Genomic DNA, 52,373 nt, shown 5'->3' on the forward strand with positions numbered 1-52,373 from the left:
TGGTGTTGCCACAAGGTCAGGTATATAGATCAATGAAAATTATTTGAGAGTCCATAAAAATTTTAAATTTATGGTCAGATGATTTTTGACAAAGGTATACATGCAGTCTTTTAACAAATGGTGCTGAGACAATTGAATATCCACATGCCAGAAAAGCATTATTACTTCACACAGTACACAAAAGTTAACTGAAAGTGGATTATAAATCCAAATGTAAGAGCCAGCCATTTAAAATTTCAATAAGAAATAGGGAAAAATATGCATTACCTTGTGTTGTAAAAAATGTTCTTAGAGACAACATCAAATGTATACTCCATAAAAGAAAACATTAAAATGGAATTTATAAAAATTGTCAAGTTTTGCACTTCAAAAGATACCATTGGCCGGGTGTGGTGGCTCACGCCTGTAATCCTAGCACTGTGGGAGGCTGAGGCAGGTGGATCGCTCGAGGTCAGGAGTTCGAGACCAGCCTGAGCAAGAGCGAGACCCCGTCTCTACTAAAAATAGAAACAAATTATCTGGCCAACTAAAAATATATATAGAAAACTATTAGCCGGGCATGGTGGCGCATGCCTGTAGTCCCAGCTACTTGGAAGGCTAAGGCAGTAGGAACGCTGAAGCCCAGGAGTCTGAGGTTGCTGTGAGCTAGGCTGATGCCACGGCACTCACTCTAGCCCGGGCAACACAGTGAGACTCTGTCTCAAAAAAAGATACCATTAAGACATTAAGAAAACTAAAACACAAGCCACACACTGGAAGATGAAATCACAAATAATATATCTGATGATAGACTTGAATCCAGAATATATAAATAACATGTAAAACCCAACAATAAGAATACAACTAAAAAATGTTCAAAAGAGTTGTATAGACATTTCACCAAAGAAGATATAAGAATGGCTAATGGGCCTATGAATGATGAGCACATTATGATAATACTCAACATTATTGACCTTTAGAAAAGTTCAGATTAAAGCCATAATGATAGACTATTACATACCCACTAAAATGACTGCAGTAACCCAGAAAATAGCAAGTGTTGATGAGAATGCAGAGAAACTGGAATCCCCACATGTTGTAGGTGGGAGTGTAAAAAGGTACAGCTACCTTGGAAATCAGTTTGGCAATTTCTTAAACTTACCTCACAACCTGGGAAGTCTACTTCTGGGAATCTATTTAAGAGAAATGAAAATATGTTCGTAGAAAGAAATGAACGTGAAAGTTTCTAGCAGTGTTGCTCATAATGGCTCAAACTGGAAGCAATCCAAATATCCATCAATTGGCAGATGATTAAGTAAATGTGGTATATACATACTATGGAATACTATTCAGTAATTAAAAGCACACTACTGATAAGTACTAAAATATGGATGAAACTTAAACATGCTGAGTGAAAGAAGCCAGACCAAAAAAGTCTGCATATAGTGTGATTCCATTTACATACAATGTCTAGAAAGGAGCTTTATAGAGACAAAGCAGGTCAGCATTTGTCTAGAGTTGGGGGTGGGAGAGGAGATTAACTGCAAATGATTGTGAAGGAACTTTTTGCAGGTGATGGAAACATTCTAAAACTGGATTGTGGTGATGTTTGTGTAAGTATAAATTTATCAAAACAATTTGAGATTATACTTCCAGTGGGCACATTTTATGGTATGCTAATCATACCTAAATTAAGCTGTAAATGTGAAAAGGAAGAAGAAAAAGTGACTAAGTGGTGTATCTTTTGGTAGACACTTACAAGCTTAATTACATAATAAGTTTCTGTTACTATAGTTAGGAGCTAAGAAGTAATGGCTTTTGGTTCAACTTCAAAAGAGTTTACTTTATTGTATGATTTCATGTTAAAAAATCAGCTTACCATGTAAACATAACATTAGAAACACTATTTTTGTTTGTTTAATAAGAGGGTAAAATTTCTCATGACTTAAATTTTATAAATTTCCTATATTGGATTTATAAGTAAATTACTACTGATCTCATAACTGCTTTAAACAAAAAATTATATGTATAAACTTATATTGAACTAAATGAAATGATAACAATGGATGCCATTTTAAAAGTTTTAATTTTACAATATTTTTACAAACTACAAATCATAGGGATTTAATGTATTAGCTATATTATAATTTTCCTATCCTTATATCTACCTTTAAGATCTTAGATAAATCATTCAGTTAATTAATAAGTTTTGAAAGCCTGGAAAGTTTTTTAGTAAAAAAACTGACACAAAACACTTATAAATAATGATACTACCCATTCTTGTTATTTTTGAATGGCAATAGATTAAGGACAAAACATATATCCTCCAGTTGTCCTCAGAGGATATATATATATACACACACACACGCAGAGCGTATATTTAAAATTATACAATAGAAATAAGTATGTATGTGTGTATATATGTATGTGAATATGTGTATATTCATCTATTTCAATTGTTAATATGTGTTGATAGAGAAAAAATGTAAAACAATTCTTGTTTTTTATTCTCTACTTCTTTATGTCTGGAAAAAGATAGTTATTTTGATTAAAGATGATATTTAATATAAATATTATATAATTGCATTTATAATATACAAATTATAATGTTTTATGATATATAACAATATATTTTATAATACATTTATATTTCATATAAAGACATTTGATTTAAATAATTATGTATGATAATTATAGAAATAAAAATATGTATACAAGAAATTAGATATGATTTCCTTCTTATTTAATAAACTAATAGTTTATCCATAGGATAAATTTAATGTGATATATATGTATTATTTAATATGCTCCTTAGTTAATTATTTGTAGGGAATTTTAATTATTACTGATTTTTATATTTATATATCTGTGTATGTCTAAAAATATAAGTTGTTTCCTCCAAATTATTATATAAATAGTTATAAAGCAGAGAGAAAATGAGTGATCTTTTTATTTAAATATGACTGGCTTATTTTATGCTTATGTGGAAGTTTCTTCTTGTAAGTCTGTTAAATTTTGGTTATTATGTTTTATACTCTTAAATCAGTTTTTTTAAAAAAGTCTTGTTTGCTTTTCATAATTTATTTTCAATTACCATTGTTATTTACAGTTTTTTTAAAATGTTGTCTAAAATTATGTCTGACATTAGTTATGATTTATACCATGTCTTCTGTAACTACTATTTTTTGTTTTACCCTTCCAAAATTCAGAACGGTAATTTTTCTCTACAAAATAAAGGAAAATAGGAATAATTAGGTTTGTTAAAACTCTTCAGGTTTTAAATAATTCAAAACTGTTATGACAGGCATTGTCCTTCAATCTTGGTATTTAAAAACAATACAAAACTAAGTTTTACTTCCCTCTGTGCAAAAAATAAAATGCTCCAAACCTGGGTCCCACCGAGGGCCTGGATGGAGCTGAGGCAGCTATCCACACGACCCCAGCAATAATGGGGCAAAATAAACGTTTGGCCCTCAGTGATGCTTCTGGAACATTTTGGCCAAAAATGGGGAATTCTGAACTAACATAAAATCTTAAGCCCCTCAGCTGACTAAATGTACCCTCTCTTCACCAAGTGGACCCCCCCAAAAGAACTTAAACCTGAGTTTCTGGCCATGAGAAGGGAGGTCAGACATGCTTTATCATGCCCCTCCCCCCTTTTGGAAATATTATTCTTTATATCAGTAAGATGCTAAATCATTAGCAGGAGTAAGGCTATACAAGACAAAGCTCAACCACACCTATAGGCCATCAATTTACTTAACAGATCAGTTGAGTTTCGGTAAATGTTGGGTGGCTTGTCTCTGATTAACAAATATCCTTATCTTAAGTTAAAACTCTCCATGTGTTTAGACAAAGCTTCATTTCTTTAACCAATACAAATCAAAGAATCTTTAAACCCGTCTATAACCTATAGCCCCCCTCCTTCCTGCTTTGAGATGTCCCGGCTTTTTAGGCCAAACCAATGTACACCCCCCCTACCATATACTGACTTAGGGTCTTACGTGTAATTCCTGTCTCCATGAAGGTATAAAAGCAAACTATAACACAGCTACCGTGGGCACATTTTCTCAGGACCTCTGGAGGCCGTGTGCTCTGGGCTGGCACACATTCAGCTCAGAATAAACCTTTTGAAATCATTTTACAGAGGTTGGGTCTTTTTCCGTTAACATCTGAATGCAGACAGAAATATGGACATTGTCTAAACCATATAACTGATGAAACACCTCTCTCTCCTAGATAATATGAACAACAATGGCTACTTTACCAATCACAGCTTTAACCTCACTTCCTCCCAAATTCTAGATAAGATATTTTAAGATACCCAATCATAGAGTTAACACCTCTTCCTGAAAGCATCAACTTCAGAACAAAGATTCAATTACTCAAAATTTCCCCTAAAGCACTATTAAAGACTGAATGTTTGTGTTCCCCCAAATTCAAATGTCAAATGCTAACTCCCAAGGTGATGGCATTAGGAGGTGGGGCCTTGGGAGTTGTTTAGGGCATGAGGGTGGAGCCCTCATGAGTAGGTTAGTGTTTTTATAAAACAGGCCCCAGAGAGCTCGCTTGCCCTCTGTCTACCACTTGAGGATACAACAAGAAATTGGCAGTATGGAACTTGGAAAAAAGATCCTCCCTGGAATCCAACCTTGCTGGCACATGACCTTGGACTTCCCAGCCTCCAGAACTGTGAGACATAAATTGCCACTAGTTATGAGTCCCCTAGTGTGTGGTACTTTGTTACAGCAGCCTGAACTGCTGAAGGCAAGAACCTAAGTCAAGCCTCAGATCATACACTGCTCTTTCTAACATGCTCTTACTGAGAGACCCCACAGTTCTCCATGGTGTTTGGCCTCATTTTAATGAGCAATAAACTCAACTTGTTCAGCCACATGTCTGTTTCTTGGGGTGTGTCCTTGAAGGGCTCTGATGACACAGAATAAAGAATCCTTCCAGTGTTACATCCCTGGATACCTAGTTAGACGTGCACTTCCAAGGACTATGGTTTAAACAAAAACTGAAACTACCATGTAAGAAAATGATCTCAAGTTGTGACCTCCCATGGATTAAACTCCTTATTTTAGTTTATGTCCTTTTCTTGTGTAAATAGTTAGCAGTAAATATTTAGACTATTATGTTGGTGTCATTTTTTTTAAAAAAAATTTATCAAGCCCTGAGGTGACTCTGATGCAGAGGCCAGGTTGGGACGCCCTTGTCTATGTCAATGAGATGGAGGTGACAAGAGTCTGACATTTACTGAGAGCCCAGTCTGTATCCTGCACTACTCTGCATGCTGAGGACAAAATAGTGGCTCACGCCTGTAATCCTAGCCCTCTGGGAGGCCGAGGCGGGTGGATCGCTCGAGGTTTGGAGTTCGAGACCAGCCTGAGCAAGACCTGTCTCTACTAAAAAAAAAAAAAAAATAGAAACAAATGATCTGGACAGCTAAAAATATATATAGCAAAAAATTAGTTGGGCAAGGTGGTGCATGTCTGTAGTCCCAGCTGCTGGGGAGGCTGAGGCAGGAGGATCACTTGAGCCCAGGAGTTTCAGGTTGCTGTGAGCTAGGCTGATGCCACGGCACTCACTCTAGCCTGAACAACAAAGTGAGACTCTGTCTCAAAAAAAAAAAAACCCTAAATCCATGGCCTCCCCGGGCATTTATCCTCGTGGGGGAGTTGGGCAATAAGCCGCACACAGTGTGTACATTTTGGGGGGGCTGCAAGAGGAATGCTTCAGAGGGCAAAATTTTAAATTAGGAGGCTTCTTTGAGAAGAGGACTTTTCATTAAAAGTCTGAGGGAGAAAGCGGTGAGAAGAGCTGTCGGAGGGATTCCAAGCAGAGGGAAGGTGGAGTCCAAGGAAATGGAGGAGGCAGAGGCGCTGGAGCAGTGTGAGGAGGGCGAGCCCTGGGAACAGGTGGGCAGATCCTAAGGGGCTGTGAGCAAAGCAAAGATGACACCTGCAGTGGGCAAGTATATACAAAAAAATACAATAAAAATACAGAAAATATGTGCATTTGTAAAATTGTTATCATCTTTTAAATTTTCTGTTCCTATTTCACAAGCTTCATTATTATTAATAGGAATCAACATCCAGATTATAATCATTTAGATACACCCACCACATCATGGAATAGATGCGATTTTCTCAAGCTCAGTGCTCTGGTGTGCACAATGTAACTTATTGTTTTATATAACTAAACTTAATTTCTAGTTAGACAGCCATGAATCCCTGTTAGTTCCGGGTAAATTTAATCATGCAGCTTTTTCTAAGGCAGTTCTGGGATTTCACATTCAATTTGGGATTTCCATGCTTCTTCTCAGTGTGGGTGTTTGTGCCACTTCTCCCTACCTCCCTACTGCCATTCACATGGGTGCACGTGGGTGTCATCACTGCCCCAGGCTAGGACCACTGAAATAGCTGAATTTCAAGCTGGTTCCCTGTATTCTGGGGTCCCCAGATCTAAGGGATCTCCCTTATGCCTCTTCCACCTGGGCCTTCCCCCTGGGTGAAGAGTAACCAACAGTCTAATTCTCTTGACTTTCCTGAATGATTGTATTTCCCATTGGCTGTGGAATTTTTGCCTAGGCAGGCTGGAGAAAGGAAGGAAGCTTTTGTCAAGTGTTTTCTAATGTTTTCTCCTATGTCAGTTGTTGAAATGGGGATCTTGGCTCCAGATTCTTCAAGCATTCAGTCTCAGGTTTCTCAGAGCCTTTTCTCTCAAAGTTGTTGTCTCTACCATGGGCTTTGAAGCTGTCTGGTGTGTGTGTGTGTGTGTGTGAATGTGACATACCTATAATGGAATGCTACAATGAAAAGGAATAAACATAAACTATGGGTCAATAAAATAACATAGAGGCTGGGCGAGGTGGCTCATGCCTGTAATCCTAGCACTCTGGGAGCCTGGGGCAGGTGGATCATTTTAGCTCAGTAGTTTGCGACCAGCCTGAGCAAGAGCAAGATCTGGTCTCTACTAAAAATAGAAAGAAACTCCCTGGACAACTAAAAACATACAGAAAAAATTAGCTGGGCATGGTGGCGCATGCCTGTAGTCCCAGCTACTCGGGAGGCTGAGGCAGGAGGACTGCTTCAGTCGAGGAATTTGAGGTTGCTGTGAGCTAGGCTGATGCCATGGCACTCTAGCCCTGGCAACAGAGTGAGACTCTGTCTCAAATAAATAAATAAAACAACATAGGTACATCTCAAATCTTATATGTGCTCACATACTATTTGACTGCATTTGCATAAAATTCTAGACAATACAAAAAAATTTATAGAACAGAAAGTAGATCAGTGTTTGTTTAGGAATGGGGCAAGAAGGAGAGATTTGAAAAGGTCAGGAGGAAGCTTTTGAGGGTGAAATATATGTTCACTGTTATGATTGCGCTGATAGTTTCACAGTGTCTTCATATGCTAAAACAGCGAATTGCATATTTGAAACATATTCAGTATACATTTGTCACTTATAACTCAATAAAGCTGTTAAAAATGGGATGCTTTAAGGACAGGCTCTTAGGGCAGCTGTGTTGTTTTAAGCAGTGACACGTGAGCAGGTGAAGCCATGTCACTTCATGTCTACCTCTTATAGCTCTAGTCTGCCTGTAATGCCCTCTAAAGGTGAAAAAGCTCTTTTTTTTTTTTTTTTCTACTCTCCATAGAACCTTGATATCTATAGTATGGGGACATAAAAGTATATGGTGGTCTGACACTTGCCAGTTGAGCGGCCTGGGGTGATCAGGAGGCTGTCTGAACTTGCTGCTGTCAGCTGCCACCCCAACGTGCATGGACTTTCTTTCTGCAGAGTCTTTCCTATGGGCTTAGACATAGTCTCCCCACAGCTGTCCTGCTTCTGGTTGATCACTGACTTATTTTTCTCCCCTCTGCCAGCTGTAGGGCCAGGTTCTGCAGGGTTGGGGCTCAGCAGGGTGGGCATTCTCTACATATTATCCCACCGCTGTAGTTTTTGTCTTTGAAGGTTGAGGACCAAACCCTAGATAAACCTTTGGTAAATTTATCAAGTCCCTGTCACTGTTGGAAACCTCCTGAACTATACCCTGGAGCACTGGTTTGACACTGCAGACACTTCTCCTGGGATGGAAACTCTCCTAAATATTGTCAGCAGGACAGTGTGTGTTTATAACATTGTCGGGAGGTGGCTAAGATGATAGAGCCCCAAAGCTGAAGTCAGTCTCCTTTCTCAATGACAGTTGGACATTCCCCTTTATAGAAGATGCAGACAACAAGGGTGATACATCTAATCCTTATTGCTCCATTTGTGCAAAATATCTGGTACAGAGTTTTGCTTGGGAACCTCAGGGAAAATCTGGGTTACAAGAGAGGAAGGAAGAAATGTTCTAAACATGATTGTCACCCTGATACTAATTCATCACGGCTTTGAGGCTTGTGTGACCTCAATGTAATTCCTTCCCTAAAATGTTCAATCAGGTATTTTATTAAAGTGAACTTTTAATCACCGGAGGACATTTTCCTGAACTATGGTCACGGCCAACAGAGACATTAGATCGTTTGAAATTGTTAAGTGGAAGGGACAGAAATGCATAGGGGTGAAGAGTAGGAAGCAGGGTAAAGTTCAAACTTTCCAAATCTACTAGGCAAGACAAACAACTAGTTTGGGGAGAACTGTAGCAATTTTACTCTCTTTTAGTAAAGTCTTCCATTAAAGTATAACAGACATAGATAAAAGTGCACTTATCACTGAGTGTAAAGCTGGGTATAGTTTCAGAAATAAAGTACACTCGTGTAATTCACACCTACTCAAGAAACAGAGCCTTTGCAGCTCCCTGGACACTCCCACCCCACCTGCCCATTTCTAGTCACTGCCTGCCCACCCTCTGTGAACCACAGCCTGACTTCTAACACTAGAGGTAACTTCTGCCTGTTTCATATAGGTAGATTATACAAATGTTTATTGTTTCTGGCTTCTCTTGCCCAATTCCCATTGCTTCTCATTTCCATTCTTTAAAGATACCATAATTATTTTTAATCCACTCAGTCATTAAAGGACATCTTGGTTATTTCCAGGTTTTAGCAATTATCCAGAAAGCTTCTATTAAAATTTGTATACATGAATTGTGGTGAACGCAGCCCACCAAATCGTTGACTGGTTATCTGTATTTCATGAAGTGTCTGTTCAAGTCTTTTGCCCATTTTCTTTTTTATTGCATTAGCTGTCTTTTTTTTCTTTCTTTAGCTTTTAATATAGACATCATTTCAGATTTACAGAAAAGTTGCAAGAAAACTACAACTTCATTATACTCTTCACCCAGACATCCCAATGGTATCACAGATGCTTCCTCCCTCTCTTTCTCTATTATTAATATATACTATATGCACACACACAAATATATGCACATATGTATTTCCCCCTCTCCCAAACCATTGAGAAGTTGCAAACATGGTTTGCCTTTACTCTATTGATTAATAGGAGTTGATATATTCAGGACAGGAGTCCCTTATGTGATATTAAGTATTGCAAATAACTTCTCCCATTTTCTATGTTGACAATTTTCTTTTGAAAATCAAGAGACTTCTAATCCTTCTCTCATGCTTACAGGCTATGTGATTTTGGGGTATTCAACTATTCTCTTTGAATCAAAGTCTTCTCATCAGTAAAATGAGACTTTGATATCTTCATTTTTAAAAAAATTTCTCTTGAGCTTGTCTTATATTACACATATCCTTCAGGTTGAGAGAGATTCTAAATCACAATTTTGGGGTGCTCAGGAATCCGAGGCTAAACATGATCTCACCATTTTGGGCTCCCATCCGCTGGCAAAAAGTGAAAAAGGAGGTGAACAAAGGAGCGTCTCTAAATGTATAAGGTGGGTGGGTGACATCGCAGGGAGATCTCCAGCCTTTTATCATTCCCCGCCCCCCCCAACAACATCTCTGGCCATTTAGGATGTAGGTTGAAAGTTCTACACCACCGAAAGATTCCTGCTAAAGAAAATCCACTTCCCATGAGAACTTTCAACAGAACTGCATTGCAACTGCATACTTCCTAAATCATAGGATGAATTGAAGAACATGGTAAATAATTACCCTATAATGGTGCAACTAATTCTGATGGGTTGTGTTAAGATATGCTGTAGCATTCTACCGTCAGCTTTGTTGGTTATCCTCTCAGGGTCATGATTTTCTCCACTGATTAATGATCCCTTCAATCAGCATGTTCACACAGATCTATGCCCACTTTTCTATTTAGTTCATACAAATAGCTAATAGTTAATAGAATTTGTGAGTGAATCTTTGAGATGTTGTATGCCTGGGACCAGGTGACATCTTCGGAGTCTTCCTAAGTGATGAGATGTTCCTGGAAAAGATTAGTACTTGAATCAATAAGGAAGTTTGCCCTCATCAAGGGAGATGAGTTTTGTCCAATCTACTGAGGGCCTGAATAAAACAAAAAGAGAAACAGTGAACTTACTGTTTGATTTGGGACATGCCTTTTCTCCTTCCCTCAAACACTGGTGCCTTTGGTTTTCAGGCCACCACATTGGGACCAGGACTTAGAGCAATGCCTCCTGATTCTCAGGCCTTAGGGTTTGGACCCCAGTCCTACAAATCAGCTTCCTTGAGCCTCCAGCATGCTGATGATAAATTGCGGGACTTCTCAGCTTCCGTACTTGCATGAGACAGCCCGTCCTAACAAATCTCTTTACACACACACCCCATCTCCATACTTACATCTGTATCTGTGGGTCCTACTGGTACTCTTTACGTGGAGAACACTAATAAACACAACACTGAAGTTTAAATTTCAGATAAAGCAATGACCTTTTAGTATAAGTATGTAATATCTGCATACTGGGTTTGCGGTACTTTCATGAATTCAGACATATTTGTAATAAAATTATTTATCAGAAATTCACATTTGACTGCATTTTGTATTTGACCTGGCAACTCCAGAAAGGAACACAGACATACAGACACCCTGGTTTTAGCCTAGTGAGACCCATGTTGCTCTACTCACCTCTGCAACTGTAAAAGAAGAAATTCTCACGTGTGAGTTTACAACAATTTGTGGTAATTTCTATCAACAGCAATAGGAAACTAATAAAATACTCTGGTGTGCATTTGCTCCCTGGCTTTCCGGCCCTTGGGCCTTCCTCTCCAACACTTGAGTTGTGCTTCCGGTGGGAAGATCGGGGCAAGATGGTGCCGCTGGTGTAGGTGTCTCTGCTCAGCAAGGTGAACCAGGCTTCAGGGCCGCTGCCCGGTACTGGACGCCCTCGCGTCCTGCCCCGCCTGGCCTGCGACGCCCGCCCCCTGCCCCTGTCCTCCTGCCCAGCGTCCCCCGCGCTGACTGCCCCTTCCCACTGCTCTCTCCTGCAGCTTAGCCGCTACTCCGCCCTGTTTCTCGGCGTGGCCTACGGAGCCACAAGCTACAGTGAGTGACGGTGGGGCCAGGGCCGGGGGCTGCTCGGTTTTCCTGTGGGACTCCCAGTGCCGTTTAGTGAATCTCAGGGCAGAAAGGGGACAGGGGCGGGTGCCAGGCTGCAGGACACATCCTCCGTCCTAGACCTGCAGAGGCGCTAGTGGACTTGGCCCCCGGGGCACAGTAGGGTTGACTTGAGATCAGCTTACCCACAGCGCAGGCTTCTGAGGCCCAGGTGGGGACTGGAAGGCGCCTGGTTCTTGATGCAAGCTGGCACTGCGCGGGTGTTGGAGCGCCGAGGTCTGACGGGAGGCTGGTGGACCTCCCAGGGCTGGCAGAGGACCTAGGGAGCAAGTGCGTGAGGGGTGGGCCGCAGGGACCCTGTAGCTTCTGGGTTGGGCTCTTTTTGGGATCAGGATCAGGCCTTGGGCTGCACTGAGGTAAAGGAGAGTAGACAGCAGGTGTATCTGGTTCACAGCATCCCTGAAGACACCTTGACCTGCGGACTCAGTTCCTTTTATGCGGCGTTTTCAGTGAATTGAACACCCCCCCCAACAGGTTACCTAAAACCCCGGGCTGAAGAGGAGAGGAGGATAGCAGCAGAGGAAAAACAGAAGCAGGATGAGCTGAATCGGATTGCCAGAGAACTGGCAGAAGGTACTTGTGTCACTGGCTCTTCATTGTCCCCTCCCAAGTTTTCAGGAAAAGTAGCTGGTCTCCAAGTGAGCCCCCTATTTGAGGGTGGGGCCGCCTCTCCTTTTGTCTAGCAGCGGCCCAGTGTGAAGAAGAGTGCTTGGGTTCTCCTTTGTGGAGGAGGCAGCGGAACGGGTCTTGGTGACAGTCAGTCTTTGTTGAGGCCCAGGCCACACGCTGCCCATGTGAAGCCACTTTACCCCCCCTTAGAGGCCGTGAGGTGAACACACTTTCCCGCTGACGCCCTCGGCAGAGGCAGGTCCGGGTGTGCAGGGTTAAGGAGACGAAGGAGGACAGTTTGATTAGGGCGCGGCTGAGTTCTGCTAGAGTTAGATGTTGGATCATTTAACGCCTGGAAATCTGAAGTCCTTTCCAGTTGCCTAAGACTGTAACAATGTGTGTACTTTCTCTCTAACTTTCAGCCCGAGAGGACAGCATATTAAGGTGAGCAGTCTGTGCCAGCCTGCTTTGCTCCAGAGCAGCAGAGGATGAATAAAGCTTCCTGTGTTGTGTGACTCTCTGGCTTCCTCTCATCTACTGGCGTCAGTTGTCTTGATTTACTGGACACAAGCTCGGCAGTTGTACCCTGTCTTCGAGGTTTGTTTGGGGTGGAGGATGGGGAGGGGGTTTCAAAAGAACTAATTGGCGTTACCAGTCACAGCCCCAAAATGTATCGCACAAACAGCGAGAAGTGCAGAAACCCGTTGTTTCTTCTGTCTGGGGCATCTAGCAGGCCAGACCCCCGGGTGGGCTTTGGCCCTCTGTCCCCTCCTCACAGATCCTCCCTTTGATCCCAGGAGGTGGCCAGGTCAGACTTAAGACTGAAATCCAGGGATGCGGCCTCCTGAGGACGAGGTCAAGTGCTGCCTGAGCTGTTCAGAGAGGCAGGGCCTGTGCTACCTGTCATCCCAGCACCTGCTGGCTGCGAGCCTGTCAGCCCCTTGCTCCGGTGGTTTGGGATGGAAAAGACGATGCTGCTGTGAATACTTCCCAGCTGTGTGCCTTGAGCAAATTTCTAGGCCTTGAGCCCCAGTTCCGTTTGTAAAATGAGTTCGTTTGCCTATGGGAAGAGAAAATGGGAAGCCCTACAAGTGTTTTAAAGCCTTGTGCTTGGTTAGGGTGAGATTTGAGTAAGGGAGGTGACATGAGCCTCCTGAGCTCGGTGGGTTGGTATCCAGAGGGACACAGTTCACAGAGCTTTTCAGAGATCTCCTGGTGGTAACTACTACACATCCAAAAAATGGATGAGTAATGTAGCCTACACTGTAAATTATTCACAGTTGGCTTTATAAAAACACAAACCTTAACAAACTCCCAAAATATCCAAAGTTATCTTCAGTCATTTTCTCGGGTTTCCTAACCTCTTGTACCTAACTGCCACAGGCAGGGACCAAGGCCTAGTGTATGAGTGGAGTGTGGGAGCCATCGGGTCCCCACGGGACTGGTGCTCACAGGATGCAGCAGGTTGAAGACTTGGCTGCTGGGCCACCATTGCAAATTTCTGTGCCCACTGCAAGAGAGGACAAGACCGAGAGTGAGAACCGTGCACTGGCTGCACCAACCCTGTGTCTTCCCCTCTACTCCCTGTGTCCTCTGCCAGCCCCTGTAGGAGAAAGGACAGAGCCCGGGTCTGTGACCAGAGCAAGCCGATTAGCCGGGGCTGAGCCTGCCTCAGTGCTTTAGCCCTGCTGACGCTGTGCCCGGGTTACTCAGTCCTGGCCTCCCACAGCCCTGGCCGCCTTGTTTACGGGGTCCTGTCGATAGTGTAGGATCGCAGGGAATAACAAGCAAAACCCCAGAGCTCGGTGGTGGAGCACAGGCCACACCACGGCCACGATGTCACTGGGGTTCTAATTTGGGGTACACTGACTTGTTACAACTGAGTCCCATTCCCATAATGTAGGGTGAGGAGGTAAGTGCTCTGGACACAGTATAGGACTTTTTAAAATCACAGCGTGCCTATTTTCTGGTTTTTGTTGTTGTTGTTGCTGATGTTTGGTTTTAGGTTTGCTGTTTCGTTTCTGAGGGTGGCGTGGGAGGAGGGGCGGCTTTCTGAGTTACTGGATGGTGGAAGGAGTGGGCTGCTAAGCGGCCAGTGGGCTTTCCTGTTGTCAAGGAAAGAACCCAGGTGCGTCCTTAGGAGAAACGGGAGTGCCCTGGCCAGGAGCGCGAGGACAGCCTTCACTCGGGGTCTGCTAACCCGGTGGAGGCGGCGTCCCCTCTCCGTGGGACGGGGCCTCCCCACCACGGCTCCTGCAGTGGGAACCCGAGTGGGCCGGCGACAGGGCTGTCTGAAGGAATCTGCTCTGTCCCGTGACTCTCTGCCTCGGCACCCGCTACCCGGGAGGTCCAGCGGTGCCGCCCCGCGGGCCCGGCCGGGAGCGCAGCCCCTTCTCCGTCGGCTGCTCCTCTCCTCCTCCTCCTCCTCCTCCTCCTCCTCCTCCCCCTCCAGGGCCTTCGCCTTGGCCTCGCACTCGTCGGCCGGCGCCTCCGCTCCCTCCTGCCGCTCTGCAGCCGTTCAGACACGGCGGGATCGCTCCGTGGAAACGGGCGAACTCCTGGAGGGAACGGAGAAGTCGCTTCCCCTGCCCCGCTCGCCCGTGGGGACCAGCAGGAGGGAGAGCCACTGAGATGGCAAAGCCCTGAAAAGGGGCAGGAGCTCAGGGTCTGTGTTCCCGACGTTAGAACGGGGAGCTTTGGGGCGCGGCCGCTCACGGTGCGGACAGTGTGGGCAGCGAGGACATCCGCGACCAGAGGAGAAAACGCCGCCTGCAGGGCCGGGGGGCAGGATGGAGGGAGGGTGGCGAACGCGGGCGGAAGCACACGGGAGCAGGGGCGGCCCTGCGGCCCCCTTCCGTCTCTCACACACAGGCACACGTCAACGAGACACGTCACCGATCACACGGGGACACGGCGCGGATGGAGTCGGGGACGGCAGTGGGGGCGGTGCCCTGTGTAGGGGCTGTGACTTGTGGCCACTTCTGGACCGAACGTTCCCCTGGTCCCACCCTCCTCCAGAGGGGCACAGCCCAGTCAGGGACAACTTCCCGGAGAACCAGCTTAACGTCCTCCTCACAGTGTGGGGCTGTCACCACAGAGCACACCCAGAGAGACGCAGCTCTTGTGGGGCCAGGGTGTCATGGGGCATCACACAGGGGGCTCTGCAGTTGGACCCCTGCCTCAGTGTGTGCCCCCAGCTCCTGCCCTGTGTCCTTGTGGGGCCAAACGGCAGATGAACATGGAACACCTCCGTGCCACACACTTGTACACGAATGTGCACACGAAGTCGATGGAGCCAACCTGCAGCTTGGGGAGCTCAGCTGCCTTGTTCCTGTCCATCACAGGCCGTAGGGGAGCAGAGGAGGGTCATAAGCCCCTCAGCCCCTGGGGACCTCGCCTAGCCCCCAACTCCACAGCTCTGAGCAGTTCGCTCCCAGAGACACAAAAGAGCAGAGCCCAAGGTTGGAGACGGAGCCCGGCCCAGGTGGCCAATCCTGCCTGACAGACGCTGGCCCTTGGAAGCAAAAAGCCACGATGACCCCACGGCCGGCTGTCGGTGGCGGCTCCTCTGCACATCCCTCGTGGGCTGCAGTCAGTCCAGCCTTGGGGCCCCGTCGGGCAGCAGCCCTCGCCCGCGGTGCTGGCGGTGTCCCCTGAGCTGCGATGCTGACGTGAAGACCCCGGCGTGGCCCAGCTCACCGTGGCGTGGGCCCTGCACGCCCTGCCAGGGGCCTCCCTGGAGCGGAGCTTGGTCCAGCTGGGCTTCCCGGCAGAGCCGCCTGGACCCACAGAGGGGCCCTGGCTCTTCCAGTTTCGACAACTCTCATCTCTGCTTGGGCGTCACCCCAGCCCTGCTTTTCCCATGTTTACCCAGGTCCTGAGCCCCCTAAACTCATGTCGCACGGCCTCACAAAGTGAGATTAAGACTCAGGACCCCAGAAGCCCCGGGGTCCTGGCTGCCACTGAGGCAGGCCGGAAGCTCCTGAGGACCATGATGTGGTCTCAACTCCCTGTTGGGGTGGGAGGTTCTGGAAGCAGCACTCACAATGGGCTGCTGATCCAAGACTGTCCTTTCCAAGTCACCTTGTTCCCAGAACTCAGCGGCCACCAGAAGAGCAACCTGGAGGGCACACAGAGGCAGTCATCAGTGGGCTCCATGCTGGTCAGAAGGCTCCGGGCCTCATCTTCTCTGCCCCAGACTCTGGGGTCCCACCGCTCAGGGCTTTGGGCTGCTCTTGAGCACGGGGGCCGGGGGCACTTCCCATGTTGCCTCCCCGGCCAGGCCTGGAGGCAGCCCTCAGCGTTACTTGTAAGCCCCCATCTGGGCTGCCCCAGATGCAGCCTCTCAAGGCTCTGAGGAAGCGTTAATTCCGGGTCAGTGTGGCCTGCTTGAGCACTAACCTTGATGGCAGACAGGTCACAGGCTGTCATCATCATGGCCCTGCAGACAGACAGACCCAGTCACCAGTATTAACTGGACACCTTCTGAGTGCAGGTAGTTTTTATATATTTTCTTATATGTAGGACAAGCCTGGGCAGACGTTAGCTCTGAATCAACATTTTTTTGGTGAAGTAGATGAAGAAATGGAACCTCAGGAAATAAAGTGAATGATTGCTGAAGGCCCCAGACCAAGAAGATGGCCTGTCTGCCCCCCGAAGTCCTGCACTTTCTCCCCTGAAAATGGGAAGTGAATAGGGTGGGGTGTTTGTTTCGAGGCATCAGGAGGCTACTGAGAGATGTGCTGCTCTAGTGCCAGAGATCTGGGAGCCGGGCTCTTCTAGCTTGTCTGGGGGAAGGGTCTCAGGATCAAACCGCTGACAGGCGGGTGCAGCTCGTGCTCTGCAAGGGCTGAGCCCTGCCACTCACATGACAATCCCCTTCTCCGTTGTCTCCAGGGACAGGTACTGCACCCAGCTCTTCTTGTCCTCATAGTTCTTGGACTCGTCCACGATCTTCTGGAACATCGTCCTCTTCCTGAACCCCAAGAACAAGGGAGGGCACAGATGGGAGCAAGTGGAGGGCACCCTCCCCACTCCCCTGCAGGAGAGGCTGGAGGCTGGAATCCAGGCCCCTCTGCACCAGGATTGGGCCCCTCCCCTGGCTGTGCTGCCTGAGCCTCAGGCCCAGACTCCCCCGCCTGCCCCTCGAGGCTCCCTGTCCTGGCCCCCACGCCCTCAGGAAGGGGGCCCACTTGAAATAGAGCGCCAGGTCTGTTGCGATGATGGTGATGTCCATGAGGTGGATCACATGCTCGTGCTGATGCCGGTTCAGGTTCTGGTAGGTGTTCAAGCTCTGAAGGAGGCCGCTTGGTCAGTCGCAGGGCTGTGCCCAGGGCCATCGGGGTCCCCCCAGTCATCTCAGGCCACCAGGACCCGGCCCCTCCCACTCCTGGGTGGCCTGTCTGTGCCTTTCAAGCCCGGGCCCTTGGGCCCTTGGCAGGTCGATCCTGTTCCTCTGCAGCCAGGATGGCCCTGCCAGCACCTCCCTCGGGGTGTCCACCCCTCTCCCGGCAGCTTCTACCTTGGGTCATCACTCTGGACCCAGGTGGCTGCACAGACCACAGCCCAGGGTGGGGAGGGAGGGGTGGCTGGTGTCCTGGTTCCTTGGAAACCACCCCGCTCCGCCACCCCTTGCTCAAAATCCGGCACCCCATTGAGGCCTCTGCCCCCCCCCCCAGGCAGTCCCGGACCCCTGTCTCCTCGGAGCCCACCCCTCCCCATGATGGGGATGTTTCCAAACTCGGCTCTAGCCCTGGGGCTCCTCACACAGCCCACTGGGGTTCTCCTGCTGCCAGAGCCGGGCCCAGCCCCTCCGGCTTCAGCCCCAGGTCCGAGCACCGGCTCCAAACACCGGCTCTTCAGGACACAGCCGCATGGTACCCAAGAGCAAGACGCAAACCTCCTCCGAGAGCAGGAACTTCCCAAACCCCAGGTGGTGGCGTTCCAAAATTAAAGAGCCACGGAGCTTGGCTAAGGGATTCTGGGACCTGTTACAGATTTCACTAAAAAACAAATGAATGGTTAGAAGAGCAGCTGAGAGGCAGTGGGGGTTAGGGGCCAATGCTGGGTGCTCCGCTGGGATGAGGGCACCCCTAGGTCCCCAGGGGCTGCAGCTCCTATAGCAGACCCCACTTTCTGCATCACCGCTACTGGGGTGCTCAGATTCATGCCAAGGGTGCGGAGGTGACCTATTGCTATCCCATGTGCTGCCTGCGTGCCCCAGCACGGAGCCTACTTCATCTGGTACAGGTTGTTGGTGCCGCGGTGGTTGATGTCATGGCACAGACCGGCTGTCACCATGGTGAAGGCCTCCACGTCCATGTAGTAGCCCTTCAGCTTGCCCGTCTGCAGAGACAGGACCTCCCCTGCCCATGTGCCCTGGCTCCAGTGGGGGACAGGGGTGGGGGTCGGGCTGCGGGGCCTGAGTCTTCTCCCCTCCCCCTGGGTGCCCTCGCCTGTGGCCAGACTGGCGTGTGCAGTCAGTGGGTGTTGGCCTCCTCCAATCCCTCTGCCCTTGAAGGGCCCGTCTCTCGCTCTTGCAGCACGTGGGGCACTACCTGTGGCACCCGGAGGGGCTGCACAACCCTGGTCATTCAGGAGGCCTGACAGGGAGACCCTTCTCAAGTCCCAGCCACGCACCATGAGCAACAGGAACATTGTTGGGCCACGTTGAAGCCATGGTGCCAGTTGTGGTAGGTGATCTCCAGAACCCTTTGCTGATGGAGAACAGGAACCGCACGAGGACCTGAGGGAGCCGAGAGGACACGTGGGCCCTGGTGCCAGGTGGAAGTCCCACAAAGCCTCATGTGCTGATGGCTCTGTGGTGGAAGCCCTGCTTTGAGTCCATCATCCCCATGCCCTGTCTCCTAGGCCCCCATGGCCTTCCCTGTCCCCTCGTTCACCGCTGGCCATTTTCAGCCTTCATGGTGGGGAGTGCCATGTCAGGCACCTGTGAGGTGGAGCTGGGCAGGGCAGAATCCCATCACCCACTCAGCAGTCCACCCACCAATCCATCCTTCCTTCCATCCATCATTCTATCCATCCACCCATCCACTCATTCACCAGTTCACCCTCTCACCCGTCCATCACCCATACATCCACATAACCATCCACTTACTCATCTACTCATCCGTTCATCCACCCATCCACTTTTCATTCCTTCCTTCCTTCCATGCACTCATTCATCCGTCTGTTCATCTAACCATGTGCTCCTCCATCTCATTGTTTATTTTAGGCATACTTGCTGCATGTATTTTACCTCTTCTATGATGAACATGTCTGCCCCCCAAACTTCATGTGGGACCTGGGGGACCCCAACACAACCTCCTCACCTCCTGCCTGGGGTTTCCAGAACCCCCTACCACATCCCCATCCCCACATCCTGGGGGATTTAGGACTCCGCCTATGTCCCTCTGTCACGTCACCCACCTCCTGGGGGATCTGGAACTTGCAGACCACGCCCAGCTCGTAGTACATCTGGATGCCACATTTGACCAACTCCAGTTCTGTGCACTCCAGGTCAGAGAAGTGGAACTCATAGATGTCAAACTTCCTGGGCCTCGGCAGCTCTTCCTTCTGTGGGAGAGACCTTGGGTTGAGGGAGGCAGGCCCATGGCAGCCCTCACTTGTTCTTCCACCTTTCTCCTCTCTGAAGCCCCTGTCCAGCTGCAGATGCCTGGGCATCTCTGCTGGCATCTGTCCTCCCAGTTGGTCCAGCCTGGAGCCCAGGACCCTCATATCCCTGCCAGTTCAGGCCATGCTCCCCTCTCCTCCCACCCTGTGGCCCAACAGTGAGGACTGTGCCCAGCTAGGCAGACAGAGTAACGGTGGGGAGACAAACAAGCAAACACAAAGGGATGTACCTACAAAGAGATGCAGACACATGTGGATACACAACCACACCTGTGAACACACAGACACACCCATGGATACACAGGCACATGTGTGCAGACTCACGTCACACAGACACATGCACACAGCCGTATAGTAATGCAGATGAGTGACTTTCAGAACCTGCCAAGCACATTTACACGCTCAAAGGCCTCCTATGGAGGACTGGCGGCCCCTGGGTGACTCTGGCTGCATCGTGCAGGCAGGCGCAGGGTGATGGAGACACCGTATCACTGCCGAGTTACCAAGTGATGGTCTCTGGGAGACACACAAGCACACGTCCACGGGCACCATGTGCACACACACGCGCACACACACACACACACACTGGGTGTTGTGGGCTCCTGGGCACGCCCGTAGCAGGGATGACACGCATGGACATGTAGTTCAAGCCCTGCCCACAGAAACGAAGCACAGGTGGTTCTGGGAAAGCACAGAAGCAACAGGTGGACACGGAGGTGCACACAGCAGTGCAGACGTCGAGTTACATCGTCAGCCGGACAAACACACTCAGACAGGCTGGGGGAGACTGAAAGCCAGGACGATGTAGACACACACGTGAGACACGTACACACATGTGAATGCACACGCAGACAGCAGCCAACACCACAGGATGACGCTGTGTGTGCCAAGCACCTCTGAGCTCAGAGAAAGGAGAACTGTCCCCTCCCACCTCAGGGGTGGCCAGTCTCCCTGCGAGGGGTGGGAGCGGGACCCTCACCAAGATCGACCCGAGCTCGTCCTCATCGCAGTCAGCAGGCTCCTTCCCCAGGCGCCCCCTGGTTGGCTAACAGAGAAGAAAGATGTGTCCTGAGGCAGCCACAGCGTCACCTCTGCCCTCGTGTGTGGGCCGGAGTGACATCTGCGTACTAACAGTCAGCTTTTCCCTTGCCAAGGCCCAGTGACCTCTGGTTCTAGAGACAATGGTAATGTGTGTGTGGCAGCTCACTTCCCTGTGTGTTCCTGTGTCCTGGGCCCTGTTCTAAGCCAACCACATGTATGACTGATGGAATCTCCCAGGACGGACCAGGAAGCTGAGGAGACTGGGGCATATGTAGTAGACTCGAACCCTCAGTGGGGCCCTGCCTGGCCCAGCTGAGCCCGGCCCGCATCAACTGAGACCAGCCGAGATTAGCCAAGACCAGCTGAGCCCAGCCAAGATCAGCCAGGATCACGTGGGTGCAGCAAAGACCACCTGAACCCAGCTGAGCTCAGTGATGCTCAGCCAAGACCCTCTGAGCCCCGCTGGCCTGCAGACCTATGAGCATGAAACATGTGCTTCTCGTTGTCACTGAGACTTCACGGTTGTTTATGCGGCAAAAACTAATTCAGTTCATCATTTCTGCACCAAAATATCTTCTTGCCCAAGTAAAATACAGTTTCTCTCAAGGAATGGACAGGTACCTGAAATTGGAACACTTCATCAGCGGAGGCATTCGTGTTGTTACGAATCTGAGAACGGATCAGAAACACGACTTCGCCTCAAGCAGCTGAAGGTATAATGTGATTCTATAACGGACTCTCCCTCCCAGTCTCACTGGCAAGGGGCGAACTTGGAAGCTGGCAAAGCACAGCAGCTGAGGGCTGGCTGCGGCACAGGGAGACAGGCAGGGAGGCACCAGGCCAGGGCAGGGCCGCGGCACAGACAGCACGGGACTCACAAAGCCACTTTCTGCCACGCAGGGCGGAAGGCCGCTGGCCAGGGCCCAGTGGGCGGCCGGTGGAGTGCTGCGGGGAGAGCAGAGGGTCAGAGGACCAGCGCCCAGGTTGTCAGACACACACATGCAGACCTGGCACAGTGTGGGAGCCCTGACGTTTGTTCCTTCCTCTGGGCTCCAGGTGGGAGCAGGAGTCGTGGAGGTGGCGAACACTTGAGCAGGGCCTGAGGCTTGGCGATGTCTGGGCTGCCTCAGCTCCCAGTGCTCTGCCGTGCCAGGGCCCTCACTCTGCAGGAGCCCTCACCCCCTCCTGGGGACCCCAAGGCTGCAGCTGCCTCCTGGGACTCACATAGTCACCTGTCCTGCAGTCCTGGCCCTGACTTGCATTCCAGCCTGGCACTGGGGTCCCAGTGCTGTCTGGGGCCTAGGGCCAGGGTCGTGACAGGCTTGTGGGGTCATGGCCCCACGGCCACACAGCGGCAGGGTTGGACGGGCTGACCACCTTGCCCAGTCTGTCTAGGCTGGAGTCCTGCCCTGACCTCGGGACTTGACACCCCTCCTCTCCCAGCCCCACAGGGGGTGCAATGCCAGGCCTCCCCGCTAGAGGCTCCACTTGTCTGGGTGGGGCGGGATGAGCCAAGGCAAGACCCTGAAGGTCTCCAAGTTCAGTTGCTGCTGATGGGGCCACTGGACAGTACACCTGGACCTTGGCCATCCACTCTGGAGGTCCCCAGTGCCTCAGCTCCCCCCTCCCTCCCCACTGTCTCCCAGACCAGCGAGTCAGCCTCCTCCTCCCTACCCTGCTCCAGGACACCCACAGCGCAGGGAGCAGCCCAGGCCTTCCGGGCACTGCTGACCCCACTGTGGTCCTGAAGCCACGCCTGGGGCTGAGGGTGTCCCTCCTGCGGGGACACCTATTGTGAAGCCTGGCACTTACGGAATGACTTTGGAGGATGTAGTCAATGACTTTGTAGAAGATGATTTCCTAGAAATACACACATTGGTTCTGGGGCTCCCAGCCATGCAAGAGACCCCAGGTTCCCTGCTCTCCACAAACACACAGTTACACATGACCACACACTCACATGTAATTACACACGTGCACAACAGATGTATCCACCATGCATGTTTTACAAGCACATACTCACACATACACCCACACACATGCACATTATGGGCACACATGCTGGTACCCATGGGGCATGCTTCGTGCACTCTGATTTGGATCCATCCCCCTCTGGGTCCCACATAACCCCACGCTCAAACTGGGCCCATACTCCTGCACACATGTGCACACATGCACACACGCCTGTTCACAAGTTCCCACGTGGAGAGATGTTATGATGATCGTGGATGGGGCACCAGGAGCCTGGGAAAGCAGAACATTTGCTGGCGACCTTGTTTGGGGGCCACCCTCTCCCACCCTGGAGCCGGAGCCAGGGAGTCACAGTGTGCAGCTGGCCCTAGCCGGCCACCAAGACTTACGTGGCCGTTGGCGTGCGTGGGCCTGAGTACAGCTGGGATGCTCCCATCAGCACAGGCCACACATCAAAGAATTCCTGGGCAGAGGAGAAGAGAGTGAGGTGGTCAGGGCAGGCGCCAAGCCTGGTGGGCGGGAGGGCCCCTGAAAGCCCGAGGCCTCACCTTCTCCTTGGTCATGTCCAGGAGGCACACCGAGTATCGGTCACAGTTCAGACAGGCCCGCACGGTGTAGAAGGCCTTGTGGAATTGCCTCTCGATGTCTGTCAGCTCCTCAAACACCTTGTTGGCTGACCACAGCAGCACCTGGAGGGGGTGGCACACCTGTGAGCCTGTGGCCACAGTTACATGCCCACACCTGCCTGACCACACCTGGGAGGGAGCGACAGACGCTGTGCCCCAGGGTTTCCTCTGAGCACATGACAACCTACTTCCTGACCCAGGGGACCTGGGCATGTGCGGGTCAGTGAGGCCTCCAGACTTTGGCTGCATCCCTGCCACTCACGGCCAGTGCTGGCCTCGTGCTCGGGTAGCTCGGGTAGCAATCAATTGCTTTGAACGCCAAGACCTGGCCAGAGATTCCTCTGACTGGCTATTGGGTGACAGCTTGTGACAAGCTGTGGCTTGTGGATATGAATTCATTGTTTTCCGGACTTCAGGCTCTCTGCGGCCTCAGCAAAGAGAGTCTGAGAGTGACGATTTGGTGGCATGCCCATGGGGTCCTGGACAGACCCTGACTGAACTCAAACATCCCTCCCCACGGGCCCCTGGTGGTGGGTCAGTGCTGCTGCCAGGCTCGGACTAGCCCCCTGGCCCACACCCCGAGCCCGGGCCACTTCTCTCTTTCCTCAGTCACCGCCCAAGACAGGCCCCACTGTTGCCAGGTGTCTCCTGCCTGCCTGGGGCCAGGCCCTCCTCTCACAGGCAGGGATGGCTCCTGGAGCCTCAACTTCCCCTAGACCTCCCTGCAGGAGGCAGCCCCCTCCCTGTGTGTGCCCTGCCTTCCCGCCGGTGCACACTGGCCCCACCCGAGCGTGATGACTTGGCCTCTGGCTCCCTCTCTCCACCCCCAGGAGACATCAGTGCCAAGATGAATCCCAACACGCCCAGACTCCCTGCATCTTCATCTTCACATCGGCAGACCCTGGCTGGGCATCTCCACCCTCGGACACTCGGTGCCTGCAATGCTGGGCTGCGGACTGCCAGGGCCCCCTGTGCCTCCAGCACTCAGCCCTGCCCCTCCCCCACTGGGCCTCCGTACAGCCCCACCCTTCACTGCCCGGCTAGCGTGCCCAGCCTCCAGAGTGACCCTCCACTGCCTTCCCTCCATCCTGCCCAGCATTCTGCCACCAGCAACCTCCAGAATGAAAGAAACACGAATTTCTACACCATCGACGGGCAACTGATAGAAAGATCCAAAAGCCACCTGACTCCAAATCCACGTGGAACACACCACGCCCACCATGCAGGTAGGAGGCAGCACAGAGGAGGTGCTGTGGCCACCTCTACTTTCCCGTGTGGTGCTCGTGCTTGGTGGGTGCACATGGCCAGTCTTTCCTGCTGCCCAAGGCCATGGGAATCTGTAGCTTTTTTTTTTGCAATGATTTTATTTTATTTTTATTTACTTTTAATTGATAAAAATTGTGTGTATTTATGGAGTACAGTGTGGTGTTTTGATCTGTGTATACAGTGTAGAAAGATTCAATAAAGCTAAATAACTTATCCATCACCTAACTGACCATTTTTTCATGGCAAGAATGTTGAAAATCTACTCTTTTAGCAATTTTGAAATATACAATACAATTATCCCCTGATGTCCTGGGGGATTGGCTCCAGGACCCTAGGGACACCAAAATTTGTGGATGCTCAAGTCCCTGATATAAAATGGTGTGTCTGCATATGACCTCCCACACACTTTATTATTATTTTTTATTTTTTGAGACAGAGTCTCACTTTGTTGCCCGGGCTAGAGTGCCGTGGCATCAGCCTAGCTCACAGCAACCTCAAACTCTTGGGCTCAAGCGATCCTCCTGCCTCAGCCTCCCGAGTAGCTGGGACTACAGGCATGCATCACCATGCCCAGTTAATTTTATATATATATATTTTTAGTTGTCCAACTAATTTCTTTTTATTTTTCAGTAGAGATGGGGTCTCACTCTTGCTCAGGCTGGTCTCGAACTCTGGAGCTCAAATGATCTTGGCCTCCCAGAGAGCTAGGATTACAGGTGTAAACCACCATGCTCGGCCCCTTCCACGCACTTTAAATCACTTCCAGAGTGCTTATACCTGGAAAGTATACGCTACATGAATAGTTGTTAAATATCTTGTAAAATTTGTATTTTTTTTTCTTTTTTTTAGACAGAGTCTCAGTCTATTGCTTGGGCTGGAGTGCAGTGGTGTCATCATAGCTCACTGCAGCCTCCATCTCCTGCCTCCGGTGACCCTCCTGTCTCAGTAGCTGGGACTACAGTCATGCGCCACCACACCCGGCTAATTTTTCTATTTTTTGTAGAGATGGGGGTCTCACCAGTCTTGCTCAGGCTGATCTCTAATTTGCATTTTTTAAATTATTGTATTGCTATTTTTGTATTTTTTTCCAAATATTTTCCACCTGTGGTTGGTTGAATCTCAGAAATGGAGCCCGTGGACGTACGGCCACTGCACGTCATGGACAGTGGCCACCACGCAGTGCGGCGATCACCAGGGGTGCCCTCCGGGTGGAGACCCTCCTGCTCCCCCAGCCTTGCTCACCGCCTGTCCACGCTCTTTCCGTGGGAGCAGCGCTCTCAGAGTCCGCCCTGAGCGAGGGTCTGCGGATCTGTCTCTCATCTCCCTGTGTGCAACGTCCTCCAGGCCCACCCACTCGGTCGCTTCCCCCTCGGCAGCTTCCTCACGTCCAGAGCGTGTCCAAGCTCTGTCCCCCCCCCCCCCACTTGGGACCAGCCCTTCGGAGTCCCAGCCCCTCCACCCCGTGTCTCCTCCTTCTCCCTGGAGCCCTCCCTGATCTCGCGCAGGAGCCGCAACCCTGCTGTGGCCCCTGACTCGGTCAGATGAGCCCCCGCAGGGTGAGGCGACAGCTGTCCCTGACGTCTCTGAGCACCTGACGTGGGCTCTGGTCCTGCCAGGGCTTTGTCTGCAGTGGAGCATCGTGGGGTGGACGCGCCTGCCTGCCTCAGGGAATGGCCGATGGACCTGTCCTCACCCACCTCGGGCGGCGCTCAGCGCCTTTCCGACCCTTCCCCACGCATGCGCAACCCCTGGCGCGCCCACACTGCTGCAGGACCTCAGGCTCCATGAGCTCGGGCAGGGCTCAGTTCCACCACTGCAGTTAGTGGGTCCTGACCAGGACTTAGAAAAACAACAGAACTGAATGGCCTACTCGCAGAGCCATGGTGCCTGCTGTCCTGTAACAGCCACATGCCAGGTTTGGACATGCGGAAACATCAGGCGCATTTTCACTGTGCCCCTGGTCCGCCATGGAGAGCCTGACCCCTCCCTCGCATCCCACGCACACACGGCACTCGCTCCTGGGGCCTCAGGGCCTTTGCACAGGCTGTTTGCTGCCTTCGGAGCCCCCATCCCAGGAGGCCCTCCCTGAACTCCCCCGACCCAGACTCCCTGCTGCCCCACGGGACCCCATTTGGTACCGACCTCCACGACACCATATCCTTAGTTTTGTTTTGTTCTCATATCCGATACCTAATTAATAGCTGTCACATAATGGGTATTAGAGAGTGTTTAATGAATAAATGAATGGAATATTAGATTTGATTTAAATCCTTTATATTTTCTTTACTTGTTTCCTTGACTTTTACTGTAGATTTTAATACTCTTATTAAAATCTGACTCAAAATCTTTTAGGAAAAAGATGAGGTATGATTGTTATTATACATACACACGTTACACAAATTCTGATTCTCAAGGAAGTTTCACATATGGAAGGATTGAAAATGAAGAAATGTTTCCAATAAAATGAAGCCAATTTTATAACCTGTCCATTATTGATAGGAATGACCAAGGGCTTTACCAAGGAGGAGAATTCAGTTCCTCTGGATCGGAGAAGTTGGTGCAGGTTTTTCTGCCAGACCCTGGTTTTACAGAGTGTGATTTTACCTACAAAACTGGCAAAGAAAACCGAGCTGAAAAACTGATAATTCCTCTAGGAGGCATCTGATAAAACCCCTGGGTATGGTATTTCCCAAAAGGTCTATTCACTAATACTAAATTATCAGGAAATAATATTCACAACATTTAATGTGATGCTAGAATGAGATACTACAGAAACAAAAGGAAACTCCCACCAAATAAATAAATAAAATCCACAAGGTAAAAGAGACACAATAAAAATACAAGTAAAAATACATATGAAGCAAAATGCTGTTTACTTCTGGACAAAAGATGAATGCCTGAGGAAAAACATCAGGAGCCCGAGCTCATTTTATTGGTGAAATAATAAAACTGGATGCAAAGGAGAGCTACAAAAAAGGGAGGGGAGAGTAGGGTAATTGTGAGATGGAGGGAACGTGGCTGATGGATACTCTACGGAGGAGGGTAATTATTATGACTAAGGTAGATTAGGAGGAAAATCAGTGCTAAGCCTGATGAAGGCACAGAACAGGAGGCATTAGAAAGAAATTTATTCATGTGATTAACACGGAAAGGTTAAGAGCTATGACAGAAAAAACATGTGGGTCATAAATATACTATTCATGAATGTCGTTTTTCTTTTTTCACCAAATGACTGAGAAATTTTAGCCTTTGTTGGATTTGACAAAATGACAAATTTCTTTTTAATTTTTAAGCAAATCACAAACAAAACTCAAGATAAATTTAAAGTCTCATTTTAGAAATGATTAGACTAATTTTCTACGCATTCAAACATGAAGAGGTATGTCATGCTCTATCCTTTCATTCAGACATTTCCAGCTTACATAAACATATTTTATTGTATAGCTAAGATTTAAAAACAAAAAAAAGCTAAATTGAAAATTCCTCAGGTAGAGTGATTACTTCTGTGTGTTTGCTTTTATATTTCCCATATATTCTGGACAGCTGTGAAAGTAGTGACCAGGTCATTCCCAAAACTCTTTTTAGCCACCCTTCCTGAACAGCTGGTGTGAGGAGGGGTGGTATGCACTAGAACTACTTTTATACAAAGCATAACCTCACCAGCAGAGGGCTGAGACACCAGTGAAGACAACACACGATTGTTGCCTAGTATTATTTTGCGTAGAAAATTTTAAAAATTTGATGAAACACCCTTTAGATCCTTACTAGTCTTACATGTTAGAAATGTATAACCTCAGGCCTGCCCTAAACCTACTGCATCAAAATCTTCATTTTAAAAGATCTCCAGGTGATTACTATGCACATTAAAATCTGAGAAGCACTGTTTTATCTCTTTGAATTCTCAATCATGACTTAGAAAAGTTTACAAAATAATTAATTTTAGCAGGGCAAGAAGGAGAAGAAAGTCTTCCTTAATCTCTGTTCAAAAGTACCTACTTCAGGTCCTGATCCCACCAAGGGTTACTCAGGCTACTCACTGAAAAAAAAGGGTTGATTTTTAAAGCATTTTTGTTGTTTACAAAATATTCATCTATCCTGTCTCCCCCACCTTGGATTACACATAGGTATTCACAGAAATTCTTTATGATGCTGTCAGAGAACAGTAAAAACATCCATTTGTTTAAACTGTCTTATATCAAGTTTTCACTTGATGTAGTTATGTTTTAGGAGACATGATTTGAGTTGCAGTATATCTGATTTTGTAAAACACGATTTTAATGAGGTTTTATACTTTGTGGAAAGTATAGAGAAAGACATATATAAACAAGGGGCAAGAAAGTGTGGTTATATAAGTTACTATAAATCTGAGTTGAATAAAAATAGAACTTAAAAAATACTGTGAGTCATACCAGCATCTTCAGACATGCAAATCAAAGAAAGTTCATGTATATTGAACAAATCATGGTTGGAATTAACTTGTTCATCTATTAGTGTTTATAAATCAGCCTTTCTGATTAACAAATAACAGAAATGGTTTTTTCTCTGATGTATTAAAATCTAACTACTTGGATTTTTTTCCAGGTGAAAAGTTAATGAATGATCTTATTTTATAGCATATTGTTATGAAAAACTACTAAATCTTCCTTAAAAGTGAGAGAGCTACAGTTAACCATTGAATGAAATAATTTATCCCATATTCTGGCTTTTTCAAAAGCAGGCAGTATTAGTATCTCTGTCATCATTTCTAATTATGACACTGTCAATCTAATTGATGATATACATAAAATACTAGAAAGAAATAATTCACTGCAAATAATTATGCAAAAGTCAGCAGCACTAAATATGTGAGTGTTAGAAAATTAGGAGTTTTGAATATAAATTAATTAGAAAGGTGAATGCAACCTAATAGATTGATTGCTAACCCATAGCATTGACTCACTGAGCATGTCCGTAGAATTGAAACGTAAAATGTTAGTTATTTCATGAGCAGATCTATGCTAACGTTTCTTTATAAATTTCGGTATGGGCCACATTTAAGAAGAAAGGCCTGTCATATTTCAGTAGTTAGGAAAATCTTTACCTCAAGAAAGGACTGCAAGTCTTAGAATCCCTGATTTCCACCACCTTAAGCTCTTTTCCTGAAAAATCTATGTTAATACCGTTTTACTCTGAGGTTCTCAGAGGTAAGTGATGATCTCAGTGAATACTTAAGAAGCCAGATAATTCTTTAGAGAATTACTTTGTCCTCCAGAGAATTCCCACAGTGTACACATATCATTTGGGTGTTCAATATACATTTGCTAAAAGTTACCATTATTGACTTGCTCTTTATAAGACTGAACATGACTAAATACAACTTAGAGTCTTAACAAGGACAACTCCATTTTCTTAGGCAGTTGAAATGTAATTGATTTTTTATGTTTTCCTTGAAAAGATACATTACTAAAAATATTCTTTGTATGTAAGGAATGTTAAATTGAAGATGTTATAATAGAAACACTCCCAGAAATTTATAAACAGGCACTTATACAGGGTTTTTATGCTATATTTGATTAAAGGTTAATTCATATTTATATTGAACCCTGAAAACGCAGTGATTAGACAAGTGATTGAAAAAAATGACAATTCAGATGCCTTAGAAATTTCCATACACGTAACATTTTTAAAGATTGTTATAAGATAAGGAAAATGAATTGGCTGTTCTAGTATGGCAGTTTAAAAGTCATCACAAGAGGATAAAGTTCAACATTTAAAAAATCACTGTCATTAAAGCAATGAGGTTGACAGAATAAACATAAGACGAGTAGAATACACTACAAAGATAAGGTACAGGGCCAATAGTATATGAGAATTTAATATATCCTAAAGGTGACTTTACTAAGTAATGGGAAAGAGACAGATTACCCAGTAAGTGATGCTGTCTATCTCTTTATATAAGGAAATGTACATTATAAAATATATTACTGGAATAGTAAAGATACAATGTATAAAATGAAATTAAGTACAATTATAATTAATTAAATATTAAGTCATTTAAAAAGTAAGCGTGAGGTGGGAACACTTTTCTAAGCCAGGTATGAAGCCCAAAGTCTTGGGCTTCAAAGCCCAAATTAGACTTTCTAAAATTTAAAACTAACTCCTGGTAAAAAATAAAACAAATAAAAAACAATTTTAAAGCAATTCACTGAGAGAAAATATTTACAATACATTAAAAAAAATCAGTTATTACCTCAAATATACAAAAAGCTCCTAGTCACAAAGAAGAAAAGAAAAACAGTGCAATAGAAGAAAAAATGAGTCATGGATAAGAATAGATAATTCACAGAGTAAGACATAGTAATAATCAGGAGACTTTTAAACAGTTGTTCACCTTTAATCTAATTAAAGAAGTGAAAATGGAAACATCATATAAATTTCATTTGAAATATTTTCTACTTATAAAGTTTCAAAAGTTGCACTGTTACTGAAAATTTAAATTGGAGCACCCACTTTGGAAGATACTTAGCAATATCTATTAATATTTTTTAAATGTGATGCTCAGTAAATACACTTTTAAGATCTAGCCTAAAAAACAGAAAGAGCAATACACAGGATGTGTGTACAAGGATATTCCATGCATTATAATTTACAATATGAAATGATTGAAAAAAACAGAAATATATAGTGATAGGAGAATAGTGAAGTAAATTGGGTACATTCATTCAATTAAAATATCATGCAATCATCATAGATAATGTACTGATTCATAAAGAAATTCATGATAGAATTGATAATTTAAAAAAAGGGGTTCATACATAAAAATGCTTTTTTCAAATGAATGAATATTTAACAGTTTAACTATTGTCTTATAGTGTCTTATATATGTCTTATATAAGACATATATAACTTGCCTTATATATGTGTGTGTATCTATATAAGTGTCAATATTCTGAAAACATTTATTATTTGATTCCTCTGAAAGAGGATTAGGAGAAAAGGATGGGAAGGAGGATTGACTTTATATTATCTTGAAGTAGTAAGATTTTGAGGAGATTTTCACTTTTTTTTACTAATTTTTACATTCTGGAGACAAATATATGAGTCTCTAGCAACATAAGTTCATTTTCTTTGGAAAAAATATCTTACATCAAATTTATGCCCTCTCAGTATGAACAAAACTATCTATTTTTCAAGAAAGTTTACTGATTTGGATTGAAAAGAAACATTAACTGCCAAGATTTTTGTAATTTTTGTTTTAATTCTAGAAAAAAACAGAAAAGCTGATAAGCTTCGTTAATTCTTTTTCTGCCAGCTTTTGGGAGCTAACCTCTTAGAAGTTCACGCCAGCATGTGCCACCTAGTGGCATATTAAGAACGATATTGCAGTAATTGAAAGACAAAAAACAAAGCATAAAAATCACTTTTCTTGAACTACTATAAAAATCATGAGACACTTATCCAATTTATCAGTAAGAATTTAAATCCTTATACCTCTAATAATAATAATAAATAAATAATATGACAAATAATAGCAATACTAAAAAGCTAACATAAACAGGATTATGATTTATATTTTCAATAATTAATTTATGTTTCTTTTGCCCTATTTGGGTCACCTGCATGTTATGGTATGAGTTGCTTGACATATTTCTCGACTACGGTTGAAGAGTAGTCGGCATCCTTTCCCAGCTGTTTCTAGTTTGCCTTATTAGCGTGGTTTCAAACCTCAGCACGCATCAGAATCACCTGGAGGTCTTGTTAAAACGCAGGCTGGTGGACCACATCCCCAGAGTTTTTGATTCAATAGGTGTGGGTTGGGCCAAAAATTTACATTTTTCACAGGTTCGGAGGGGATGCTGATACTACTGCACCGATGATCACACTTTGAGCATCACTGCTTTGTCATACTGCAGAGACTAGAAAGCAAAAACTACATTTTCCAGATTCCCTTGTAGCTAGGGATCTAGATGTGAGTTAGGTTTCATCAATTACATGTCCTCTCCTGTAATTTGGAGGATGAATGAAAGGCGAGAGCTAATTCCATGCTCCTTTTGGCTATTTTCCGTGGCAAACAAGGGCACAGAGAACAGAGGGTTTTCCACAGTAGCATTCCTGTGTCCAGCTTCCAGCAAAGGTGGTAGCTGGATTGGCATTGTCTTATCAAATGCAAGCTCCATAGAGACTGAGAGGCCTCTGTGGTGGCAGTGGCAGCAGCAGTAGCAGTAGAGGTGGCCTGACTTCAGCTTCCTGTTCCCTGGGGCACAGCTTCAGCCACAAGATTCTCACAGTGGCCTCCAGAGTCCTCTTCTGACTGTGGCAGGGGTGCTATCGTCTCTGGTTGGTCAGTTCTGTGGTGTTTGGGGAATCTTACTTGGAAGCCCAGCATAATCTCTGCTGCTTCCAGCCTTTCAGATAATCTCATAAGCACCTAATTATCCTGCATAAAACATCCAGCTTGGTTTCTGTTTCCTGTAATAAATCCTGACCCAACAGAACACACAAATATGTTAAGGCAATGTTCAAAGTCAGAAATTTCATCTGTGATTCATTCCTTTGTAACCATGAGCACATTGTGCACTTAGTTTCTGTAAATAGACGTGTCTTAGACTAAAAATAGTTTGCCATACTATCTAACAAAAATGTCAAGATATTTAAAATAATAAGGGAAATTTTCTTCAAATCTAACTGCACTCTACTTTGGAAGCTCACTACTTATTATGAAACATGTGCTTTTCCTCAAATGATAAAATCATGGGGCGAAAAGGAATCTCACAGGTTATCTGATCTAATTGCTCTTCCTGCACCCTTTGCCCTTGTATAACAGAAAAAGTAAGTGAAATTCAGAAAACTTAAATGACAGCCTACTCTCAAGTCCAGGTTTTCAAATAGAATTAATATCAGTTAGTTAAAGGATAAATTAGTTACCTGATTTACTGCCAGAAATAGTTTCTACCTTATATACCATCACATTTACATGCTCTCTTTATGTTAACATGTTTCCCATACCTTAGAGTATTCTGCTATGATAGTATAAGGCTGAGTGTGTTATATTAAGTGATAAGAATAGATTACAAGGATAATAGCAATTATATGCACTTTGTAGTTTATGTTATTTTTAAAAATCTTATAAACTCAAGTGATTTTTTTCCCCCAATCCTATGGACAGTAGGTACAGTTTAGGAGTAACAGAATGAAATTCAATTTACATACAGTGTCTATTCATGTAACTGAGGCCCTAGTGAATTTGACTGACACCAAAAAGTCTGTTGAGCTTCTTCAAAGAAAGATACCCTACAAAATAGTCATAGAAATGCAAATTTATTTTTATGCTGTGCTGTGTGTATTTCTGGGGGAGAAAAACAGCTATCTTAAATCTTTGGAATCCACACAGGAAAAAAATCAGGAAATGTGAAATTGTCTAATTCCATTGAATCAGTGTAGTTAGTGTCTATAAGATACCCGTAGGATCAGAAATTATGCGCTCAGGAGAGAAAGCATACTTCTAGAAATCAGAGCTTTGTTCTCCAGGAACCAGTAAAGCTAGTAATCAAAATGAAATAAAGGCACCCGATGAAGATTCCCACAGATAAAACTGCTTCCTAAGTGGAGGATTGATTGCTCTCAGCTTCTCCTTTTATGTTCATCTTTCTAGCACAAAAGCCCATTCTCTGTGGCATTTCATAATGTTGCTAATGATTTACTGTTGGCAGATGCAGGAGCCTCGAGTGGAGATACACAGAAATAGAGCAATTTTTTTTTAATGTAGGACATAAATAGATTTTAAAATTTTTGTCCCATTACTTTTCCTAGGAAAAAAGAATGCATTTTCTCCATATTTTCTCTGGTTATCTTAAATCTATATGTTTACCTTAATACTTGAATATTATATGTGTTACTGCAGGAAAATTGTGAAAAGACAATTTACTTTGATACTTTCTTATTTCACTTTTCTTTTTCCATTGCCTTAACCACCTGCAGGGTGACTGTCAGGGATGCTATTGTCATTGATATTTACTCAAAATTACACCTCCCTCTGGGGCTCCATTAACATTCTGTTATTCATTGGGGATGATTTTACATTATGTTAGAAGAAAGGGCATCTAATAAACAATTCACACTAAAGTATAAATGTTAGGCAGGGACCAAATCTGCAGGTGGCAGATACAGGCCAGGAGGGCGGTTTCCTAGGCGCAGAGAAGTGGAGGGAGGGAAATGCAGGAAAACACAGCCAACAATAGCAAAGAGGGAACTTGAGGTTTTGAGGTAAACACACCTGTGGAGCTGCAACTTTGTTAAAAGAACACCTGTCAATCTTGTATATCAATTATCTGGTAACATTCCACACCTCCCCTAAGCCCTCCCCAGACCAGGTCGATAAAAGGAAACTACCTGGCCATCCTCAACGTCTTTCTCCACTCCTGGAGACTGCCCGTTGCTCTCTGAAACATACTTTCGCTTTGTATAGCTCCCTCCTTTTCTGCAATAAAAGCTGTTTGTGTAGAATTGCTTCCTGTCTGTGGTCACTCTGTCATACCCATCCTGCTTGTAAATTTTCCAAGCAAGCAGCCAAAGAACCAGGATGGCAGTCTGCCAAGAAGCCAGACCGAACAATAAATGACTAATGGCCCCCATACATTTCCACCCTAAAAGAAGTCACTTAACCAAATAAGTTGCTAAATTGTGAAATTAATCTGGGCAGGAGAGACTAAAGTGCAATTTTCTTTCTAATCTAATGAGGGGAAAAATTACTCAGCCATAATCAGTGTAACAACTTGTGCAAGACTTATTTTTTGTTCAAAATATATAAACAAGAAAATATATCAATTAACAGTATTGACAGTGTTTTGGGTTGGTTCTCAGCCACATGGGCCAAGGACTAAACATCATTTTAACCAACATTAACTTCTAATTATGACCCTGAATCATTTCTTACATTTTATCTCTTAATAAATACTAAATTTTAGGCTACTTATAATAGTCCATAAATGGAAAATCAAAATTGAACCCAAATTCCATCCATTCAGTCTGGGAGGCTATGAACGATAACTCAGACTACCTCCCAGATTTCTGCCAAGTTGGCTGTGTGATGGTGTTAGAGAAATACGACCCTTTAATCTTGTAACAGAAGTAAGGGCCTGGAAAAGGGCAAAATGTGTTACAAGTTTTCTCTTTCAACCACCACCCACCCCCTTTTTGGGAATTAAAACATGCATTCCTGCCTGAGGCCAGCAATCAGAGGGGCTAAGGAGTGTTCTTTGATTTTTGTACCAGAGGAGATGGCTCAACGGAATCGTCCAGACAGAGGTCATGCATGAGATTGTCTTCACTGGAGATTCTGTAAACAGGAATAGCCCAAAGCAGAAGATTCCCTTTAAAAGCTCTGTATTTCTACTTAAAGGGAGAACAACAGTACTTTAAGAAAAGAGTCTGCCATCCTCCTCTCTTGCCTGCAAATTAATAAACTTCTCTTTTCCTTTTCTTCAAACCACATGTCCTCATTCTTCATTCAGCCGTACCAAACTTTTGGTAACAATCTGACATCACAATAGTATATGAGGGAGCTGGCTTGAGGTTTTACTATGTGGGGCATGTTTTTTTCCCTCAAAATCAGACTTCCTTTCATTTTGGGTATCAGAGTATTCACTAATAAATCCTTAGATAATATTCTTTGATAATATGGTAATGCTATTAGTGATCCAAATCTAGCAGGTCATGTATGCAAAGTATTATATGCATTATGTATATAACACACATATAGCTGAGGCACTGGAAACTTTAACATTCAAATTTAATATAAGAGAGAATCTATTCCACTGGTTTCTGAAACCTGCTAGCTTCGAGTTCCTGCTTTGCCCAGGTGTATCAGTCTGTGGATTCTCTCTTTAACCAAGATAAGCTACTGCTACTTGTAGGGACCAAAGACCCCATAAAGGTTTGCTGAAAAATTACCAACAGATTGCAGATTGATTGATAGGAGGAAAAGGATACAAATTTATTTAACCTGTATACAGGGGAACCCTCAGAATAGAGATTCAACTCCCGAATAGGATTTAGAAGCTTTTATGCCTTTCTGATAAAATGGGTTATGGGAGGGGGGAGAAGAGAAATTCTGTTGAAGGGCAATAAAGGATTGCTAGGGAGGATGAATGGAGGGGGAACAGAGATAAACTGGAAAACAGTTCTGTTTGGAATTTAAATGAGTCTGAGAGAAGAGACATTATCTTAGTGTCTGTTCAGATGTGGTCACATTGCTGGTCTTCCAAGGAGGGAAGAAAACAGTAATTGTTCTCTTAGGTGGGTATGGACCTTGGGCAGATAAAGAAACTTAAACTTTTTTGGAGAGTGCGTATGGTGGTGCCGGGGTGACCCTGAGGCTTCTTCAGTCAGTCCTGCATAGCAAAATGCCATATTTTAGGGTAAAATAATATTTTTTTTTTTGAGACAGGGTCTCGCTCTGTTGCCCAGGCTAGAGTTAAGGAGAGTCATCACAGCTCACTGAAGTGTCAAACTCCTGAGTTCACTTGAGCTTAATCCTCCTGCCTCAGCCTCCCAAAGTGCTAGGATTATGGATGTAAAATATTTCTAATGTCCTTCATACTCTTCTTTGGGTCTTCTGAGTTCTGAAAAGCACCCTTACATATCCATTCCCCAAGTAGATTTGCCTTCACTCAGACAGTCACTGAAGTTTGAGGAGTTACACAGGTGCGGCAGCAGAGATCTGCAGGACCAACTAAGGATTTATTATGGGAAATCAGACACTCTGTTTATAAACTGTCCTTCAGTCATTCTCATTTGCCATCACACAGTCCAGCATTCTGGCTTTCCTCGGGTTATTGGCCTCCTTTCTCTTCCTCAGTGACTCTCTCCTTCCATTTCTCCCTCTTGTTGTCAGGAAATTCAAAAAGTCTTATTTTATTATGAGGAGCAACCTGATATTTGTTTGTCTCTCTCCTCAGCCCTCCTATGTCTAAACCAAATTTTCCACATGCAAATGTCTCGTGAAAGTGTTAGGCAGACGGTGAGGGATTCCAGGTCTTGTAGGGACAAAAGTGGGTGCTTCAGTGATTCACACCCCTGCACATGGGCTTTCAGAGAGGCTCATGGGAGTTCTGCATGCACAGTAAAACTCAGGTCATGTAACTCCCAGCTGTCCAATCAAAGTAGTTCCATGGTGACGTCTGAGCCACAGGGAGGTCCCAATCTGGGCACTATAAAACAAGACGCAGACCATAACCAAGCCCCCTTTTTTTGGCCCCTTCCTTTGGCTCTCCCTATGCTGTGACAGTGGGTCTGGTTGTCATCTGTGTCGTATGCACCATGCTCTGTAAACGTGTATCTTGCTCTTGTTCTATAAGCCCATCTTTCTCTCCTCAGTAAACTTCGTTTTTGTGCTTGCCTAACTTTGGTACATCTAGTCATTCTTTGGCCACAAGGGTGCCAAGAAGTGATCAGACTAAAACCTGACAAAAGCATTTTGCTAAAGAAAAAAATGTCAACCTGAAAAAACCATTCCATTTCTCTAAGTTATAGAAGCAGATACATTGTTAGAGTTTTACAAAATGCAACCATATTTTCTATTCAATATGTCTGTACAAGTATCTATTTCTAAATACAAATATAAAGACAGATATGTATATTTAAACCATAATAATTAATTTTGGATTAGGTTTAATATGAAAAGTTACTGTACATGAGCCAAATAATAATTAAACTTATTCATAATTTTACATACCCATAGATTTGGCTGGCTCATTGCTATGGTAGATTCCTCTTGTGTGAGTAGCAAAATTATTAAGAATCTGTGTTCTTGTATTGCTAGTATTTCCAGAGGAAGAAAAAACAAAACAAAACAAAACAAAAAGAATCTGTGCTTTGATGTGTATCTATAAATGATATTTTTCTATTAATAGATAATAATTTTTACTGTGACCTAAGATAGATTCTATAGGTCAACTTGAAAGAAAACTCAATGAATACTTTTGAGCTATTAGTTTATGAGTAAATGTCATGGTTAACCAGCAGAGCTGTATTTCAGGTACTAGTCAAGGGCAAATTCTGGAAATACACTTTCAATATATGTTTTCCCCAAATATTTGATAGATAGTCATAGCAACACTCATTGTTTTTGCCTCTGTAATAAACAGAAAGAAAAATACAGAAAATTACACAAGGAAAATCTGAAAGTACCTATTATACCAGAAAAAATTTTATACCATGGAATTTAAGGCCCCAAATTACATAGGAGATACTCAGAAACTTAATTATTCCTTCCCTCATTGATGATTACTTATCAATGCAAATAGCAAAGAAAAATTATTTTAATTAATGTGCATATTAAAGGGAGGAAGAAACTATGCCTTTATGACTGATGTTCTCTATAGGAATAATTGCCTCATTAACCTTACAGTATCAACTCTGCCTCATTATGAAGGTCAAATAAATGGATTTATGTATTTGAGTAGGAGAAAATTTTCTATAAAGTGTTGAAAGTGCTACTAAATCATTTGTTAGACACACAATTTTAAAAGACAGTCCTAAAAGTTAAATGAAATAGGCATAGCGACATAAACCATAACATGTGCAATTACTATCCTTTACATTATTTTTTCAAAGAAAGAACAATGACTCAGGATGGCATAAACTATATGCATTCTTGGAACAAGACATGATCAAAGTAGGAAGTGTTTCCTCTATATAAGACTTTAAAAATATAATGGCATGATTTCTAAAGAGAGAGCTTAAAATATAAAATAAGATATAACAATGCCTCTGGTTATACAAAAAATTAGCGTGCTATTTTTAGAACACCACTTCAAGAAGTGTCAAGATTCCTGGCCTATGTTAAATGACCATACCCATATTGTTTCCCCCAAATTTTGAAAGTAATTATCCTTCCTACAGATATTAAATTTCTCTGAAGCAAATTGAACGTAAACAAGAAATTTTTCACTATAAATGGACTCTCACTTTAATAGAAATTGCCAAAAAATAAGGAATCATTGAATTAGTTTTAAAAGGCTGAGATGTTAATTAAACCTTTTGGATTTTCAAAGGTCTGTAAAAATAACCAACTCCAATACTAAGATTTTCATAACCTATAATTCTATGACAGCTTTGGTCATTATAGTAAAACATGACAAACGTTCATCTTTGCTTTCATCAAAGTATTCCTGGGTCTAAATGAAAAAGAAACTTTCTATGATTTTTTAATATCTAACTGAATTTTTAATTTTAGAATTGTTTTCTAAAGAAAAGTTTTGAGGGTAGTAGAGGGTTCTCATATGCCCTGTCCCAAGTTTCTACTATTATGAACATATTAGTAGGGTGCATTTGTCACAACTAATAAACTAATATTGATACATTGTCATTAACTAAAATCTACAATTTATTCAGACTTTATTTTTTTTTTTTTTTTTTTTTTTGGAGACAGAGTGTCACTTTGTTGCCCGGGCTAGAGTGAGTGCCGTGGCGTCAGCCTAGCTCACAGCAACCTCAGACTCCTGGGCTTAAGCGATCCTACTGCCTCAGCCTCCCTAGTAGCTGGGACTACAGGCATGAGCCACCATGCCCGGGTAATTTTTTTTGTATATATATATTTTTAGTTGGCCAGATAATTTCTTTCTATTTTTAGTAGAGACGGGGTCTCACTCTTGCTCAGGCTGGTCTCGAACTCCTGACCTCGAGCGATCCACCCGCCTCGGCCTCCCAGAGCTAGGATTACAGGCGTGAGCCACCGCGCCCGGCCTATTCAGACTTTAATACTTTCTTTCTCATGATGATTTTCTGTTACAGTATCCCATTTGGGGCAATGCGTTACATTTAGTTGTCATGTCTCCTCAGTCTTTTTTGGCCTGTGACAGTTTCTCAGACTTTTCTTGTTTTTGATGACTTTGACAGTTTTGGTGAATGCTAGTTTCAAAATTTTAGGTAATTTCTAAAATATCCCTCAATCTGTGTTTGTGTGATGTTTTTCCCATGGTAAGAGTAAGGCTATGAGTTTGGGAGGGGATGACCAAACAGATAGAATGCCATTCTTAACATATCATATGCAAGAATACATGCAATCGCTATGACTGATCACTACTGATGTTGACTTTGATTACCTGGCTGTGGTAGTGTTCGTCATCTTTCTCCACTATAAAACTTACAGTTGAATATTCAGTAAATGTTAGTATGTATTGCAAGAGTTATCTTCTTTTCTTAAAAAACAGAACACCCACCCAGCTGTCTAGTGAGGATTAGGACTCTTTCTGCCTGGAAAAAAGGAGTTAAGAGAGGCCTCAAATTCTCTTTCAGCTCTAGAGTCCCAAACTCCCATTCTCTTCTGCTAACAGAAGCTGAGTAAGTGGAATCTCCATATTATAAAGAAATTGATGGATGATCCTAAATACAACTGTGAAGGCCAAGAACTAATTGGAACCCCACACTGTGAATGTTTGGACCAGCCTGAATTATCTTTATTTTTAAACTTGATTTTAGGAATAATTTCTGGATTTCTACAGCATTTTTAGGTTGAAAGGCTTAGGACACAGACGGAGCATCTAACTTGAAATAATAGATGCCCATAAACCCCAACCACATCAATAAGAGAAAATAAAGTGGTGGACAAGGAGGAAATTTACAGGACAGAATTGTGGCAGAATTGGGAGTGGGGAGATGATGTATGGGGGAGAAAGAGTTGTCAGAAATTTATTTGCAACTAAATTCAAAGTCATAGTCCCACAAACATTAAAGTTCCCTAGACTTTAGCAAGTTAATTATATATAAGATTGCATTTAACTTGTATTATTGTACTAGTTCAAAAGCCCCAAGTTTTTAGGAGCTGATTACTGAGCTTGCATTTCTGGTCTCCTTCTTACTGCCTGCCCTCCCTGCAACCCAGTGCTCATTAGCACTCACTCCCGAGAGTGGGCAGCAAATGGAGGAGAAGGTGGAATTCATGTCAATTAATCATGAATCACTTCTTAATAGCTCTGCTCATTTCTTGCAGTGAGAGAAACAGTACAAAGGATGGGGATAGGACATCATTGTGATTATACAGAAATAGAAAAATATAGTTTGCCAGTATGTACAGAGTGAATATGGCTACTCCATACATGCTTGCTGACTAGATGACTTTGACACATGCCAATAAAGTAAGTGGGTAGTCCTGGAAAGCAGTGGAATTTCATTTGCTTGCATTTGTTCATTTTTCTCCTAAAAATATAGTTTAAATGATGATTCTGCTTCAAGAGGAGATGGAGTATCACAATGTGGTTTCTAAAGTGATGTACAGGGTTTTAAACACATCATTCCACTATCACATTCCCATGTCCTAAGAATAGGATGATACACTATATTATATTTATATAGTTAAAAGGACAGGTTTGGGCTCCAGAATGCCTGGGTTCAAATTCTAACTGTGCCTTTAGCCAGTTAAATTTGAACAATGAGCTTTACTTCTCTGTAGCTCAGTTTTCACATCTATCATTCCAAAAATCTCTGTGGTTTTTGAGATTAAATGAGGTAATGCATGCAAAGCACTTGGACATAATTATTATTAAACACACATTAGCCATTATTGTCTTATGGTATATTTTAAAAGAATTTTTCCATATTATCTTGTTTGATGATTTCAAATTTAAAGAAGCATGATCTTTTTCACTAAAGTTCTCCTCTAATTAACAAAATATTTAATATTCATTCTATCTACCTAGAAAATATAATAAAGAATAACATATGGAGAAATAAATATAAAGGAATAAAATATGAAGAAAATAAAACCACCCAAAACCATTAGCCACTCTTAATGGTTTTGTTTATTTATTTATTTTTTAACTTTCTGTGTATATTTCTACCTCATTGAGATGAGATGGCAATACTCAAAATTTAGATATTCAAAAATGGCAATTTCATCTCATATATAATGTTGTGCATTGCATTTCTGTTTATTTATTTTACATTTTATGTCTATATATAAATGTTAATAATAAACTAGACAATGGAGATTATTATTCCCATTTTATATTTTTAGAAACTAAAGCTCAGTATAGTTAAGTAATTTATCCTAAGAGACATGATTTGCAAGTGTTGGAGGTAATAATAAAGTCTAGGTCATTGATTTAGAGGAAAATGTGCTTTCTCTTAAAGCAAATCATCTTTTAAAATTATTAGTTGAAAATATAGATCATAAAATGGAATGTGATGAATAAGAATACCATTCTTATTTCCAAAAAGCATCATATCTGGTCTTCTGTCTCATCTTCAACTACTCATCTTCTATTTCATTTTTCCATTTCATGCACTCTCCAAGAAAATTCTTGAAGCCTCCTCATTGTCAATTCACCAAAGGTCACATGTTAAATGCCTAAAAATGGGTGCTTAGCATTTCATAATCACCATAGTACAAACACTGTAATGATCTCCTCACCAAAATTATCAAGATTATTGCTCTGTTTCATCTATCCTTTTTTCTTAGCTAAAGTATTTTAAAGCAAATTCCAGATGTCATGTTATTTTACCATTTATTTTAGTAAACATGTCCAAACAATAGAAACATTTTCTCCTACAATGCTAAGGCCATTGTCACACACAATAAAATTAACAAAATACCTAAGTAAAAGTTAATACTTGTTATATTCAAATATTTTTGATTGACTAAAATGGTATGTTTCATGAGGAGGCTGAGGTAGGAAGACTGCTTGAGCCCAGGGGTTGGAGGCTGCAGTGAACTGATTGAGCCACTGCACTCCAGCCTGGGTGCCATGAGACCCCATTTCAAAAAAAAAAAAGTTTTTCAGTTGGTTTTGTGACTCACAGTTCATAGCAGTTCTCCCTTACATTGCAATTTGGATGAGTCTTCCAGGAAGCATTAAGACGGCATTAAGAGTGTAAAAGATTTATTGGGAGTTAAAAAAAAGAAAAAAAGAAAAGACAACAAGATTGGGTAGGAGGACCAAGAGCCCTATGGTGTAGTTGTAGCAAAATTTGTGGCAGAACAACAGAAAACTCTGGAGCCCATTACAGATGTCCCATCTTGGAAAGAAATGGTGTACACATGTGCCACACTGTTGCTCACTCATTAGCTAGAGCGGAGAAAAAAGGCTGAGAAGAACCTACAGGAACTCACATCTGGAGCCTGTCAGAGGGGTGGGGAGCCTGCGGACCCAAGGCCACATGTGGCCCTACAGCAGCGCACCAGCATGCCTGGCTAGTTTTTTAATGTTTTGTAGAGATAAGGTCTCACTATGTTGCTCAGGCTGGTCTCGAACACCTGGCCTCAAGTGACACTCCCACCTTAGCCTCTCAAAGAGCTAGGATTACAGGCATGAACCACCGCACCCAGCTTCCACTAAAATTTTGATGAAAATAATGAAGACTTCTGCTCCCCAAAACTACTAAATGCACAAATAAATAGAATTATATATTTACTCATGGACCTCCCACACACATTGAAATTAAGAACTACTCCTCCAAATAATGCTTATTACTTTGTAAATTGAGTACATTCTCTTGTCCATTTTAATAATATAGGTCAAACTATAACAGTACCCATTCTTCCAGGTAAGAACCCCTCCTGTGCTTTGTGTTTTTTTAATTTGTAACTTTTCATTTTGAAATTAATTCCAGTTTATAAAATATTGCAAAATATAGTACACAGGATTTCTCAATACCCTTCACCCAGCTTCCCTGGAACAAGGACTTGGTGACTATTTTGAACCATGTAGCAACCTTGCGAAGTGATGTCACTAAGGATAGTGGAGTAAAGGATCAAAGGAACGTGGGTTCTGAATGATTATGGAGGTGCAACACCAGCTGAGGACTGCCTGCTCTGGACCTCTTATTGGTGTGAGAGAAATAAACCTCTTTTTGTGTAGCCACTATTGTGGGCTTTCCGTTATATGCAGGATAATTTCTTCTTAACTGATAGCTAAAGGCTTCTCACACCCCATCCCCATTACTATCATTCTAAGAATGTCCTGTAATGTTATATATTATTTTACTGCATATTGATCCTTTCCATGTTGTATTATTCCATAATACTGTTGGGAAGGAATTATATTCTGAAATACGGCTTCTGGATATTCATAATAAGCAGACATTATAACTTTTACACACAGTTATACAGGTTTATATACTTTCTAAACCCAATAGATCAGTAATGATAAGTATACCTTTATTATATGTAATCCCTATCCCAAATCATCTTTGAACTAGAAACCCTATCTTATGCTTTGAAATCAGATGTGCTTGGACTATTCAGCAGCTGTCTATGTAGTCAAAATGTGTCACAAATTCCCTATTCTAATAGTATCATTTGATTATTACCACATGGTTATAAGGTAGACAGGATGGAAATTATTGCTATTTAATGACTAAACTGTGATAAGATATAGCAAAATAACTTTCTCATGGTCTCATGCTGTTGAGTTATAGAATCAGGGATAGAAAATACTGTTTCTGTCCCTTGCTCTATGTCTACTCTTTAATACATGGCAGAAAAAGCATCTATGTATAATAAAAACCCATGTGGAATATTTTTTAAAATATTGAATTTTAACACATGATAATTTCCAAATCCTTTAAATTGTATTATTTTTAGTGCCTCATATATTATTTTTTTACTTTCAAAAGAAGTCATTTCAAAATAAGTAGTAAGGGCTTAAATATATATTATCAGGTATCATCTCTGTAACAGCAAACAAATCACATACTTCAATTTAATCTATATCCTGAATGGTTAGTAAAAATGAAGCTGTATTATTTTTTATGTTTGTAGCCAAGTCGATTGTGATTTCCCCATTTCTGTAAGTTAATTGAAACCGATATTATAATATTACTTATTCCATAGCATATTTTTTACACCATGAATACAATGTAATTTTAACAACAAGAATTACTGTGGCTAATGTTTACTTTTTGCTTCTTATTACAATTCATAAGTCATATACATATTTTAAATAAATTTTACTTGGTTAATTTCCAAAAGCTGTTTAGCTAAATGTCTAAGGTAAGCTGTAATAATTACATGAGTGTTTTCACTAACAAAAAGATACGTAGGTTGTTTTTATTATAACAAGACACACACTCATGTAATCAGAATATTCTGTAACTAAAGCAGAATTTATATGTTTACTGGGAGATGAGATAATTATTCTAGAATTGCCATGGAAACAAGGACATTTTAAGGCAGTCATCATTGAATCTTTATGACAGTTTATACTACTATCTCCCTATGTTTCAAATTTGCTTATATAGAAGTGTTGCTAGACTGCTAAAATAATTCACAAATTATTACATAGTTATTACCTTGCATTTGGTTCCCAGAAATGGAAAATTCATGCCTGCAAAGAATATGTCTGAGCATTCTTTTCTCATTTACCACGTGGTTGGTAATGTAGTAAAAACATTGCTAGCATATATAATAGTGCATAATGTAGAATACACATGATTTTCCTCATTTGTTGGTTTTTTCTTTTTTCTTTTTCTTTTGTCACATTGAGCTACATGTCCCAAGATGGCTTGACTGAGAAATTAACTTTGCTTTTTTTCTCCCACTATTGGGAACTCAGCATTAAAAATTTTATAAAAAGAGAGATTTTCCCATCCTCATTCCCTCAAAATGAGGGAGCAGCGCTTTAGGTCTTAGAAATCTGGGTTTCCCTGGCTCCACAATAGAGGACTTTGATGTTAAAATATAGGATTCAGAAAATACTGTTTTTGAATTAGAGGAGAGTAAGAATATTTAGTGTCAAATGAGTAGAAATAAATTGTCCTAGAAAGAGTTGGGGTTCTTGAGGCCATTAGCATTTTACTCTTCACGCAGCACTCCAGAAGTAGCAGAGCCTCTGAACAGTATGACTGTGTGTATGTGTGGCATAAAGCGTGATGTTCTGGGACCAAGGAGAAAGCCCTGCAACAAAATTACACAAGGAGAGTGTGGATGTTGTCACCAGAGAAACTTACTCTCAAATGGATCATGCAAACTGAGCAAGGAGAAAAAGCAGACTGAGTCCACTTAGAGCTGTGCTGTCTAACATGATAGCCATACCCACACACGGATATTTAAATTTGGATTTAAATGGGTTATAATGAGATAAAATTAAAAATCTAATTCCTAATTCACATTAGCCACATTTCAAATTCTCAATGGCCACCTGTGGCTAATGGCTACTATATTAAACCTCACAGAATAGATCATTTCCATCATCACAGAAAGTTCTATTGGACATATTTTCCCTAGACCCTATGCCATACTAAGGAGGGCAAAAATTAAAATGACTGAAATTTCATTTCACATTAATACGTGATTTAGAAAATTAAGAAACATGGCATTTATTGGATGCCCAGTTTTGAGGAAAAAATTTTTATTATCCCCATTAGATATTCTTTCTCTCTCTTTTTCTTTCTTTCTTTTCTTTTCTTTTCTTTCTTTTTCTCTTTCTTTCTTTTCTTGTTTCTTTCTCTCTCTCTTTCTTTTCTTCTCTCTTTCTCTCCTTCTTCTTTTTTTCCCTCAAAATGCATTCCTATAATTCTCAAAATGTTATGTGAAAAGTCCCCACAACAAAAAAGAAAAGTAAAAAAGTTCATGTGGCATCTGATATTGTAATGAACTACAACTGAAAGCAGATATTTCCTTAAAAGTTAGTATTTTCTCTTAAATTTGATATGAACATTTCTTTTCTAGTACCTGCAGATTCAAAGAAGAGGGGGGAAAAGCCCTCCTTCTGAAAACAACTAGAAAAACCAGAAAAAAAAGTATAAAAGAAACATTTGTTTGAAGGATTTGGACATCTTTGTAGGCAGTAAGGAAAGGAGATTTGACTACAGAAGTGAGTCAAGCATTCAGGCCCTCTTTACCCTAGAATCTTTACTAATGCTGACAGTAGGTGTTTACTAATGCCGATAGTATTACTAATGTATGAGAAGCTGAACTGAGCTTCGATCAGAGTCATAGGTATGGAAGAAGTAGAATTGGAATTTACAGAACACCAACGAGGAGGTTCCCTGGCAAACACCACTAAAGCTCCAATGGGAACTTCCATAAAGGGCTACACACTATGAATAAGGGTAAACCAGAAATGGATCAGCCCTCACAGGGATGAATGAAAGCTCAGCTTTAAATTCTATCAATACTTCAGTGAATTGAAGCAATCTGGAATTATTAATACACCTAACCTAGTAGTCTGCCAAAAACAAACTAAATTTTCTCTGGAAGAATATATAATAATATCTTTCAGGGCTTCAAATTATCTCTATAATGTCTCACATATAAAAACTAGAACTTACTGAAAATAAGTGAGATTATAAGGATATAAGTTTATATGACCCAAACTCTACAGATATAATAGATTATTTCTCACAAGAAATTCAAATAATTAAGATACCAAAAACAAATTCTACAACAATTATTACTCTGTTCAAGTAATTAAATTGAGAATTTTGAAGGAAAACTGAAAATTTTTAAAAAACTGAAAATTCTAGAACTGAAAAATACAACAGAAAAAATTAAGAATTCAATGAATGAGTTACAGTTGAAGAGAGACTAGTAAACTGGAAGATAAATTAGAAAAAATATTCTAACTAAAGCACAGATATTGTAAAGAATGAGAAATGTAAAGAAAGGTATATGGAAAATATAAGACATGATAAATGGGCATAATATATATTTATTTGAAGCCATGTACAGAGGGAAAATAAAGGAAATGATGCAGAAACAATATTTAAAGAGAAAATGGCTGAGAACACTCCAAAATTGGCAAATGACATTAAGCAATAGATTCAATATGCTCTGTGAAATCTAATCAGGATAAACAAAAACAATAACAGCAATAATAACATCAAAAAATTACGTAGAAACATCATAGTAAAACTTATGAAAACCAAAATAAAGGCAAAGAGCTAATATCATCCCACTCTCCCTAGCTCTGTGGTAGCCTTGGAAATCATCAGCTTTGCAACTAGAGTATCTTAAAAAGCAGTAGCCTTGGTGCCACTGAAAGAGAAAAACTTCATTTGGAGCTCCTCAAAAGACCCATCCCAGACAACTGTCACCATTTAACCCTTTTGGCAGTTCATAGAAAAGCTCTCTTCTCAGAGCTTGTATTTTTGTGACCTGACTCAGAGCTGTGAGATCAATGTTATTTCCAGTGCATTTGTAAAAAAAAAAAATAATAATAATAAAATCAACAATGGTTTAATAACATAGCTGCTTGAGTCAGCATTATGAGTTGGGGCTAACAAGTGGCTGGTTAAAAATATAAAGAAATATTTGAAAATGACATGTCCATACGGGACTTTGATAAACCCCAATGTATACCTGGGAATCTAGAAGGTCGTGCACATACACAGAGCTGTATATGTCCAGGGTTAGGGGCTGGCCCAGGAAATATCTAAAAAAAAGCCCTAACCTCATACTTGTGATTGACCTTTAAGTTCTGCCTGAGCAGGAACTAAAGGTTAAAGAAAAGTTTTAAACTGCCTGTTGGAGCATGGAAAGCATACCCCAATGCACACACAGACACACACACCTTCAGCAAAGGCTGGGAGATATACACATTCAAGACACTTTAGAAACTCTCTGTCTAATCTTTAGAGTAGCACTTAGCTAACTGAGCAGAGACTCCAGTGGCCACGCTCAACAAAGATTACAGGCTTTAGAGAATTAGTTCAGGAAAGCCACTAAACAAACAAACAGCAACAACAACAGCAAAGAACAACAACAAATGTTGGGGGCTGGATTTCCAGAGTTGACACATTGTATTATTTAAGATGTCCAGTTTCTACACACAAAGCAGCAGAAAAGTATGGCCCATTCACAAGAAAAATAAATGAAAACAATAGAAATTGTCCCTGAGGAAGTCTAAATGTTTGTATTACTAGACAACTAGCACAGCTTAGCACAGTTAGACAACTCAGAGGGGTGTAACTTAGTTGTTATAAATATCTTCAAAAAACTAAAAGAAACTATATATAAAAAATTAAAAGACAGTATGAGAACAATGCCTCACCAAATAATATGAATAGAGACATAAAAATTATTTTAACGAAGAACAAATTGAATTTTTAGAGTGGAAAGATACAATAACAGAAATTAAAGATTCACTAAAGAGTCTCAACAGTAGCTTTGAGTAGGCAGAACAAACCAGCAAATCTAAAAACAGATCAAATCAAATTATCCCATCTGAAGAATGGAAAAAAAAGAAGAAAAATAAACATAGGCTCAGAAACCAGTGACACCAGTACACCATCAAGTGTACCAACATATCCATAATGTAAGGTTCAGAAGGAAAGGAGAGAGAATGAAAGGGGGAGAAAGAATATTTGAAGAAATTATGGGCAAAAATTTCCCAAATTTTGTGAAAAGAATTTATCTGCACATCCAAGAAGCTCAACAAATTACAAACAGCATAAACTAAAAGAGATTCACACATTGATTATCTCATACTCAAGCTGTCAAAGGCCAAAGGCAGAGAGAAACTTAAAATCAGCAAGAAAAATGTAGCTCATCATTACCAGGGATCCTTGAAAAAGACAATGTTGACTTCTCATGAGAATCAATGGAGTTGAGAAGGCAATGGGATAACATATTCAAAGTGCTTGAAGTAATAGCCAAGAATTTTATATCCAGCAAAAATAACCTTCAAAAATTAAGGAGAAGGGTGGTTCCACACACACACATGGGTCATATTATCACAGAAGTGGATAGCTGGGCAGTAGTGGTGTTTTTTCTTTGGCAGAGTAAAGTACTCTGTGTAGATCTTGACTCTTCAGTGTCTTCCCTCTGGAATTATACAAAGTTCAAAAAAGGTGTCCTTCATCCTTTGAAAAGAGCTTATTGTAAAAACAAACAAAAAAAAATAGATGTCTTAAGGACATGACTCCAAGACCACTGTATTTTTTCCAGAAGGTCACTTGCACCAAGTTGAATGTACCATGGAAGCATCAAACATGCAGGCACCTGTTCAGAAATTTTAGCAAGCAATGATGTTTTGCTTGCAGCAGAAAGACACAACATCCACAAGCCTCTTGATGAAATCGTTTTCTCCAAAAATATTTATGAACTCAGTGAGGACATGGCTTGCAGTGTGGCAGGAAATGCTAATGTTCTGACTAATAAACCAAGGCTCATTGCTCAAAAAAGTGTTTATAATGGTTTCAGAAGCCAATTCCTATGAGCAGTTGGTTACAGCACTGTGTAATATCAAACAAGCTCATACACAGTCCGGAGGAAAACGTCCCTTTGGTATTGCATTACTGTACATTGGCTGGAATAAGGACCATGGCTTTCATCTGTATCAGAGTGGCTCTAATGGAAATTATGGGTAATGGAAAACCTTATGCATTGGAAATAATAGTGCTGCATCTGTGTCAGTGTTAAAACAAGAATGAAAGGAAGAAGAAATGACTTTGAAGTCAGAACTTGGTTTAGCTATCAAAGTGTTAAATAAGGACATGAATGTTAGCAAACTGCTGAAAAAGTGGAAATTGCCATATTAACAAGAAAGAATGAAAAAACATTATCAGAAATCTCAAAACAAAGTGGAATAGTTGATCAAAAACCATGAGAAATAAGAAACTAAAGCTAAGCAGGAGAAGAAAGAAAGAGAACATAAATAAAACGATAAATAGAAGACAAAACATTGGGATTTTAGAACTCATTCAGGGTGCAATTTCTGTGTAAAAGATTTCCTAATCTTCCAACCTGAGAAAGCTTTGACTTTTTTTTTTAACTTGTGCAAAACATTACATTCTGAATTGTATGCTGGTCATTTCTGAATACTTTATTGTAATGATGATGATTATTTTCATGGACATTTTAATCTTATTTTTGTTGGAATAAAACTTGGAAGGAAGGATAAATTTTTAAAAATGAAGGTGAAATTGAGGCAGTCACAGATAAACAAAAACTGACTTTGTCACTGCTATTGAAATTAAGTTGGTATTAATTCAAATCTAGTTGTCTTAAATTATGATGCTAAATGTAATCTGAGAAAAACCACTAAGAAAACATCTCAGGAAATATAGTAAATAAGACAAAAGAATTAAAATCATATAGTAGAAAATGTCTATTTAACACAAAAGAACAGTGACAGAGGTATTAAAGAAACAAATAAGTCATAAGACATACAGAAAACAATGGCAAAAGACAGGTGTAAATTCTTCCATATTAAATAGTAACTACATCAACTGTAAATGTACAAAAAACCCCAATGAAAAGGCAAAATTTTGTAGAGTAGATTAAAAATAATGAACCAACTACATGCTTTCCATAAAAGACATTGATAGGTTGAAAATACAACGATGAAAAAAATATATACCATGCAGAAAGTACCCAAAAGAGAGCTAGAGTGGCTATATTAATATCAGACATAATAAACTTTAAGAAAAAATAACTATAGAAAAAAGACATTTTATAGTGATAAAAATGAAAATTTATGAAGACAAATTAACATTTATTAACATACATACCTAATATCTGAACTACAAAATCCATAAATCAAAAATTGACAGACTCAAAAGAAGAAATAGACAATTCAACAATAACAGCTGAATACATCAATATCCACAATCAGTAGTGGCTAGAACAACTATTCAGAAGATAATCAAGGAAATTGAGTTCTTAGACAACACTATAAACCAAGATATAATACACATCTGTAAACCACTGAACCCCAAAACATCAGAATATATATATCATATCCAATGTACACAAATCATTTTCTAGGATAGATCATATATTAGGCCATAAAAAAAGCCTCAGTAAAATTAAAAGGAATAAAAATATACAAATTGTGTTCTACA

The 52,373-nt window shown here is 42.5% G+C and overlaps 1 protein-coding gene, 1 long non-coding RNA gene and 1 pseudogene across 2 annotated transcripts; 2 read left to right on the forward strand and 1 right to left on the reverse strand.

The window, feature by feature from the left end:
• Positions 1 to 11,343: 11,343 nt before the first annotated feature.
• Positions 11,344 to 12,590, forward strand: LOC123629992. The gene is made up of 3 exons (XR_006732506.1): positions 11,344 to 11,394; positions 11,941 to 12,039; positions 12,498 to 12,590. It is a non-coding gene; the product is annotated as an uncharacterized LOC123629992 (long non-coding RNA).
• Positions 12,591 to 13,523: 933 nt separating this feature from the next.
• Positions 13,524 to 23,594, reverse strand: LOC123629976 (rod cGMP-specific 3',5'-cyclic phosphodiesterase subunit beta-like). The gene is given in 19 exon segments (XM_045539316.1): positions 13,524 to 13,585; positions 14,416 to 14,588; positions 14,590 to 14,630; positions 15,334 to 15,420; positions 16,121 to 16,195; positions 16,465 to 16,516; positions 16,943 to 17,050; positions 17,268 to 17,368; positions 17,975 to 18,062; positions 18,311 to 18,420; positions 18,715 to 18,743; positions 18,746 to 18,781; positions 18,784 to 18,820; positions 19,504 to 19,650; positions 20,687 to 20,752; positions 21,370 to 21,417; positions 21,504 to 21,693; positions 23,109 to 23,182; positions 23,268 to 23,594. Coding segments are annotated over 19 exon segments (1,851 nt in total).
• A 26,921-nt stretch (positions 23,595 to 50,515) lies between these two features.
• Positions 50,516 to 51,188, forward strand: LOC123629977 (annotated as a pseudogene).
• Positions 51,189 to 52,373: the final 1,185 nt, after the last annotated feature.

Source organism: Lemur catta, unplaced genomic scaffold, assembly GCF_020740605.2.
Source record: "Lemur catta isolate mLemCat1 unplaced genomic scaffold, mLemCat1.pri scaffold_66_ctg1, whole genome shotgun sequence".
Lineage (NCBI taxonomy): Eukaryota > Metazoa > Chordata > Mammalia > Primates > Lemuridae > Lemur > Lemur catta.